General features: G+C 38.1%; 3 protein-coding genes across 8 annotated transcripts in view; 1 reads left to right on the top strand and 2 right to left on the bottom strand.

Moving 5' to 3' along the window:
* CLTRN (collectrin, amino acid transport regulator) overlaps positions 1-12,374 on the bottom strand; it is a 19,311-nt gene extending 6,937 nt beyond the window's left edge. Inside the window, exons 1-3 of the mRNA XM_062574395.1 lie at positions 12,308-12,374; positions 11,862-11,920; positions 6,076-6,161 (exon numbers count right to left, since the gene is read on the bottom strand). Of these exons, the coding sequence (XP_062430379.1) occupies positions 6,076-6,161; positions 11,862-11,920; positions 12,308-12,374 (212 nt within the window). The remainder of the gene's footprint in view (positions 1-6,075; positions 6,162-11,861; positions 11,921-12,307) is intronic.
* Positions 12,375-19,654: 7,280 nt separating this feature from the next.
* ZRSR2 (zinc finger CCCH-type, RNA binding motif and serine/arginine rich 2) lies at positions 19,655-34,957 on the top strand. The gene is made up of 11 exons (XM_062600935.1): positions 19,655-19,718; positions 21,354-21,433; positions 21,608-21,707; positions 22,022-22,130; positions 22,466-22,552; positions 24,759-24,797; positions 26,626-26,741; positions 29,670-29,883; positions 32,236-32,291; positions 32,480-32,589; positions 33,283-34,957. The coding sequence occupies exons 1-11, from the start codon at positions 19,672-19,674 to the stop codon at positions 33,759-33,761; spliced, it is 1,437 nt and encodes a 478-aa protein (XP_062456919.1). The 5' UTR covers positions 19,655-19,671; the 3' UTR covers positions 33,762-34,957.
* A 3,860-nt stretch (positions 34,958-38,817) lies between these two features.
* AP1S2 (adaptor related protein complex 1 subunit sigma 2) lies at positions 38,818-71,335 on the bottom strand. 6 transcript variants are annotated; one of them, XR_009961347.1, is made up of 7 exons: positions 71,186-71,327; positions 69,612-69,790; positions 61,510-61,618; positions 60,397-60,534; positions 52,028-52,122; positions 51,491-51,530; positions 43,173-44,580 (listed from the first exon to the last, which is right to left on the bottom strand). XR_009961347.1 is itself a non-coding variant. In XM_062600899.1 (5 exons), the coding sequence occupies exons 2-5, from the start codon at positions 69,788-69,790 to the stop codon at positions 40,831-40,833; spliced, it is 474 nt and encodes a 157-aa protein (XP_062456883.1). In that variant the 5' UTR covers positions 71,186-71,334; the 3' UTR covers positions 38,818-40,830. The 6 variants fall into 6 exon arrangements, 3 of the variants coding, with proteins under 3 accessions (XP_062456883.1, XP_062456902.1, XP_062456909.1); XR_009961345.1 differs by lacking the exons at positions 43,173-44,580; positions 51,491-51,530 and adding an exon at positions 38,818-40,878 and having other exon boundaries at positions 71,186-71,320; XR_009961346.1 differs by lacking the exon at positions 51,491-51,530.
* Between the last annotated feature and the right edge of the window lie 754 nt (positions 71,336-72,089).

Here is a 72,089-nt window from a genome sequence, read left to right as displayed (position 1 = left end):
ATTGAAACTGAACTTGAGTCTTCAAATGAATTTTTGAATCTGTCACAAGCTTGCTTGATCTCGGACATATACCTAGTGTAATTGAATGCAAAATTATATATTTGCCTCTTAATCATCAGGGCCATGACAAAAGCTGGCTAACAGTTTAACAGCTAATACCACAATGACTCAGGCATGGTGGATTCCTCATATAATTTCAAAGTGAGCTCAGTCTTTCTGCAAGGTACATTCGCTGGAAGAGGAGACAGAGTCAGCAGGAGGCGGGGGAAAGCAAAGAACTGATGTTATTCTCTTTGACATCTTGCTGCACAGAGTCAGGCACAGCATAGAGACAAAAGGCTAAATTTAGACATCATATTGGCACTGGTCTACGCCTTTAAGGTTATGCTGTGACATATATGTTTTAAATGATTGCTCAGCTTTATGTGAAGTTAGTAGTGGAAGATCCAGGGGTATGCAGCTATTCATGGCATATTATGTTAAAGTGTATGGAATGCCTTTACAATGCCTCTTTTCAGATTCTTATAAATTTGTAATCTACCATTAACAAATGATGGAACCATCATTAGAAATTCCTCATGGAATGATATTATCATGGGCATTTAAACCAGAACAGTGAAGGCTAATACATTTATATCGTAAATACAACAGTGGCTGAGAAAAGATGGTGCCTCTATGTTTTTTTTTAATCTGTTCCTATTGTATTCATGCAACTAAGGAACAAAACACCCAAACACATGTAATACAGGAGTTGTCTAAAGTGGCAATTATTACAGCTTTGCAAGGAATATGCAACATAAAAGGACAGCCAAAGCCATATGAATGAAATGAGAGATAGTGAGAGAGAGAGAAAAATGAGAAAATTTCATTCTACTTTATTGACAAAAATCCCAAAGAATTTGGCTCAGGATTCAGATTTACTGGTTATGCCTACACAGTGAGCAGATATTCTGGAAGCCCAAGATCAAGAGTCAAGATGAATCTTATTTTCAGGGAACAGCCTGAAACTGGCTCACCTCTGCACAAGGTCTGCCTGGCCACAAGCAAGGCAGAGCTGCCTTGTCCTGACAGACCCCACTTGGGATGATTCACCCCAAGAATACAGGTATTACTGGCTGTCCTGGGGAGGGAAACCTTGCTGTGACCCCAGGACGAACCCAGCACCTCTTTTAATTAACTACTGTGATGTTTACGAACATCCTTACTAACTAGTATCGTTCCTTTGAAGGTTTGGCCTGTCCGTCTCAGAAAAGCAAGTTTTAAGATTTCTTCTCCACCCTCTATTTTTTCCCCAGGGTGACATAGTCCCTGCTGCAAGCAATTACCTGCCACAGAGCTCCGTGCTGTAGTGCCATCTGCTGGCTCATTAGAAATGTCGTTAAGTGACTGCTCGCAACACCTCAGCAGAGAGTAAAGGCAGGAAATTATGTAAGGGAGCAAATATTGCCAATAAATGCATATTCTCCATCCAGAAAAGAGGAGATAATTTTTAAGGCAGGATGAGCAATGGCTTGTTCAGAGCAGTTCATGCTGGGTATTTTGAGAAAATGTTTTATTTATTGTTGAATGCTATTTTTGGGGTAGTGTTTAGGATGGCAGAGTGTTTGGGTAGAGCAACCTTTCTTTTTACAAAGAAGATATGTATTCCATGGAGATGATATGCAATAAAATGGAAAACAATGATTTTGCAAAGCTGACCTACTCCAATTTGTTTGGAACGTGTCAATTTTGCAAATAGAAAGAATTTTCATAGAAAGGGAAAAGCTATCCTCTGGGATTAAAAAAAAAATCACATCAATTTGCTGGCAACAGTCAGAAAATTAAAGCAGATTTATTCCTCCTAAAATAAAGGCAAGGCACAAAATTTACAGGAAAGGAAAAAAAAAAACTACTTTTGGCTGGTGGCTGACAGATTCTTGCTGATTTCACAGAATATCTAAAGTTGTATCTGCAGAGGAAGTTTTTATCTGGAGAATTTACTGCACTGGGACCTGAATCTTCATACCACTGCAGTTCTCTAGAGCTGGAATTTCAGGGGCACGCTCAAAAATGGGTCCATCACACCGTGATGCTCTCTACAGCTTCACAGAGTCAAAGACACTCCTTGAGGAGGGGTCTTCCCTACAGTGTCAAGGCAGTTGGTATGGGATATGGTAGTTGGTCTATAGCACTAACAGGTACTGGCATTGAATCAGTTGGGCAGCAAAGCTCTCACACTAAGTTATGTAAATTTTGCCTCCGTTCTGCTTCCCGTTGTGTCTAAAATCCTTGCTTGATTATAAGCGTCAAAAACCTGGCTTCACTGCCACTTTTTCATCAGCAGATTCTGAATGCTGCAAATCCTTTCAGGCTCCAGAAAGAATAATACTGCTTTTCACAGGAAGTTCAGAGGGGATTGAGTAAACCCCAGTGCAACAAGCACCAACGTGACAATCGCTTTGTAGCAGATAGGAAATTTTTCTCCCTGTTGTATTTTCACATAGGCTTGATTCACAGCATGCAGAACCACTGCAAGGCTTCGCACCCTCCAGTTCTTGCCATGGGGAATGATAGGGGACATCATCAGAATGACAAGATCCCAGACTAAGTCAGCATAAGACAGTTAAAGTCCTAAATTGCATTTTCTTTAATATAGACAGGTAAACATCACTGGGTAGAAGGCAGGAAACCCTGACGGTCTCTTCGCCTAGAACACTGTCATTGTTGCTTATGCAGATTTAGAGGGTTGTTTAGGGATAAGAGTTGCCAGGAACTCAGATGGAGCTAGATGCATGCAGCAGCTGTCACGAGCAGGAGAACCACAAGCCTCACGGCCAGAGTGCCCATCTTGACCTCTCCAGAATGCATCAGATCTCTTCCAGCTGTCTGCTGTGCAGCTGCTCCTACAAAAGGAAAGTTTATTTTCTTCCTTTTTGAATAGGAGCCACAGGCTCACCTTGACACCTGGCTTTAACTCCAGGAATGTATATTTGTTATTCCAAATGGTCATCATATTTTTAGTATTTGAAAGAGCTTTTTTAGGGAGACAGAAAATATTTATGAATTTTATCTGGTGAGGAAAACTGCAGCCTTCTTACACATAGGACAGTGAGGAGAAAGATTCTGTTACTTGAATGAAAGTAAATGAGCTCACATTCTTTCTTCTCTAAAGATTAACTAGTCTCAGGCCCAAAAGAGATGCATTTTATTTCAAATTAGTCACAGATTAGAGAAACGAGGCTTACCAACACAGCCTATAGAGGTTCATTTTTTAACACTGAGAGATCAAAGGTTGGTTTATGTGGTTCATGAATGTATATAATGAGAATAAATGAAAAGGCCATACATGGAGCAGGAAATAAGGGATTTATATTTCTTTACTGATGAAGAAATCTTAATTTTATCTGTTTTGATAATCATTGAGTAATTTGAGGTTTCACACAATCTTGGCAATTTGACATATCTTTCAAACATTAAACGCAGCTCCATAATTTATTAAATTTTAGTTCAGAAATTAACTCTAGAGAAACTGGGATGTTACATGCAATCCTGCCCATTCTGAGTTGGACTGTTCAGTGGTGATAAAAAGGCAACAACAGCATCAATTCCTGTTTCCAGCAGCACATTCAAAAGCTTGTCACCACATGCTGGCTTTTATCCAGCTTCGGGAGCTTAACAGAAGGTGACATCTGAATCTCATCAACGACGGGACAGGCTGCAGCAATAGCTATGTTGATCCACTAGACAAATCGCTGCCTGAATCCTGATCCAGCTCACTAAAGTTAACGGTATTTAGTCTCAAGTAAGAGAATCAGTTATGGCTGTTCCTGCAGGGCTGAGCGTGTGCTAGAAATTAATTAGATGCTGAAGGAGGGGGTTGTCACATCCAGGTTATCACCCTGGGCAGAGCTTACCACCAGGGTTACGCGACCGCGCAGCTCCTGTGTGCAGGAGCTAGTAGCTGTGTGCTACTGCATCCTCTTGAATGTGGAGTGCTCCCAAACCTCCATACCCACTGCAGAGACGATGGGAGATGGACTGTACTCCTTCCTCTGTACCTGGCTCCTTCTCTCACGCTGTGCTAGCAGCCTGCCACAAAGGTAGGGAAAATTGGAGAGTAATCCCTGGACAGGTTATTTGGGGTATATTGAGAAGTTTGTATAGTTCTCCCTCATAGCAGAGAGGGGATTCTAGCATCCCTTGAGATTTGGGAGCAATCTACAAATAGGAAACTCCAGAGCCTGTTACCCTGTAGGACGTATCAGACCTCAGAGTTGTACAGCTACACTTCGGCTGACATGCTATCTAAATCTGACCCCCAAAGGTATCTAAAAATCCTAGAAAAGTTATCAGTTATACCTTCAATTATACCCCCCAGAAGTTATACCCCACCAGAAAGCCCAACACTGTCTTCAAAGCAGGAAAAAGATATCCACATCTAATCTAGCCAGAAATACTATACTGATTCCTCCCTTAACAAAATTAGTAGCATACAGTTACTGATTTGTGGAACCTCACCTCCAAACTGGAGCAAAACTGACATTATCATATCTATCCATAGGGAAAAGTGTCTTTGTAGGAAACTGAACTAAGTGAGCACACATTCAGGGATTTCACAAGATGGATACACCTAATTTCCATTATTTTAACTTCTGTCATACTAGCTTGATTTCTTTTTTCATTTCTACACCAAGCTTTCTAATATTATTTGAATCTGCAGAGAGCCATGGTGCTTGAAAAAGGATAAAGTTCACTGGCTTCTAACACAGGTTCTTCAAAGTGCCAAAGCACCATGACTTTGAAAGGGAGGAAGAGAACAATAAAAAGCAGTGCCTGAGACTAAAATAAATGCACAAAAGTGAATCTTTCTGGATTGAAGATTGGATTAAAACTTTCCTGAGTTGAAAACTTGAGAAAAAAAAATAGATAATCACCTTTAATTAGCTTGTATCTTAAAGTCATTTTCACTGTCTCTTGATGAAAAATCATGCTTTTAGAATGTCAAAACATACTTGTCTGTTTTTGTAAAGCTTGATAAAATGGCGCTCTTGCTCAAAGAAATTTGATTCTGAGGAATCAAAATGAAACACTAAGGAACCAAGCACTTCTGTTACATGAATGGGGAGAGCACCTTCTACCTAAGAAAAAGTGCTGCAGCCACAGGTAGCATCATATGACTCAAGTTAACTAATATCTTTGCAAATGTGGAATATGTTTCTTCTGATGCAATGCCAGCCTGAAGCAGTTTTTCTTGCAATTCCGTTGAAAACCTTATCCTCATTAGCCTACCAGAATTGTAAAACCTTTCTTTTAAGATTGAAAAACAATATGAAAATAATAGGCCTATACAAATACACTGATAACGTTTCTTGTTTAAGAAAGAGAGGAACATACTGAAGTTACAGTTTGCTGAATGGTCTGTCTGTCTAGTATCCAATTTCATAAGCAGCAAAGATCAGAAGCCTGAGAAGAATATTCAATACCTTAGGGCAGATTTAATCCCACACTCAATTAGTGGCTAATTTATATCCTGAACTGCAACATCTGAAACTTCCTGATGTGAGGCAGTTTAGCAGCTGTAATATTAGGGACAGATATTCCCTAGCATAACACAGCACTAGCGCAGCTATCCATTTTCCAGTTCTCTGAGCCAGCCCACCTTCAGCACACTGTTGAAGCCACATGTTAAGTAAATGTTCATCAAAGCTGCCCATTCAAGGATCTGTATTGCACTGCTGACCTTACTAGTCTGCCCCTTCACCTCCGCCCGGTCTGGTCTCCAGAAGATAGTTGGGATACCAACTTCAGAAGGTATCATGTCTTACTGCTAGACTCTGCTAGACTAAATTCACACAGTCCCACTGAGGTCCACAGCTGTGTCAGTCAGTATCAACAGGGAGATGGGTCCAGAGAATGAACACTGCCTTGGACAGAGAGTGTGATGTTTAACATATATCTGGGTTTCAAAGAAATATACTGGAACAGTTTGTTTTTAGAAGCTGTTTATACAATTTTTTACAGTTCAGTAGAGCAGAGAATGGTCCACTGCGTGCAGCGCTGTTAGTATGTATAGAGGAAATCAGAGTAGATGCTTACTGAGTTGTACTCTGGCTGGAATATCTTCTCATTGCAAAAGCCACCATTGCTTTGAAGAGGTATTCCTCATTTGCATCCCAGGCATACTATAAAGAAAGATGGAAAATAATCAGTTTCAGCACTAGTGCTAACAGTACAGAGGGGAAAAGAATCAACGAACTTCAAATGTAAAATTGACTTAGAATATGAATAAATTTACTGCCTGTGCCCTGAAAATAACTCCCTGACTGTTGTTTAGTGTGCACAAAGGACTTTTCCTAACAGCTGCTGTAAAGTGCAATAGGAAGGGTACAGAAAGTTGTAACTTTTCCAGAAATTGAATGAATTGAATATTTCTGAAAGATGACCAAACTGGAGATGTGAATTTTCTCTTATCAAAGACTAGACATATGAACAGAATTATCCCCACACTGCTGCATCCATGGCTTTGCTTCTTTTGATGGATGAACTGTGTTAAGAACAAGATTTAAATCCACTCTCCAAGCCCACTTGTTTCTGCCCCCCTAAAAAAGGCAGCTGAAGGCAGTTCCTGGGAGCTAGATGTCAGAACATCAGGAAATAAAATGTTATTTCCTGGCCTTATTGCTGCATACTGTTCTTGGAACAAGAAGACAGACTCAACCATTGTGCAGATTACTACATCACGTTTGAAACAAAAGAAAGAAAATAGCGTCCTTACTGCTTCAATAAGAAGTAAAATACAGGCTCCAAAAATTTTTCTGTGTTGTTCTGATGAAAAGTCATGCTTTCATAAGTTCAGGTTTCTGAGAAAGCTTTATGAGGTTCCCCTGAGCTTTTACTCCCATAGGCAATTCTAGAGACCTGTAAGAACTGCACCTATTACATTTTTATAATAAGAGCCATGACTGAGGCAGACTGAATGAATTTCCACTTTAAACAGACTACAAAGATTAATAGTTTCTTGGAACGATATTAATGGAGGTTAGAGGCAACTTTCTCCAGTCAGTCAGAACACACATCTAATCTTTAACTTTCAATATTAAAAAAATCCAAGCTATAATTGTCTAAAGAAGAAACCCAGCAGTGTGGATACTTAATCCTGTTGACAACTTAGATCTACTTTTTCATGGGTCTTTCTAACACACTCAAAAAAACAGCAATATATATCAAAAAGCAGTAGACTAGACAGCACTGAAAATGTTAAATCTTAATTCTATTTTCTAAATTCTGATTTTGGATGCATGGAGCTGCAGCCTCTCCCTAGAAAGATGGAATCCAGCTTCCAGACACCATCCCTCCTTTTGTTCTGACATCATATAGACTGGGGACCTAAATCAGAAAGAAAGCAGACATTTAAAGTGCAAAAAGTCATACTGATCATATTCATCATCTCGAAACAAATGAGTTATGAAATGGGTTGAGCTACAGTAGGACAGGGACAACAAAACTGAGCAAAAGAAGAGCTTGAGTAGCACTAAAATCCTGATTCAGTGCTGAGAATGGGAGTTAGTTACTCACTGTTCTTGCCTTGTGAGTGAAGGAAGGTGTAAACATACTGTGACAATGCATGCCAGTCTGAGAACTTAAACTGAAAAAAATGAGAGACTGTTTGAAAAAAAAAAGCCTACATTTTGTTCTCACTGCAGCAGTGAAAATGTGACAGTAATGACAGCAACTAGTATTAAAAGAAAAAGAGACTGTGTAGTAGAAGAATTAATATAAATGAGAGCCATAAAACTATTCATCATAATTTTAAAGACATCAGTATTCAAGCCACAGAGCACAATTTGCAGCACTAAAAGGAATGATTTTATATATATATATATATATATACATACATGTGATACTATCAACTGAATCCCTACAAGCCATCTGCAGTATTTGAGGAAAGGTCCAAAAGGACAGAAAAAAAAAATCCATTTGTTATCTCATGGATTAAACCAGCTGTAGAGGTAATTGTATCAGTTGCCTTGAAAATGGATAATGATGAAGCACACTCCATTTCGTGCTTACACAGATACAGATGCAATGCAGTGCTACCAACTATATGTACTTGGTATGCTAATGTTCAGTGCAGTACATGTGCATATGCCCATCATGATCAAGTATAAACTTTGCACAATCAGAAACAATGCCGCAGTTGCCTAGAGCTTCTTTAAATCAGAATAACGAAAAGGGTATCTCAGCTACTGGGAAAATAATTTGTAGTGAGGAACTCCAGCCTTACCTTGAAGAACAACTGCTTTAAAAAAAAAGACAGAATAAACAGAAAGCTGTAAGAAATCAGGATAGGAGTGGAGGGGGAGACTGGCAAAGAAAATTGAGCAGCAGTCAGGAGTCTGCCTGAGTGAGGAGAGGGAACTTCAGACTGCCTTCTGGGCAGGAGTGTGAGAAGCCCACCAAAAAAAGATGATCAGATAGGAGAAAGAGGAGAGGTAAGTGGCTGCAAGTGGCTGCAGGCTCTGTATGAACAATAAACTCTGCACATTACTGCATGCAGGAGCATGCACAGGGAAAGCAACATAATGAAGAGGAAGAGTACAGCAAGAGTGCCTTTAAACTAGCAAACAATATTGACTCAATGGGCATGAATTGGCTCAAAATAAATGCTGCCTGAAAATCAGAAGCTAATTTCTAACCAGGATCAGCTGATGATCTAATCATCAGCTTTCTCTAGTCAGAGCAATTGGTACAGAGAAACCTAGCTAGTTTTATAATGGGGCTTTGTCAGCTTCATCTTTATTTTGCAATTGCAAAGCCTGGACTGCAGCTGATGACTTGGGATGTTGCTTCTAGTCTCATGTTCCTGTGAAGTACAGTTATTCATGCACATTTTGTGCTGCCAGAAAGAGAACATTTTAAATATAATTTGCAATCACACTACAAACAGACAATAACTCTGTTATCAACAGAAGCTGATGTCAGGACTATTAATGTATACCGTCTACTTTGCTCTGTGAAGGAACAAACACAAGGACTTCGGCTCTATCGCACTTGCAATTCTCTATATGTTAAGAAAGAGCAGAATTAGACCTAGCCAAGTGTGAAAACCATTCTTAAGTGCCTGTTAGTAAAAGAAGAGGTTGATGAGATAATGGAAGAAAGGTGATAAGCATAGATTGTCAGTGTGGTGAAATGCTGCAGTGATACTCTAATGAAGGCAAAATTTACATTGGTAGAACAAGGTTATGATATTGTAAGATTACCCTGAACAACATGGTCTGAATTCAGTGCTAACCTTGCTTTTAGCAGATGAGGGCTAGGGACCTTCCAAGGTCCCTTCCTTCTATATTTTAAGTAGACTGTCATTCAGACTTCATACAAGTGAACAGGCTTCTACATATAAATGGAACATGCTTCCATGTCCCGTTTGGTAGCAAGACACCAGATGCATACCAGCTTCTCTCCCCTTTGTCCTACACCTTGGAGGTAGCCTGAATATGTGGTCCAGAAGGCAAGCGCAGCTACTTCTTCACCTGGCCTGCAGTTTATGATGGGCTAGCTGCTTGGCTCTTTTGGCTAAACTGAGTGGTGACACTGACAAGCACATGGACTTCCTGGTGGATGATGCTCCTGCTCACTCAAAGCTGCCTTTGGCCCTTTTAGGTTAACTACTTTGCTAGCTGTATGTCTTGGAAGCAGGTAGTAACTATCAGTCATTTCAGAAACCACTCATAAAGCTAACATCATTCTCAGAAAGACTCAGTTGAGGCTTATAGATGCCATGTGTCTTCCCACTGGTCAGCAAATGATGTCTTTGTCAAGTAAACCCATTACCTGCAAGTAAAACAATAACAGCTACATGCTAACTCTGTTTCAGCTGCCCTTTGCAGCTCCACTGTGACAGGAACTGTACAAATACATTAGGTGGCACTCCCTGCCTTGACGTACAGCCTGCGGTGTGAATAAGTGAAAAAATGGTGCCCATCTCTATTCGTTTCACACAAAGTAGATGGCATGCAGAGAACTACACTAAGCCATTTGCTATGCCCCTAATGTACACTGGAGTAATCCTGTCAGTCACAAAGTAAAATGCTCCTGGTGTCAGGGTCTTCTGTTACCAACTGGACTGAGGTGATTTGGAAATGAATGAAATACAATTAAATACCAAAGCATCATACCAAGATATTTTCAGCTGACTTTCCTATTGTGATACAATGACAGTGCTTCCCTTTCCTTTGCTAAAATGGGAAGGAAAGCAAAGTACCCAGAATTCTGAAAACAAAATGAATTTCAGATTGAGAGTAGTTTCAGCACTTGAACTTTTGTAATTTGCAGAGAGCATTGCAATGGCTATAAAGGGAACTATAGCTGTTTGCAGTTAATAGATTGTTCATTATCCATGGAGAATTTTGTATGACATCATACCACTTTCAGTAGGTTGTTGTTCTAAAATGCTGTATTTTCCCACTCTTTGTTGTGTGAAAGAAACTACTATCTATCTACAAAAAAAAAAAAACTAATAAACTCAACAGTTATTGCTTTTTTATAATAAAAGGCACCTTTAAGATTTATGATATGATAATCAACCATTCGCTTTTTATGAAGAAAAACAGAAAAAAAAAACAAATGGTTGATCAAACAACCCCCTTTTAAACAAAGTATTTTAAACAAAGATTAAATCAAAATATTTTGCTGTTATCATCAAGATGAATTTCAGTAATGATTTTGACATATTTTCAGCTGTAGGATTACATACACTATTTTTAATAAATTTTGAAACAATCCAGCCTCATTCAACTGTTTAATTAAAATTTCTCACCCAAGAGAATTGACTTCAATACTAATTTCCACAGACAAATATTTTAACATGTATCCTGAGTATTGCTTCCCAGTTTGTCTGGTTGTAAACTTTCTAGTAGAATTAGGTCCTTGATAAATGTTAATTTAAATTACCTGATATTTCAGAATAATTTTAGGATGGTTTCTAAGGTCAGGGAGAAATCCTCATATCTCCAGTATCTTATAACATATAACCTATGGCTTTTTGTTTCCCAGGTCTTTTAGCATAATCAGGCACTAGACTTCCAGTAGAGGTGACTGTCCAAGACATTTCATATCTGATTTTATGCTGAGCCCTGTAACACATTGCAGATCTGCTCTAAGTATTCAAAACTGCAACGGGTGTACTGAGTTCTGCTATATTTCATAGCACTTTAGATCATGAAGGGCCATTTGGTCATCTAATTACCCAGGCTCTTGTATATCACAGGCCGTTATTAATCATACCAGTACTTCTATAGCAAGCCCAAGGCCTCGAATTAAGCTAAAGCATTTTGGTTCTCATGAGACTAACATGTACATCACAGACAGAGAAGAAAGGGCACTATCCAAGCCCCCACATTAATAGGGAATTGATGAGATATGCCTGAATGATCTCTGCAGATCATGCTTGTCTAAGACCCTGACATAAAATCCCATTTCATAAATATCTAACAATCTTTTCCTGCTTATCTTCCCAGACATGCTTGACTACAATTAGCACTATCAAGCAGAAGTCCTTTTCCCAAAATACAAACTTAGATTTATGCAGCACGTCTCATGCATAAAATGTAAGATCTCTATAGTTTTTCCGGAAATGAAAAAAATAAAAAGAAAATTATACAGAAAAGGCAAGCTTTACATTTCTCTTAAAGGATGTCACTTTAAGCTGAGGACTAGTCCAATGTCAAGAAATAGATGCCTGGATCATGACCTGAGCAAGCTAATACAATTATCATTTCAGAACAAATTGCTTATGCTGCCTTCAGAAATTTTACTGAACAAATTAGTTCTACTTTGGCAGATATTCAGTTAGGAAGAATATGTGAAGATACTTTACTTACTGCATTATCTCCCAAAGCTGTTTTGATACTAAGCCGTACTTTGAAAGCATTCTGTGCATCTGACACAAAGAGAAAGAAAGCAAGCATATATTAAAAACCATCCTAAAAATGGGATTTTACATCATTTACTTCTCTAATTGTTTTACAAACTACAACTTCTAAATTTGTCTTGATAACCTGATTAGGAGAACTGGAAGTAACTAATGTGAACAATTCAACAGCCCTATGGATTCTCAGTGAGGTTTAAGCAGGACCTCTTTAAAATAGGTAAAATCAGCTTCTGTGCTTCATTTGAAAACTCATAAAAGAAGTAAATGTTCAGAATATCAAACTTGAAATGGAGACAAACCAGCTGAAATACCAACCTAAGAAGCTGACAGCTTCATAAGCATAAATTCATAGCTAAATTTACCTAAGGAAGGATGGGAATCAGCTCCAAAACCTACCTGGCTTGCAGAGCTCAGCATGAGCAATGGCAACCACAGAGAAGGCAAGCAGCAAAACCTGTAACATCCTTTCAGTGTGGAAAACCTGAGGCAAAAAGAAATAACTCTCTACTGTAAAGCACTCTTAAACTTTCTGTGACCCAGGATTAAAGCATCAGCAGCACAAGTGAGCAACCAAGTAAAAGGTTTAATAATTAACCCCCATTATTTTAGCTAAAACAAGCACTAGAAACAACCGTCTTCTGTCAGTTATTTATTACTTTTGTCTGTAGGGAAAAAAAGCTACAATAAGTATTTATTCTTTTTTTTCCTTTTTAGAACACTGCAAAACTTTACACAGTGCCACAAGTCAACCATCTTTCTCCTTCAGATACCATTTTAGGCACACACACACCCCGACACAGGTGCCAGAGATAGATAACACAAGGCCAGCCTGCAGCTCCATCAGTACCATAACATTGCCACCCAGGGCATGTGAATTTGAAACGCAGTCGCCTTGGGGCTGTGTCAACAAAATCAGAAGGGGACTACCGCCCAGCCTCCTTAGGAAACAGGCTAGCTCAACAGAAGGCCTTCGAGAAGAAACAAAGGTAAATTAAGATCGGACTTCTCTTTCATCCTCCCAAAAGAAATATTTGACTAGGAGGTCCCAAATCAACTACGCAGTAGAGGGCACCATCACCAGCAATGGTGTGGAGCACTGCCCGTTCTCTGCACCAGGCATGTGCAGGCTGCGTCCGTGCCCAGGAGGAGAGCTGGCCCTCGCGCATAACCCCTGCCCCACAAACAAGACTCCGGATGTGCTCCCTCATCTGTCGCCCAACCCACCCTTCGCCCCGAGCCCATCCAACTCTCCGCACCTGAAGGTGGACCTCGGTGCCCCAACCCTCTGCTGCCCCCACTTGCCCTCAACGCCGGGGGCCGGTGGGTGCTGAGTGTGCTGCACAGCAAACACCAGGGCTGGGAGGTGACTGCTGACCAGCGGCACCCACCCGCATGGAGCAGCATCGCTCACAGGTGCTGGGGACCGTACACCACCACCCCTGCCTGCTGCGTGCCCTTCACACGCACAAGCAAGGCCTCAGCCCAGCCAAGGTTTAGCACTAGCACAAGGCAAGGACATCCTGGGAGGTCCAGCTGAATGAATGGGGCTGCTGTCTAGTCCAGGCACCTGGCCAGAGTTTTCTAGCTAAGATCTCCAGAGCTATATAGCTCGTTCCACAAAAAAAATTGCTGTGACACTGCTTTGAACTCAGAAAAAGTGGTTCCAAAGGCTGACAACTACTTTCTTGTTTTTGGACAATTCTTACGGTAGCAAGTGGTATAAGAAAAAGTGCAGTTAAAGGATTTCACAGGGAAATATGTATGCCTATTGAATAAGGACACATTCATGTTTTGTATATATGACAGACATTGTATACACATGTGCACACACATGTATGGAGATGTCTCAATGACATACTCTATGCTCTTCCCAAAACATTTTCAAAGGCAAAGAAATAAATGCAGAGGAGAAAGAATTCAGAAATTGAAATGTATCGCTTCAAATTCATGACCAGTCTTTGCAATGTAGAGAGCAAAACAGGATTGTTTTATTCCACTGTGCTACTGTACATGCCTTGTAGCCATTTTGATTAATGGTTGGTCCTTAAGTTAAAGATTGCTTCAAAAAGACTTTCAATTGTTTCTTTAGCACCAAGAAGTGTGTTTTGAGACTATAAACCAAAAGAGTTTCATAGGAATGACTACTAGAAAGAATATTTTACCTAACAATGGGACTGAATTTATGGGGAAAAAAAATCAGTATTTACTACTTAAAACACTTGGGTTTTCAGGTAATTGAGGATTTACCAGTACACTAATTTAATCTTATTTTTGAAAATCACTTTTAAAAATACTGATATCCGATCTTTTAAAGTCATTAAATCTTACTGATTCCTGGGCATCTGTTTACTTTCTCCAGGCAACCAGTTCTGAGTACAAATCTATTCGATACATTATCTGCTTTGATGTAGAATTTGTAATTAAAAAATAAATAAAAAGAATGTAAATGTTATCAGTTTCTTACTCAATGCACATACATTGCTTTTAGTAACTGGCATTTGAACTCAGCTGTATCACTGAGGGAAGTATTAAGAGTATGTAAGAGGAGAGTGGAAAAGCAGAGCATTTTTTTCCTGCTGCCAGAAATGGAACTGATTGGCAATATGATTCATCACCACTTCTCCCTGTTGTAAACCACTGTAAATTAGTTCTTTCCTTTAGAATCACATGGAGCCAGAGTCAAAGCACACTGAGGTCACGCAACACCCAGCAGAAGCGACCCCAGAGAGTAAGATTGGATTCCCTGCGCAGGGCTGCTGACCTCCAGCCAGGATGGCTGATTTCATTGATTTCTCTTGCTGGCAGGCAGTAAGACAAATGATATTTCTGGCAGAGAGGAGAGGCAGCCAGGAGGAGGAGGGGAGTGATAAACACCCAGGCCTGGGCTCACAGGGAGAGCATCTTGCCACAGCAACTTGGATGCCTTCCAAATGCACCCACTGACTGCCCATGTGCTTATTTAGTTGTATATGCACAGAGCACTGCACGTAATTCATTGCTGTACATCAATAAATCTTTTTCCCAAGCTGTCATGGCTTTTAAACAAGCCAGATAGTCAAGCCTAGACCAGGTATTAGTAGAAAACTAACTTTTATTCAAATCAATGACATTTTTACAGGACTGTCATAAAGAGCACTGCAATTTTTCATGTTACAAATGGACTATACCAGCATAACCTAAAAATACATTTTGCCCCTTATATACTTCTGCAATAAATCTATGTGCATGGATAACTTTCTGCGCAATCTTTTTTTTTTCCCCTCCAATTTTGACCAGATAATGTAATGCTGCTTAAGTATATATTCATTCGCTTGCCTGACTAATCACCAGTTTCTCTGAACATATCACAATCTACATGTGTATGTGCAAGGCATATTTTTTATTTTAGCTTTTATTTAATCTCTAATTAAATTATTTAATTTTTAAATGGTTCGACTTTTATGGTAACTTTGTTTTTTCTAACCTTTGAGTTTCAAGCCATAGCAGTGCTCAGTCTGATGCACAGCCTGCATCTTGGAAATATCATTGAACTAATGCAATGAACTGTTACTGTTCATGTACTCTGTGAATTTGTCTGCCTGGCTGAAAATAATAGGGTATTTTTCAGGGTTTGTGACTTCCAGAAGTTCATACATTATCTGATATACTTAACAGTATACCATAATTTGGACTTTTAAACAAGTCAAGAGAGGACTAAAACTTCAAGAAGGCATATGACTTGTTGAAACAAACAAAACCCTCCCATCATCTTGATGTGATTAGCAATGTACTGTTCTGCTTCTTTCAATGTCTTTGAAATGGAAAATCCCAGGAAAGTAAAATATTGATAGCTATCATATAAGTTAATTAACAGCTATGACCAAACTTAACCTCAGTTTTCAAATTTGACAAATTAACAGTTTTAAACTCCAAGGAAGTTAATCTTTAGTCTTAAATAGTTGTGTTCAACTCTCATGAGGAAAGAGTCAATGTGCTACTGTCAGCATTAGTCAGTCATGGAAATGTACCTAAAGAACCACAGAACTAATTGTACAAGGTGCTTTGCAGTTCCCCAGGCACAGCAGGAACAATGAATGCTATCTTTTGCAGACTTCAGAAGCTGGTGAGATCAGGATCTAAGCAAACGTCAGTATCATCTAATAAACCAGTGCTGGCTGAAATAGGTCTTGTCCAAGCCTCATTATATGGGAGTTCTTCTATTTAACTTTTTGTGGAACAGGGTATTGAATCAGACACACAATCATTGTCATCACTGTAATAACAGAAAAGTAATTTACATTGTCACTGAGTTTTTATTAGTGTTCACAGGAGTACCCGCCATGTGAGAAATCATTTATACCTTGAGACAGTAGCATAGCCATTGGACAGCATGTGAGGAGGACAGGATTCATTCTCCAGAGTTCATATATATTGTCTTGAAATGTGCATTTTGTGGTGAAAAGCATTGAGGATTGCCCACCATGGGGCTAGCACTAAGACTGAATGAGCAGTGACTGCCAGAATAGTGGAGAAGGATGGTACTGTTGCTACCACTTCAATAATTGTTTGTAATACAATCTACAGTCCTGAAGCATCAATGAAAATCCAACACTTCTGTCTCAAACCCATATTTCCTGAATGTCTTCTAATGAACACATATTTTTTACTCATCCAAATCCATGCTACTGATGTACTGCTATGTCCCATGTTTTCCTATTTTCATTTTCTTCAATAAATGGAAAACATAACTCAAGCCATTCCATGAGGATAGTTCTACTCAAGTCTATGGCAATTCAGATGAGACCACTTTTAATATTATCTTTATGCCCGTATCCTTCTTTTTTCCCTCATGGGTTTGGGTATATAACACAAACAGTGAAAAATCTTATTAGCAAATGTCAGTCCACATTGGTAGGAATTTGAAGGAAATGGACACTTGATGAATCATGTGCAAATTAAGCACAAGTTTATGCTTAACAGTGGGAGTGGCTGTACTACAGTGTTCTGAGCTGGTCTACTGTACCATGTACAATTCTGTGCATGTATCTTACTACTATCCATGAAGCAATATGGTGTGTAACTTCAAGCTGAATGAGAAATGTTCCTGTGTTCTGTGCCATTCTGTAAAGTATTATCAGTGCACCTGATACCTATATCATACAGTACTACATATGCCCCATTAGAAGGTGTTAGATACATTTTTGGGGGAAGAAATACAGAAGAGTGATTTCTGCAAACCTCTGGAAGACTCCTGCGAAAATGAACAATGTTTGAAAAGGCTGATGTTCTTTAATGCCAGTGTGAGGGTTAACAAGTACTAACTAGCATGCTAGATTATTTTGGATATGTGAATGGAACTTTCCAGCCCAGAATGGACATACTTGTCTTCTTCTAAAAAAAGTATTTCATAGCCATGCAAAAATTTAGTTGCATGGAATTCTATATCTGTATTTGACCATCAAGCTGCCGTTACGCGCATAAATTGATATGAATAAACAAAGGGAAGAAAAATGCAATTGTATTCCCATTCCAAAGACCCATCACAGCTTCTTCACAATCATTATCACTTACAAAAGTAAATTAAAGATAACACTAAGATCTACTAGTAATTAACATATCTTTGTGTTTTCTTACAAAAAGATCCTCCTTTTCACTATTCAAATACATTACCTTAAGATAGGTAAGCATATTAAAGCAGCTGCTACTACAGAGATGGCCACAGTGAACTGTAGCAGGTTGATCAAAGAAATGATTGAATTTCTCAATATAGACTTATATACAGTGTAAAAGAAGGTGGTCATTATACCACTTATTTTCTTAAGAGGAGGATGAAAAGTTAAAGCCGTAACTCCTTAATAAAAACAGATTTATGGAGCACATTTGGTTATGTTTTTTCAAACTCCTGATGGGTGTATATGGTTTATCAGTTCTGAAGTGCACAATACTGCCATCTCCTGTATCTAAGAAGCAGCATATCTATGTGTTATTTTATATATACATTCTGCATGAGCAAACAGTAAAAGTAACAGTGATATTATCAACTCCTCCATTTTAAAAAATAACCTGGAACCTGAAAGAGACTTTAGTAGTAGTAGAGGTCATGAACCTAAAAATACATTGATCAAATGCCAAGCGCAGCTGCTGTCTACAGCAACCATGATTGCTTTGAATAACTTCACTGAACTTCAGAATAATTTTGTAAGTCACTCATTACACTGTTAATGAATGGTGTAGGAAATTAGTATGATTTTATAAAGCCTGCTCTGGTATACTTCACTGCCAGCAGCTCAGACTACTTATGCAAAACATTATCTCTAGGATATGAGAAGCAAGTATGTATATTACGGTTTATGACAATAATTTAATCAACAATGTAGATTATTAATGACTTTACAAAACGTACCTGAATAAAATCTACAAAATCACTGCCTCCAAAAGTTCAAATTCTGTTTAAAATGCAATCTATAATGCATATCACAAGGAACTGATTACTGACAACTTGCATATTTTGACTCATCGTATCTGTGGCAAGTCTGTACATGACCCATTTCCTGCCATGAAGTATCTTCATAATTCAGATAGGTAGGATGCCTCAGATATGATGATGATAATTTATCAGCAGCATAATTTAAATGCATCACTGCACCTGTTGGGTGTGCCCCAACTACATGAGAAATCCAACTTTTGTAAGCTCTTTGTAAAGCTGTAGGCCAAGGCAGCCATGTATCACAGCAGCCAAGAGCCTCACTAAAAGCTCATCTAATGATGGACATTGTGCACCTCATATTTTCACGAGGATTTCATGAAGCAGCTGCTGCAATACTTACAGAGCATAAGCTGCTAGCAAGATAATAACACCTGAAGAGTATTTATGCAGCACAACACAGTAACGTGCAAAACCACCCCAGCTACTTATGATACTGGATACCATGTGCTGCTTTTCTCTGTAGTGCTGTGAAAATGATCATAATACAAGATCCAGCACAGTCATAATCATCCAAAACTGTTTTTTTCTTCCTCCCACTGCCTTTCATTAATCTACCCACTAAAACCAAAGCTTCAGGTGGATGCTACAACCAATGGAAAATAGCTTAGAAAGAAACACATCATGCCATCAGTCTGGGTGACCCTGAACACACTCCTCTCAGCCAGTCTAGAGCAGCCTGCTTAGAGCAGGGCTCCCTGCCCACTTAGAGTAATCATCTGGCAACAACGGCTGGCCTTCTGGTGTTTGTACAAAGCTGCACACTTGCTCCTGAGCTTCCCCACTTCCCTCCTTTCCCTGACCTGCCTTTTGACAGCTCCATGCCCTTACCACGCGGGTTCCCACACTGCTCCATTCCCTCCCACAGCGCCCCGTGCCTCCCCTTCCCCGCCCCCGCTTTGCTGCAGGCCCCGAGGCGAAGGTAGGCCGCGCTCCGGGCCCAGCCCAGGGTTTTGCGTCTCCTTCAGGCCGAGCCGGTCAGCGGCGACGGGCCCCACGGAGCCGAGCCCCGGGCGAGAGAGCGGCGGCAGAGCCACACCGCGCCCCAGGGAGCAGCCTCGGCTCCTGCCCGCCGGCTGCGCCCAGCCTAGCCTTCTCTTTGGTGTGGGGCCTCTCGGAGCCCGGCTCTGGGGCGGCCCCTCACCAGAGCACGGAGCGGTGAGGCGAGGCGCCCCAACGGCCACGGCCCCACAGCGCATGCGCCCCGACTCCTGCCCACCCGCTCCCGCTCGGGCGCCGGAAGGGATTTTGCGCCCTTCCGCCGTGGCGTCACGTGACATCCCCTTGGTAACGCAAGATGGCGGCGCCCATGTTGCTGCCCGAGTCCCCTCTGGGGAAGCTGAGGTGAGGCCGCGACCGCAGCCGGTGCCGGCCCTCCCGGCGGCCCCTAAGAGAGAGAGGAAACCGCCAGGGAGCGGTTGAGGGGGGTGGCGGCCCGGCCGGGCGCAGGGCCGCCCGCCCGCCCACCGGCGCGGCGGCCTGAGGCCGAGGCCGCCTCGCGGCCGGGCCTGGGAGTGGCGCAGCTACGTGCAGCAGCCGCCATGGCCGCCCGCCTGCCCGGGCCGCCGCGGGGGGGGGGGGGGGGCAGCGGCGGCCCGAGCGGCCGTTGGGAGCGCGGGGGGCGCCAGCGGGCGGGGCCGGAAGCGGGCGAGGGCCCCGGGCCGGGGGCGGGCGGCGCTGCCGGGCCGGGAGCCCGGTGGAGGCCGCGGGGCCGGCCGTGCCCGCCGGCTCCCGGGCGTTGGACTCTGCGCTCCCCGCGGCGCCGCGTTTGCTGGCGCGGCCTCGCTCGCCGGTGCTGTGCAGCCCCAGCGGGAGATGGCGGTGGACCGCGGCGCGGAGGCCTTTGCCCCCTGCCCTCCGGCAGTCTGCCCCGCACGCTCCTGCTACCCAGCTCCGGGGAGACCCTTCTCTCCCCCCCCCCCCCCCCGCCCCCTTCTTCCCTGCGTGTCAGTAGCAGATGAGAAAGCCTGGGAGGAAGGTCTGTCCTCTGATGAGACATAGGACTTGGTGGAGGGGACGCATGGGCTGGATGAATTGTTAGGCTAGCTGAATCTCAGCTGGAGGATTAGGTGTGAGCAGCACACGCAAAGAGGAGTTGCTCTTTGAGTGCAAGCTCTCAGGGTCCTGGATGGAGGACCACCACAGTGTCACTAATGCCCCAGCTGTGCAGGTGGTGACCTTCTGGGTAACCGTGAGCGGAAGGGGCAAAGCTGTGGGTGAGAGTTCATGGCTGCCTGAGCAGCAACTGTGGGACCTTCTAATGTTAGGTAATCTGAAACAGCAACATTTTGATCTTGCTTGATGAGTTGAAGATAGTCATCTCCTCCTATTCTTCTGTTACGAACTGGGGAGAAAGAAGGAGCTGGAATGAAAAATGACAGAAAGTGGGTTGATATGAAGAGGCTTTCAGATACCTTGAGAAGTTTTAGCTATAATGAAAGCATAGTGCTGTTTGTAGGTAAGCCTTGAAAAGTTGTCAGACAGGCAAGGATCAGTCTGACCAAGCTGTGGAAAAATCTGAGATTTAAGAATTATCTGTGGAGAGTGGTATGCGAGCTTTTGGTATCTGTATACTTTCAGACTGTTGTCTGTAGAGAGTATGAAGGGTATTGAGATACCAAGAATTTCTCCCTCAGGTAGGGACTTCCAGAATTTCATACCCTGTAGAAGAGAGAAAGACCATGTGCTGAAAGGGATGCCAAAGCTTCAGAATAAGGGGATCTTTAATTTTTTTGTTGCTAGTCTCATCTAGTGACAAAGTTTCAGAAGCAGAGGCCAGCTGCTGCTGGCCACATGCAACTCTTAACAGCATAGCACAGATTTTATTGAAATCTTAGATATCTCTGTAGAGTTATTGTTTCGTATAGATATTTGTTAATTTTGCGGTGTGTAGGCTTTATATTGCTGATATAATTGAGTGCATTTATGACAATAAAGTTCTTTGGCTGTTGTAACATAAAAATACTCTGTCGCCTTCAGCCATCAAAAATACAGAGCTATTCTGAAGAAAGAAAAGCGGAAAAAAAAGCGTCAGGCACTTGCCAAACTGAGAGATTCAGGTAAGTGTGAAGTGTTTTGTATTTTGTATTGTCAGTTGAACTGATGGTGAATTTTTTCCTTGCTTTCATTTTTATTACTTGTTTTAAACAAGACATCATTTTGTGTATTGCTGCTTATAACATCTGATCATTTAGATGCATTGTTTCAGTCTTTTTTTCCCTTTTTTTTCTCAGAAGCTACAGAAAAAGATGAGTCAATATCTGAGGAAGAAGAGGAGGAACTGGAAGAAGAGGAAGAAGAAGAAGAAGAAGAAAAAAAACTTGAGGCAGAAAGGTCAAAAATCTCAAAATTAAAATCAAAATTCTAGAAATTAAAATATATACAGTAAATAAATTTCTGGTCATTTCCACTGTAAAACAGAATTTATTTTCTATATTTTAGGGTATACAGTTTTTTCAAAGTATTAATATTTCCCATAGAAATTCCTGTTTTAAGGAATATCAGATAAGCTGCAGTTAAAGCTGAACTACAGAATTTGAATTGTGTGTTTTGGTTGTTTGGTTTGTCACATGAAAGTATGTGCAACAATTGCATAGATTGTGGATAACCATTACATTTCCCGAAGTGGTATCTGGTTCTGTTGGCAGACAAAAACTACATGAGCAGTGGTTGCTAAGAGAAGAAAAGGCCCAAGAAGAGTTCAAGCTTAAGAAAGAAAAAGAAGAGGCGGCAAGAAAACGTCAAGAAGAAGAAGAGGTGATGTATAGAATGAGAATTATGGTTGTTTGGCAGTAAGGGAAGTTTAGTGTAACATCTTCTACTTTTCCTTAGCAGACCTAGTTTTCCTGACGTTGATATGGTTGAAAGTATAAGTTTTTCTTTCATTTTTTTTCACTTTAGAAGAGCAAAATTAAGAATTTTCTAGCTATTTTTTTAAAAAAAGGTTCTTCAAAAAGATTTTCTCCAGAGGTTTGTTTACTTATGACTGAATGAAAACTTGATGATCAAAGAGTAACATAACATGATAGTTTTGAACTTGGCTACAATGATTATAAAGCATTTATTTGTTTTCTATAATTTTTGTCCTAAAGAGAAAAATCAAAGAAGAATGGGAAGAACAGCAAAGAAAAGCAAGAGAAGTGGCACAGCAGAAGCAACAGCAGAAGAGAGAAAGAGAGGTGATTCCCACAGTGGGAGGATAAACATGTTACATATCCTCTCACATTATCAGATGCAACAGTTTATGCATGTTGAAGAAGCATTTTATTCTTAGTAAAAGCATAAATGTGTTAGTTACTTCCTCTTTCTGTTACTTCCTCTTTCTGTTCTATCTAAATTGCTGAAAATATTCTTCATCAATACAGATGACTAATGAATTCATATACCTAAAAGGAAAACTATTTTTAATGCATCTGCTTACTCATAACATGTTTCCTCTGTAGTTTTTGACATTGGCTAAACACAAAGGTGCATTGTCAGTGCAAGTTCTGATATGTGCCCTTTTTGCATTTTGTGTTGAAGACAATCCTTATTTAGTGTCTTACATGAACACAATCAGTGCTGAAGAAAATTTCTTAAAATTGTATGGAATATGGTACATTGCTGCTGTTCCTTAACATAGTTCTTAATTAAAAGATATATTGCAGCTCTCCTTAACCTGACTCATCCAGCAGGATGTATCTTTTTTTTTTTTCCCCCAGAGCTCCTTAAGTGGGACAGAAAAATATACTGAAGATACTAGTCATTGATGGAATTTCTGTTAACTGTACCTTCTTCTTAAGTTTTAGATTTTGAATGACAGGAATGTGAGATGCACTGTACAAAAATCCAAAGTGAGGTCTGGTCTGTCATCAATAAGGGGGCTTGCAGCTTTATAGGATCTCTTTCTCATTAGCTTCTGTACATCTTCAAAAGAAACAGAATTCTAGCCATTTCTTTTGGTGATGTCTTGCTAAAAATGCTGTGGATTCACTAGTTTCCTGACTCTAGGCACAGTAGGAGAAAAGAAGTGAGCAAAGAGTATTCTCTTCTGCATTTAATGATTGATAGCGTCATTGGTTATGTAACGCTTCCATGATGATGAGAAAGGACAGCAGTTTTTGTATTTCTTGTCTGTCTTCTTCTTGCATTAAGTGGCCCTTTCTCTCTTTGCAGAGTAGGGAGAGAAAATGTTTACATCCGTGACTTAAGGTTGAGATGTGGTTAGATAGAATTAAATCCCACTGTTAGTGTGATTCTGTTCCTTCTTTCTCTTTTCATATGGGTTTGTCTGATATCCGAGTTGCCTAATTGGTTCCCTGAATTAGTGGAAGCTGCTTTCTATGTTTTTTTTTGTTGTTGTTGTTTTGTTTTTTTTCTCTCCCTTGATGACTATTTTACTGGTTTAGTGAGCCAAATTGGCTCATGGAGGGCTTTGACAAGCACCTAGAGGCAGGCTGTGGGAGTGCCCAGCTGGGCACCCCCATTTCAGCAGCTAGGAGTTGTGAAATTGATTTATTTTGTCTCATGAAAGAGCATCTTATTCAAATTCTGATTTTATTAATTTATAAAAGTCTTTTTCCCCCTCCATAATATAGGAAAACAGATTTTTTTTTTTTTTAACAGCATGGATAATATCTGACGTACATTATGATTAATACCAGATGCTCTCTGGGTCCTCATCTTGGATTGCATCTTTTTTTCTTTTTCTACTTGGTCGTCGTCTTTGTTAATTAATTCTCTTGCAAATTAGCATAATGCTAATATACATTCCTGTGTTGCTTTTGTATAAATGTCTTTATTTTTGGAACTTTCTGGAATAATTTTATTAGAGCTGGTTTCAAGTTAGCCCTGAAAAATGGCTTTATTGCTTTGTTCATCTCACTTAGAGGAGGAAAGGGAAGGCGTGTCCTCTCATCTTCTTCATGTTTGCAATACTAGACAAAGTAAAACTCACCAGATTTCTGATAGCATTTCCTGACAGCTACTCGTTTTGCTTTAACAGAGGCTCAGTAAGCAACATGTTTTCTTTGTGTTACAAAATGTTCTAAGTTAAGAAGTTTGGCACAGCTAAATGATTATGTATTTAACAGTAACTAAACAGAGTGCTAGTGCAAAAGGTATATTTAAGTATTGATTAGTTTAATGGTAGTCTAAAAAGAGAAAATTCAACTTTAAGTTCTCTAGCATTTAGATTAAAATATCATCTACATGAAAGTTGTCAGATGTATCCTTTAACAGCTTTGCAGAGTGTGAGGTACTACAGAGCAAAAGTCAAACTTCTGTAAAACTCATCAAACTTCATTACGTGTAATCAGTATTGCAAATTAGGTTCTTAACTAAAGAAACCAGATGTTTTGCGTGTCCTCAGGGTTTTCACTAGTCCTGTGTTTGCACCATTTATAGGCAGCTGTGCAGAAGATGCTGGATCAAGCTGAAAGCCAGGTATGTTCAGAGGCTTATGAAAAAAAAGAAAAAAAGAAAAAAAAAAAAAAAAAAGAAGAATAATTTAATTGCTACCTGATGTTGGCCTTCTACTGTGTTCTCCATCTGCTCTGAAGAACTTAACGGCCTGAGTAAACTTAGTATGCAGTGATTTACATTAGCTATAAGTAATGTATTTATTTGGTATAACATAATTAAGCATATTTCTGGCAGTTTGGTGGCCATGCAGTTGTGCATACTCATTCCGGCTCAAGAGATTTGAGTCTAAAATGAATCTGGAAATTGTTTTGTGTGCTCTTTAAAAACTGTACATGATGGTATGTTTGTGAGTTAGAATTCTAAATAAATCTGCCAGTCCTTCTGAGTGACAAGACAGCTTGCTTTTTAAGCAGATGGCAGGCTCTGAATCAAAGTATTCACAGAGAGGGCACAACTCCTCTTTAAAGAAAAAGAGAGAGAGAGAGTGTGTGTGCACTTACTGCTTGGGTGCTTGGAAGAGCACAGATCCCAAGCTCACAGCATGCAGTAAGGAAAACTGCAGTCATCCTATTTTGAATCTTAGAGAGGTTGAATTAGTCTTTCCTTTTTCCTTAAAGAATAACATGACTTTTTATCTCTGTCATGTAGTTAAATTTGTGTAGATTTTTGTTCTACTTAATTTTCAGATTTATGCAACAGTTTAAGCTTTACCCTAGTTACCAGTTGTTCATTGATTGCATTAACTACATTGGAATTGCATTGAGATCCAAATTATAATTAAACTGATGTTTTACTCTGTGCTATGAGTAGAAAACTACTCTGAACTATTAATTTCCTAGAGCTCAGAACATATATTCCTGCAAGGGAAGGTGAGGAAATGTAGTCTATTAGAGCCTTCATACAAAACGAAGGGTTCAGGTTCTCACTTTTCGCACTGTTCAAATGACAGTGGTGGTTTATTGAGAGGAAATTGTGGCTGAGAATAATGAGCCTGGTGGCAGGCTCAAATGCTGAATTAAACACATTTTTCAGTTGGAGAACTTAGGCTGCTCAGCTTCACAAGTCTTTTGGCTAATAAAAATGAAAATTCCCTTTTAGAAGTCTATATTCTGAGGTTTTTTTGTGGTCAGTCAATACTTGCAACTTGATAATCATAATCTGATTTTCAGAAATCTTAATGTAATGGCCTTAGATAAGCAATATGGAAGCTTTTAATCACGGTACTAACTATGAATTTATTTTGTTGCTGTTGTTTTAATTCTGGCCTTTAGCAGGTTACTTCTTCATTTGCCTTTCCTTTCCTATTTATGTGAAAAGTGTTAGTGATAACCTTGCTGAGCTTTGAGTTTTTGAAAAGACAAACAAGAAATAGTCTCAGCCTTCCATCTGCTTCATGGATGCACTGCTATTCATAGGTGACTACTGGAGTGAAGTAACTAACTAGGTTAGATGAATGGTAAAAATCTGTCCCACTATTTGTAGTTTTCATAGATGACAAATGAAATTGTTGATTGAGAAGCAAATAATATCATAACTGTGATGGTTATAAAATCTTTAAAAAGTTTGCCCTCAGCAAAAGAAAATATTCAAATTGAAATTATGAATATAAATTTCTTAAAACTGAGCAATCATTAAGAAAAAAGGTTTCCATTGACAGAGACCTGAGGCGGGACGCTTTGTAAAACTATGCTTAAATAGTTTCAAGTTTGCCTTTCTAGTAAAGGAGTACTCATAATTGCATGTGAATTCAATTGATGTTTTTACTTTGACATTACATTTCTTTATTATTTTCTAATTTCTATGTGTTTTAATTGGTTTTTTTTTTTTTTTTTTTTTTTTTTTTTTGCAGCTGGAGAATGGTATTACCTGGCATAACCCAGAGCCCCCAGAGAATATAGGAACAGAAAAGGACAGAGCAAATTGCCCATTTTATATTAAAACAGGTTCCTGCCGATTTGGAGACAGGTAATCAACTTAATATTTACCATCATAAAAATGTTCTGGAGGAATGAATGGGAGGCAACCCATTAGGTCATACGCAAACTGAAGAAATCTTGCTTTATAAATTACTGCCATGTATTTGGGTAGGATATCCATTCTGGTACTAGATATTGAGAGCAAACTCATTGCCTGGCTGGAATTGAAGCATCTATTGTTGTGGCATACTGAGAATATACTCTGATTCCAGCGGTCAAACTGACTTTACTTCAGTTCAGGCAGATGCAGAGATACATTCAGTCAGAACATATGTGATTTCTGCTGTTGGTGCAGGTCTGAAGGAACTGATCAGATGACCTGGTCAGATGGTGGGTGTCTTTTTTTTTTTTTTTTTTTTTTTTTTTTTTTTTTTTTTTTTTTTTGGACTAATTTGCATTTGCAGCTTTTTTTTTTTTAGGACACACACACACACACACACACACACACACACGCACACACTGACCATAGCAAATTAGCATACAGCTGCATAATTGGGAAAGGTGTGCAACTTCCAGAATTCCCATATTTGTACACTGTGTGAGTCTGTGATGTGTTCATTCTTGAATCTCATATAGTGTTGTGGCTACCCTATCTCAAAATGAAATAGAGTAGAAGGTAAGAAAAGAGAAAGAATAAAAGGTGATAGAGATGAGCTTCTGTAGGAGGAGTGACTAACTACTCTAGGCTCTTCGTTTTAGAAGAGGTGATGGAAGCTGGGTGTGGTAGAAGAACATTGAACTCAGAATGGGAAGGATTATTTACTTTTATTATGAAACAGTTTAATTAGCTGTCCCTGAGCTTTTTCAAGCTTTAAAGAAAGTACTTTTTTTATATGCAACATAATTACTGAGCTTGTTGCTACAAGATGTCATGGAGGCCACAAATACAAATAGGTTTATGGAGTTCAACAGGGATCATTAAAGATGATGACCAAAATGCAGCATCTGGCTAGGAAATCCCTGAATTTGTGTGTTAAGGAGGAACAACACCTCAGCAGGGAAAGACTGCAATACTTACTAGATAAACATAAATTCAGCATAAATTAATAAGGCCATTATTATTAACTTGTATCGCTGAAATATATGTGGTCCATCTATTTAAGTATTCTTTATCCCAAAAGTAATTTGTTTTAGAGTGATCTATATTATGGATAATTATAATTTAACTCTGTGGAAGCTTCAAGTCTGTATCTAGTTTCTGTTTTGAAACTTAAGCCAGCTATTTCATTGCAGACAGTGTTTTTGCTGTCCAACTTTTAATATTTAGTTCTTTGCCACCCTTGTAGTATTTCTATTTTGGCACTATTTAATGGAGATAACCTCCTTGAGTTAATTATCGATTGGATAAAAAACAGTTTTACTTCAAAATGTTGTTTTAATAAACTTAGTAAATACATACTGAGAAACATCATGTTCTACCCTGTTTCTCTTGCCTGTAGTTGCTGGCTGGTTTCAACTCCCTCTCATTCACCATCTTTCCTCTTTACATACCTACTTCTTTCCTGTTGTGGTCATTTCAGCCTCTGGCATTGACTATAAGTTGGTGGACTGAGGTACAGCTAGGGTAAGGACTGGAGAATGGCGTGGAAGCTGAAATGGACAAAAAAACTGGTAATTCAGTGCCAGTATTATCAGTAAAATAATAGTTGAATATTGTCAAAGATAACTCTATTTTGAGGAAGATAAAGCTGTCTGAGTTCATCTTTATTAATTTCCCCAGTAACTCAGGCCCTAATGTATATAGTATTTGTTTTTGCATCATTTTCCTTGGGCTTGCTATCGTTCTGCCATGCACTAATCATTATGCACTACTGTTTGTCATTCTGTGTACAGACAATAATAGTTGGCTATAATATTTTGAGTTCTATAATCCATATAGAATACTGAAGTAAGACAATTTTTAAAATTCAAATCAAATTCATTGTCTTCTTTCTTTTTGAACGCTTAAGTTCTAAACTGGAAAGTATGAGTCAATTTCTGACTTATTGGATGTGGGAAGAAATTTTCTATCTGAAGTCTGGGCAGTAATAGCCCATTTCATGACTTGGACTTCCCCCCAGTTGCCTGTGCTTTTCCACTGCTAGATAAGAGAGTAGAGTAGTCCAGCTGTTTTTCTGATCATGTCATGAAAAGCAAAATGTGTTAAAGAGTACATGACTTAGTTACTTGGGGAAGTGTTTGAAACTGAGATTATAAAACACAGTGAAATAAACAGGGGGGTTAACATCTGTGTGCTTACCAAATCTAAAGGTTTGTGAACGACAATTGTTTCTTAGTGTGGGGGGGAGGTAGCCTGAAGACAATATGCAGTAAAGGAGATCTAACACTTCTATGGCAGCCAGGAAGATGCAGATTAAGAGAAGACTTCTTCATAATATGTATTTGTTAAAAGGAGGAAAAATATCCGTCTGGTACTCATCCAGCTCCAGGTCTAGATTTCCCTCCCTCCTAGACCCCCTTTCCCACCCCGAAATTTGGTAAGAACAATTTCAGTAAAAGTTGTTTAATTTACTAATAAAAGAGCAGAGACTTTCTTTAAAATATCTTAAAAGTTGTATTTTTGTAAAGGCTTCCAGAAATGGGGAAAACATTCAAGCTTAGCAGCCTAAAAGGAAATGACTTTGGTTCTTCATATATCATTCCAGTCTATAATAGTTCTTGCAGACCAATGCTTTTTTTTTTTTTTTTTTTTTTTTGGTAAGCAAAAAGATCTTTATCTATGGCAGAAAGCATTAAGATTACATGGAAACTCACTTCTGAAAATCCTATTTTAGTAATTGAAATATGGTCTACTAATGAACCTTCCTTTGTAATGCAAAACTGTTACTCAAAATGGCAAGTGTCTGCAATTTTAACAGGTGCAGCTTTTGCTGAAAGTGAAAATCTTTTGTTTTCTTTCTTTACTGCAAATATCCAGGTGTTCTCGCAAGCATAATTATCCAACATCTAGTAAGACGCTACTCGTCCGAGGAATGTTCCTTACTTTTGGCATGGAGCAGTGTCGGAGAGACGACTATGACACAGACGCGAGTCTTGAATACAGTGATGAGGAGACCTACCAGCAGTTCTTGGAGTTCTATGAGGATGTTCTCCCTGAGTTTCAAAATGTGGGGAAGGTTGTTCAATTCAAGGTATGCGTATAAGTGCAGCAGTCTGTTAAATTCTTAGCATGCATCATGTAAGGTGCGTTTTACTTGTCTTAACTGGAGTTTCATGCAGCATGCGATATCGTATAGTTCTCTAATGTAAACGGAATTTAGCTGTCTTTACTGCAAACTATGCATCTCTTATGGCACCTATGCCTGTGTCACTGCCATTATGGAGCATTATCTTATTCTGGATAAATCCTCTTTCCCCTCACCTCTAAACTTTTATAAAAGCTAATGCTAAGGCAAATTTGGAAGATGTGCACGCAGCTCAGTAGTCCACTTACCTCACTGTCCCCTCCTTACTTAGCCTGTGATTGACCTCAGAGAGCCTAGGGACTTTTAGAGAAAATATAAAGGTAGGTCAGCTATTGCATGTGTACTCCTTAAAGCAATGCCTGAGCAATGAAATAGTAGGGCTGTAAAATGTATTTGGGGTATACATCTAAAGAATGTGATTTTAGGACTGCTGGAGTAAAACTCAATGATGAACAGAAAAGGTACTAGGTATTTCAGTAGCAGGAATTGATTTGAACTGGCTGTATTAGGAAAAGGTATGTTATATAAATATGTTGAGATATTTCACCCATCTTGAGTTTTTGTACCTAGTTCACTGAATTGTTCCTCAGTTCTTCCCATTTACGTTAAAATTTCCTATGGCGGAAAGAAGATGTATCTGTAAATGGAGACCTCGGAGATGAATGATATGTATTAACAGACCCAGGCTGCCCCAAAAGGTGCCATTTGGATGGTGAAATACCCTTATAGCAGAACCTACTGCAGCATCCCATTCTGCTTGCCACTCCTGAATGTCTTCTTGAAGTCACTAGGAGGCATGCAGTGTCTTTTTTCCTTTTGTTTCTTGCTATTGAAAACTGCCTCAGAATTGAAATTTTTTTAGTATTTCGAGCAAGAAGAAAGTGAAGTAGAAAAAGTGAATTTTCAACAGTTGTATTGATGAGCTTTGTAAGTAAGAAACGTCCGCTTGTGTGAAGGAGTATCTCCTTATTTTGACTTGCGGAATATTAGCAAATGGTACTCTGTCCTTTAAGGTGGGATATAGATTCCGACTGGAGTTAATGGGTTGAAATGCTGCCTTACTCAGTTGAAAATCTGAGTTTGGTTATCTTTGGTGTGTAATACGTAAATATCTTGGGTCTTTACAGCTGATAATCAAGTAAGAGCTTTTAGCATGGCATTTCTCAGTTTCTGAAGTAATTGTGCAACTGTAATTTGATTCTTCTGGTATTTTCATTTTATTATAGATGTTTAGAAATTGTTTGTTGGCTGCAGAGATCTCAACTGTGACGGAGTGGTCTCTGCTGCCATTTGGAATCAAACTATACACACACTTCTTTCAATGGACTTCCATTTCCTAAGTAGCCTGGGGTTTTATTCTTGTTTATTCTTTCTGGAGTGCTATTCTAGAATCTCACTGGAGGATCCAGAAAAAACACAGTTCTTACAATTTTCCACCTAAATGTGTCCATGGCAGTTATTCTTGTGTGTTTTTGTGTTGACGTGGTTATTTATCTCAAATAGTTCATCTACTTGTTCTGTAATACTTAATTAAAAAATTGCATGCTGTTGTTCCGGAAGTCCTTGCCTAATTCAGTGCTTTCAGGGTGAATCAGAGTTCAGTGATGAAACAAGCTGCTTGCCTCATTTGGTATGGAAATAGAAGGACTGGAGACAAAAGAGGCTGGTTTCACACTTCTGCCATGAACAACTGGATTCTAGCCTGCTTGGGCCTGCCCATCTCGGAATCCCTGGCAATTAGTAACAAGCTTTTAGAAATAAAATTGTATTTTCAGAGATTTAGATATGCCTGGAATTCTAAATTGTTATGAAAAATCTTGTTTCAGAAAACTGGACGTTCAAAACTTTTGACTTCAGCTTTTCCAGCTCATCTTGCAGGGGTGCTAGGTAGCTATTAACTATTCTAACGATGCTTTTGCCATAATGAATCCCACATAAAAGCTAATAAGGATACTAATAATTGTTTTCAGAGAAGGATTTGGCTGTTGCTCAGTAGGGTTGGCACGGACTAAAGTGCAAGGCAGCTTGAGTACAGGCTATCTTGTAGACTAAATGAAGCAGAGGTCCCAGCATTAATTAAAGCAAAATGCTGGAAACATGTAAGCGTAAACCAGAAGGGCTTTTCTTCTGATCTGAACACTTAATTTTAGTAAAATAAAAGCACTGAAGAACTGAAAATTATGTATATGTTCATATTGCTATGTTGTCATAAATCAGAACAGTGGTAATGCCACATGCTTGAGCTGTGGTATAGCATTGGTCTTCAATTGCCCTAACTTACTGTTTCATTCCCTTTAGGTCAGTTGCAACTATGAGCCTCACCTGCGAGGAAATGTGTACGTCCAGTACCAGACGTAAGTATTTTCAGTGTTACCAAGTTTTATGACTAAAGTCCAGAGCACAGTAATAAACGTTGTTTTTATAGTATGTGGGATTCATTCTCATATTGCAATGGGAGCACCAAATTGGTAAGTGACTACTTAAATGATTGCAGCATGATAATGTTACAGGCTGGGTTTTTTTGTTCCTTTCTTTTGTAAAGGGAGAAGGATTGTCAGGCAGCTCTTGCTCTATTTAGCGGACGATGGTATGCAGGACGACAGCTTCATTGTGAATTTTGTCCTGTGACAAGATGGAAGACTGCTATATGTGGTGAGTCGCAAACACTTAGAAAAGAGAATGTGTGCTGCTGAAAGACTTTACTGAAAAGAACTGGCCTGTGGCTTTCAGATCTAATTAATGTTGCAGTTACATTTCATTTGTGTTTGGAAGACAAATAATGCTTGTGTATATTTAGAAAGAAAAGGGAGTATTCATACCATGTCACATAAGTGCTCAAGTTATCTTAGTCGATGCATCTTGGACGGGAGAAGAAAATTTGGATCATAGCTTTGGATATAATAGCATATAGGAAGTACTAATTTATCTCTTTCAAACACAGCAACAGTTTTTGAGCTATCAACAGTTCTTAACAGTAACTATCAGATTTGATTTTTTTGCATTTTTATTCTTAGGAAGATTATAGTAGTAAAATTATTTATGAAGATTGTTTTAATTAAAGCCTTAGTAGCTAGTTTAAATACATGTTAGAAAGGTAATATTTAGAAAAGTTACTATTGTAAAAAGAATCTTGCATTAATTAAACTGATAGATCCTCAGATGCATGTTTTTTCTGTTGAAAGAAGGAAAATGCAGTGCATTAAGTGTCTTTCCAGCAGGCATATAATGAAGAAACAAATCTAATAGTTAGGCCTGGTTCCTAATTGCAATTGTGTTGTGTTTGTGATAGATTAAAAAAAAAAAAAAAAAGGAGAAAAGAAAAGCAAACTAATAAATCTGTTGCAGGCTTATTTGAAAGGCAGAAGTGTCCAAGAGGGAAACACTGCAACTTTCTTCATGTATTCAAAAATCCAAACAATGAGTTCTGGGAGGCCAATAGAGACATACGTATTTCTCCTGAGCGGACTAATCAGTTGTCTAAAAACTCTGAAAGGAGAAACAGAACAAGCCATCGTGATGACTATTACAGCCGGTCGAGGAGAAGGGGCAGCCCTAGCCCAGAACATTCTTACCGAAGAAATGGAGAATCGGAGAGAAAAAAGAATAGCCGCAAAAACAAGAGAAGACGCCGGTCTGGCAGGTCGAGAAGCCGAGAAAGGAGGAGATCCCGCAGCAGAGGGAGAAAGAGGAGAGGCCATAGTCGCAGCAGAAGTCATAGTCGAACACGCAGTAGGAGCAGAAGTCGGAGTTCTCGATCCAGGAGCAGGGGTAAAAAGAGATCAAGCAGCAGAGGAAAAAATAGTGAAACTCCTAAAACAAAGTGAGAATTACTTTTAGAAATTGCTAATTGATCAAACTTAGAGCTGACAAAAAAAATCTTTCCAATAGGGCACCAGATATATTTGAGTTACAAATAAAGTGTTCTTGCACATTAAAATCAGTTTCTTCCTAATAAAGGAACCTAGTTTATTGTGTGCTAAGCTTCAGAAAATTAAGATTTTAAGTCCTATTAAGGTGTGAATGTCAAGTACTCTAGCTACTCTGTCCCTCTGAACTACTGCAACATCTGGATGCATACTGAGTGCAAAATAGAAAGAGAAGTAAAGCTTATTTGGTAAACGCTTATTTCTGTGTTACGTGTGTGTTAAGTGTTCACTGTTCCCATAAGGAGTTAGTTCAGAACAGCCAGTGTGCTGTAAATTCTCACCACAGCATACTGCAAATCTAAGTCTGTAAAAGACAACCATATATATTTACCGTATGTTTATGGGAAATCTCGTTCTAGACAAAGTAAATATAATCATGTTATTATGAGCTGGAGAAAAGAGATCTAAAGCTCCAGCACAGAAGAAACTTTTTTTTGTACAGTACTTGACCAGTAGGAGCTTTGTGGTCGCAATTGTTGGATTACTCTCTCTCCTGTGACTGAGCTGCTGAGCTAACTGCCTGTAAGGATTGCAGTAGACCAAAATTAAGTAGGAAGTACACAGAAGAACAATCCATTTATTCAGTACCCTAATCCCCAAGTAAGAGTGGAGACCACGCACTTGTAATTCTAGAGTGAAAATAGAAAATACTCTTTGTTGCATAGCATTTGTTGTTAAAAAACAACCTGCCTAATTTATGATGCAGTAGTTAAAAAAGAAAGAAAGAAAGAGAAAAAAAAAAAAAAAAAAGATGTGTAAATCTGGTAACTGAAGTTGCAAATGTAGTAGTAAAGGCTAAAGATGATTGCAGAGATCTTGCAGAGTGGCTAAAGAAACTGAAGGATTTATACCTGAAATAATACTTCAGTTTTTGTGGGAGGAAGACTTGGTTAAACTGTTTTTTTTTTTTTTTTAGGCTTATTTTACATACAGGTTCAGGCACCCTACTGCCTAGCTTCCCTACAGTCAAAGTGGAGAGTAGTGTACCTAAAAATGAAGTTATCAGGACAAAACGTTTTTGAAGTGACAGTTATATAACAAAGTAACTGTAATTAGCAAAGTCCTTAAAAAATAAATATTTCTTCAATTTTGAATGAGAGATTTGTGCTGTTAAATGAACGGTACTTCACACTGTTTAACTTCAGGTATTTAACTTAGGCACCTAGGCATCTTTATATATTCAGAGAGAGAAATGTTCAGAAAGAGTTCATGGCACTTTTAAGGTGCAGGTGCTCTGAATCGTCCGAATAGGAACCTCCCTCTCCTCAGCTTCTCCAAAGAACTTCAGGATACAGCTGAGGCCACCTAAGTTAGAAGCCTAAAGTAGACAGGAAATACTCCCAAACAGGTATTTGTTATGAATTCAACAATATAGCAGAAATTCCAGTAGAAAATCTGGATATCCAAATTTTACCATAGCATTCCTCACAGCAAGAACTCTTTTCCCCCAGAATAGATAGAGTGAACATTTGCTTCTGGATATATAAATATATATATATATATACACATATATACACACACATATATATATATATATATATATATATTTGCTTTTTTAAATGCATACTGCACCTAGCATGCTGATTTTACATTTTCCTTCTTTCATGTGTAACTGTTGTCCAATATGGAGTAATACAACGGAAGTGCTATATATTGATGTTCAGTTCAAACCCGACTTTCACTATATATTGTCATAACTGTAGGCAGAATTGTAGCTTAGTTAATTTGATTAAATGTTTTAGTTATTAACAGATGTAGGAATTGTAATTTAATAGCATAACTTTTGAAATAATGTAACTTCATTTGAAAGGCATATTTTGAAGGATAGACAGCACTAAGTTTTAAATTATATTTAAAAAATTTGTGACAACCAGTTTTTCATACTGTATCTTTTCTGACTAGACCTTAAGGACAGATTTTCCCCAGGGTTTCTGTTTTTGCCTAGACGCTCACATGTCTAGTTGAGGTACTTAACGCAAAATGTGGCAAACTCAGGTTCAGTTCCCTGAAGTAGAATTGAACTGGTATTTCCTACCTGCTGAGACACATCACCAACAGGCGAATAAGGTATTCATTTCACTGGTGCTGCCTTGCTTCCCATAACTAATATTCTGGCAAACTAGCCTGCTGGTTGTGGCTCTCAGGTAGAAGATGTAATATATGCTGTTTCAAAGTGAATGACCTCTACCGCACTAGGTTAGATATTCTCTTGTGTCACGCAGCAGGTTATTTTCAAGCATTATCTGAGGAAGGTTAATCAGCAAGATCAAACAGAAGTGAAATGGGTGATGGCATGCTTATTTATGAAATTCTGTTACAAGTCAGGTGACATACGCAAAATAAGCCTCTGTGGGATTAGAAACCAAGTGCCAACTAAGACCCATGTGAGAATTCCGTAGATAATTAGGCTCATTCCTACAGTTTTGTAATGGGATCTGGGAAGCTGAGCTGCTGTATTTCTTTTGTTTTTAAAACTTACAATAAAAAAGCTTGCTCAGAGATGCATGTAAAAAATTAAAATATACTTTGTTACTATAATGGCTGAGGCTTCAACTTTTTACTTGAGATCTGGATCCAAAATTACTGGCTATACCTATGCAGTGCAGGGCTGGGAGCTGTAATTATAATTCACTTTCATATGCAATCATCCGCTTAATACACAGAAATTGAGTGCTGTAGATTGACACTGTTTGCATTTGTTAGAATGAAACCTACAATTCAACCAGTTTTCTAACTTCAAAGTTCATCTATTTCAGTATTGTTTCCCAACTTCATAATAAGCTTAAGTAGCAAGTCATATGCATGGTATTGTGTTTCCTTATTAGCTGAGCTATTTATTCTGAAGACAGACTACAAGTTCTTAAATGTTAAGCTTAATTCTTTTTTTTTTCCGAAGGGGAAAAGGCCCAGAAGAACACAGAAAGGGTTTAAATTTGCAAGAAATAGCTTCTTTGCACTATGGGTTATTCTGCATAACTAGACCTTACAAAATGAATTGATTATTTTTCTCAGTGATGGCGTAAAACAGTTGCTTTCAAAATTTTTTTTTTTTTTTTTTTTTTTTTTTTTTTTTTTTTGATCAGAAGCTCGGCAGAGTCAGTTTGAGGATCACTTAGGTGCTTGTGAAGGCAGGTATAGATACAAAGCTGCAAGAAGTTGGACGGGGCACTAATGGGGCACTCGGCAGCAAGGCCTGCAGGACAGATGATTATGACTAGACACCCCCGAAAGGCAGCGTCAGAAGGGAGAGCAGAAGCCGTTTGTACCTTTCTCCCGTGGAAGGCTTAGTTTTCAGCAGCAGTTTTCCAGAAGCAGAAGGGGAATAAAGACAGCATGGTGGGCCTTGCTGCAACCGCACTATACTTTGTAAGCACAGAAAGCGTTCCTGCCTGGCAGTGTTCAGATAGCAGGGCCAGGCTGCCCCTCACCGCCCCACACCCCCCAGCAGCATTGCCCTGAGTTCAGACTGGAGATTGCTTCCATGTGGTTTCCTTTTCCCCAGTGCCAGCTGTGCTTGCCTAGAGCAGCTGTGGCAGAGGGGTTAGCCCATGTTCCCATGCTGAACGCAAGACTTGCTTTTACTGAGAGGAAGCAAGCACACAAGAAAAGGGCTTTCCTCTGCTTATAGAGGGAGACAGCCTGAAAAATGCATCCTAAATAACTTCACAGCTTTAGCTCCTTGAATAGGAAGTTTTTCTCAGATTTAGTTTTGCATTACTACATTCAGTGTACACAAAATTGCCTGGTAGTTTAACAGTTAAAAAAGAAGCCTGTACCAATAGCATCATTCTTTGGGGCACTATTTTTCAGAATAAATAAATACAAGAGCCTGTTGGAGATGATACTGGGTCCTGTCTTGGATCAGCAGTTCTTTCTTACAAAATGTGGAAGTCTATGCTAGTTAGTAACTTAAGAATTTAATTTACTTTCTTACATCATTTAGAGTGCAGCTGATTTTGCTTTCACTGTAAGTTCGTGAGTTCTTTGTAATTAAAAGGGAAGAAGTCGTCTATTATTCCACATACCCTTCTGTTCAGCACTGATATATCAGCTGGATGCAATATCCATCTCTGATACATAAAAAAAATTTGGAAATGACATTGAGAAATTACAGTTCAGTGAACTATGAGACTGATTAGAAAGCAGCTGTTACAAGCATAACCCACTGAACACAGTAATCTAACTGCAGCAGCCATTGGGTGACTATCATCACAGTGTTAAGAACTCAAAGGGAACAGCAGGTATTTAGGAAGGGCCTCTTCAACTTAACAAGGACTGTGAGATTCAACACTGAAGCTGAAGACACTCAAAACAAGCACTTGACTAAACAGTCTAGAAATTGTAATGGATTCTTTGGTTTCGGGTGGGGGGGGGGGAGAGTCAGGTGAGATAAGAAAATCAAGCAATAAAATTTTAATTTCTCATTAGATTCAAGAAATGCCCAAAGATGATAGTAAATTTTCCCTATGCTTTTGCTGATAACATGTCTACCAGTTCAGTTCTTTTGGAAAGTGTGAGAACAGATTCATCAGATAAATTTGTGGTTGAAGCTAGGATTGTGAATGTTGCATCGACTTGTTCGTAATTCCATGTAAGGAACTGAGTATCAAATTTGTATTATCCAGAGAACATTCGATCAACATCTGGTTTAATTTTCAAGTGAACTGGCACTACCGCATCAATTAAACATCTACTTTGATAAATTTCATGTTTAATGTGATAAGCCCTCCAAAAACTTGCTAATTTATTGCTTTCTGTAGAATTTAAATGGATGTAAATAACTAATCTTGGACACAGTATATTCACACATTTTTTTAAATAAAGTGCTCAAGAGCAGGTTCAGCACTAATAAAATTTCCCTGTTTTTTTAAGCTAGCACTGAGTAGCCTTTTCTTTCCTCCAGGGGCAGTGGGGGGAAGGGAATCAAAATTGATTGCGTATAGACACAAAGCAATGATGTAAAAATGGACATTTATTATGACTAAACTAATGTGGTAAGACGACAGAGGTCAAACAGCTTATTTGTCACAATCACAACAAAGCTTAATCCAGCCAAGCACATACACATGACATGTAAACTTTAAAAACATGTTTAATACATATAAAATTGCTTCAGGTTTTACTTAAATTAAGGTAATTTAACCACTTCAGTATCATACACAGGGTCATTCCACATGAACCTCACCTGTCCCTGTACACTGATGAAATGCAAAACAGTGCTTTTGCGTACCTCAGGTGAAACATGATCTCTAGCAATTATGTTTAAATCCCTGGAATGGCATGGCCAGACAGGAAAACGGTGAGGCTGCAGGTTCACAAGCCTTTCCCCAGCACTGCCTCTGACAGGTACTGCCCCAGCCAGGCACAGGCCCTCCTGGCCTGGCCTCTAGCTTGTCCCTTCCACTGCCACAAGCATTTATACTGCGGTCTGGATCAGGGGACCACTAAGTGTTAACATTAACCCAGTTCTGCTGGGTTAATTTTAACCTAGGTCAAATTTACAGTCTAGCTCTCTGGATGGCTGTATAAATTAGGCTTGTGAGAGCAGGGCATGACTGCTTCCAGCAACACCACCAAAGCTAAGTTTTGTGAACTTACAACCTATATTTGTGACACTATACACTGCAGTAAATAAGCAAAAACATTGACTTCCACAGTGATATTATTAGGAGCAGGGAGAGGAAGAGAGAGGGGAAGCAAATCCTCATGTTGTAGGGGACCACAACTTTGCTACCCCCAAGTGTGGCACTGCCTTCTCAAACTTCAAAAGCATACATTACTGAAATTTCCTTATGTGAAAATACTTTCAGTGAATAATTACTGAAAGCTGGGCAGAAGTATCAAAGTACTACTAAACATAACTTTGCCTGATTTATAGTTTAAGAGTCTAGTATACAAACCTAATTTTTAAAAGTTCTCACTTTAATTAGTTGCACTGTACACCAATTGGTAGTTTCATAAGGGATATATCACCTGTGCATAAGGTGTAAGTCACAAAAAGTAGTCAAAATGAAGCTGATTAAAGCACACTAAGTCATATATAGGCGGTCATATATCCATTAAAGAATAACTATAAAACAGCAATAAACACAAATTAATTTCTAGAGTCTGAAATAAGAACATGAGAAATCCCTTTTGTAAAGCTCCCTCTTTTTTATCATCAAAATTATCCCATTTTAATTATGCATCCCTCTGTTCTGTTAGAAAGGCTAACTCCCTTTTTCGGTTTATGTTCAGAGTAAGCTAATATAAGATTTCAAAAGTTTCCTTATTTGGAAGGATACTATTTTTTACTAGATGGCTCCCCTTTATCATATAATAACTTGCACAGTTTTACTCAAGATGATTACACTTTAATTTCTCCTGAATGATCAGTTTGCAGTTTTCTTGTTAAAACCGATGTCACCTTAACAGTTTTTACCAGTTTGACAAGCAGATCCTAACAGGATTCTTTGGTATAATGACAAATTCAGTAGTAAACAGTTATTTCCAATCTTTATGTATCAACCGAAACAAAGTAGAATTATCGCAAGTGTTGACTTAAAATGTAGATGAACAGAAGTCTTTGGTTGTATAAACACAAGTTCTACACTGTAACATTTTAAATTTTAAAGTTATCCATGTAGTCTCTTTTCATTTAGATATGCTAAGTCACAATGAATTTAGTTCCTGAAGTCATTTGCTTATAAAAAACAGTACACTATTTAAATCAAATGCAATTATCCTGTAAATGCAATGAAAAAAGATATTAAATTAATTTAACTCTATTTCCCTTTCATTTATGATTTTTAGACTTTAATTTCTGTTCCCTTTTTGAAGTGTATTTTTCTTGGAGGCCTGAATGAAGCAGCTTAGCAAAACAGTAATACTGACAAACAGCATTTTACACCATTAGCTAAACATTACAATGAAGGCAGTGAACATTTATAGTATGAAACACTGAGATGTCATCAGCTGATGAGAAGATTTATGTCAATCCAATTTCTTCCAGTACACTACGTGGGGTCTCTGCTTCCTGTGGAGGGAAAATTTGAAACAGTGGTAAATGGATCCTGTGCTCCTACAGAACAGTATCATATATGAGAGTTAGTATGGAAATGCTTAATTAAAAATGAGAAGCCAAAAATATGAAAACATAAAAGCACTGCAGTTTGCAAACATGGTATTAGCTGCACTTTTCAAATTAGATTAATTAGATTGTCATGGTTCACAGAAATAGTTGGTAGATTTTATTGCCTTTAAGCATAATAAAAAAAGAAAGCAATTCAGATGTACCAGCAGGGAACAAATCACAACCAGTAACAGAGGCATGAACTGGGGAGAGAAGGGGAAGCATCTTGCAATGGAGTCAGCTAGTGCTTTTTGTGATAATTTGTTTCACGTCTCAAAAATCTGCTAGGAATGAGTAAGTGGGTAAACGGAATGACTGATGCAACTTAGACACAGTATCCCTTAAACTCCTTATAAAAAAAACGCTAGATTTTGTACCATGGTGCTTGTTCAATTCATAAAACCAGATCAAGGTACCTTTGTACAGCCAATGCCAATAAACTGACAACTACAAAAGTGAAAGAATAGTGAGAACTAAGAATATATTATTCTTCGCCAGCATAAAGTCTGAGGTTAATTCTAGCCTTAAAATATTTGTTTAGATTCAGAGCAAGTAGTTTTATACAAAACTCCAAAGGGTTATTAATAGTTTTGTATTTATTATTTCCAGAGCATCTGAAAAACATAGTCTGATTAGAAAGATTAAGCTACCTATTTCCATAATTAGCAATATCATAACAAATAAAAGGGATACTGTGTCCTTATGAAACATAAGCTGTTTTAGCATCCAGAGTATAAACAAACTTACTTTAGCATCCTAAAACAAGACATGTCACGAAGCAAGAAAAAGCCAGAAAACAATTAAAGCAGCAAGCAATATTTTTCAACTGCTTTCTAAATAGTTTTTTAAAAAAACTAGTATGTCGGTAAACCACATACTTAAGAGTCTTAAATCTTGCACGTAAGATCAGAACATCAGATTGTCTCTATCAACTTTCACTTACATAGCATAGAGTGATCGTGTTTACAATCTGCATTCAATTCAATTCATATGTATAAGATGATTCAATGTTAAAAGAGAGAAGTATTTTAAAGGCAACTTCATTTTAAAGTATGTCAGTGCTTGGAAAAGGCCAGTGCTGAGTAGCTTGAGATAAACATTAGCTTCCAAAATCCACCAGCAAATAAGAAATTCCAAGAAAAGGCAAGTAGCAACTAGAAGCAAGATACTGGATGTATTAAGAATGTGGTGTTTTCTCACTGAGGTAATATTTAGAACTGCAGTGACCTTGATAACATAAAACAGTATGGCAGGCATTAATGTGTATTTTAACATATCACCCAATAGGTAACACTGCTTGAAGAGGGAAGAGAGTTTTTAATATAACCTATAGTATTCTCAGAACTTGGTTACATTCATTTTAGACGATATGCTTATCCTGCATCCACTAACTGTAAGCCTTTACTATAGAAAAATCATACACTCTTTAGCCAACTACAGCAGGAGAACTCAGTTATAAAATAAATGGAACATGACTCAAAAATTTTAGGGTCTTGAAAATATTTGTAATAAAACACAACTTTTCAAAGTTTTAAATTGATTAGATAGCAATGGACATTTACAGTTACTGAGTGGTGAACCTGGTTATTTACTAAGTTACCTGAACAAAAAGTTGATCAGTGACTATATATTTGTATGAATATATGAAGAAATACCAAGGTTATCTTCAGAGCAGGTTAGTTTTACTGACTCCACTGCCTATTCAAAGTTGCAACGAGAAATACGCTCAAATCAAGATGAAGTTTCATCAAATAAGTCAAAGACTTTGGTAGACAGTGAGTTTAAAGCAATGTATTTCAAGGACACTGACTACGTGTCTATAGCTAAACCTCACCAGTAAAATAGTAAAGTGCAATTATAACATTATAATTTTCTAGTACTACAGGAGTAATCTTGAGCAGACATGCCTTCCCGCGTGCACATCGACAACGTATTCTCAAAAGGAACATCTAAAAATGAAAGTGTTTCACTAGAATAATTTAATCAATTATGACTTCTATGAAACAAACAGAATGAATTATGTTTTGTTCACGTTATTTGTTTTAGGAAGGGCCAAACACATTTTATCCACTTGTTACAGAATGCATTTTGCAGTATTATACACTACCTGCAGCTCAGAATTACCCAAGGCAAACAATGCAAATTTGAAATATATCAGAACACAGATGAGGAAAAAAGCCATTCACATGAGACAAAAGTGCATGCAATACTTTATTTCAAACATGCCAGGAAAGCTAATTCATTACCTAGTCATTTAGAAGCAAGCAGCTGTATACAGATAACAAGAAAAACAGCATCTCATTACAGCTCAATGCACAGCATTTGAAGCCAACAGGCATGAAATAATGCAGGCTAAAGCAGCATTACCCAGACATTCACAAACACTGTTAATGTCTTACAAACAACGAAGCAATCTTGGAAATGGAAAGCCACTTCTATGATCTTGTTTCCTACAAGATTTCAGAATGCTGCAAGGTCTAATCCAAACACCCCACCCCCTAGGTCTCCCATTTCTATGTCAGTTTAACATTTGAAAAGTAGTGCATTACCACATATAGAATGCGGAACTAACTGTTTGCAGTTAGTTTCAATAACCAGCTCCTTGATAATTACACAATTTTCAAAAACTGAGTCAGTTTTAGCTATGCACTTCTCCTAGGCAAAGAGAGGATGCAATACATTCCCTCTCACTCTGCCTACATCCATGATAAGTGCCTTTCAATTAAAATATTTATCTGTGTGGCAGTTCTCTTCGTTACACACACTATTCTGTACTTAAAAATGGAAATGCCAATTAAAGGAGGCTAGTATTTCAAATATGCTATCCATGGACTGAATAAAAAAAACATTTCCAATTTTAACCATTTGCAAAGCAATTAACTTTCCTCTTTTTCGGTAGTAGTAATTGCTCAACTACTCACACCAGTGTTTTCAATATTTAAATACAAATGTTGTAACTTGCAGATCTACATCAGTCATTTTCTTTGCCCTAACCAATTCAGTCTTCTTCCTCTTTGTAGAGTCAGTCATGCTATTGTGTCAGTGTCAGAAAAGGATACTGGTATGTGCATCTTTGCACTTAAAATGCACGGTCTGTGTAGAATTGTGTAACTTCATTTAACACTTGTGCACACATTCCACATAGCGGTATTCCTTCAGATCACTAGTTTCTCTGTAAATGTTAATTTAGCCTACAGGTTTTAATTGTATGTTTAAATACAAAACAACTTAAATACAGGTCAAGTAATGTTACAGTATAAGTGTTGCAATATCTAGATGCTTAGCTTAGAAAATTCTACAGAACTTTTAAACACAAGACTTCAAACTTACACACAATAAAAAAGTTAAACCATACGCCAACAAGAACAAGTTTTGTTGAGATGAAGACATGCGAAGAGACAACACTGTAAAACAGAGGAGGAACTGGAAGAGTACAACAGCACAAAATGGTTGTGATATTCTATTGGATTCAAGATGATTGAATTCACCAAGCTGAGGATAATGTTCTGCCATGAGTAAGTCACAGGTCTATCTCCTCTGAAATTCTGCATGCATGATGAATGAAGTCATTTAGTACACTGGGACATTAAAGTATTCATGACGTGGCTACAAAAGAAATGTATACATTTTTACACATAGTACAAAGGTGGACAGATATGCAAGAAAAAACAGAAAGAATACCTCACTGTTTTACCTCTAACATGGAAAGGACATTTGATACAGAAATATAATATTCTACTTTTGACTACTCTAAACTTTTGAGGGAAAAACCTATGATGTTACTCCCCCCATAAACTTGCATGCTGGGAACACCAACATAAAGGAGAACTTCACATTGTTACTATTGTATTATGTAAGCTCAGAGCTTCTTAGCCAAGAACTGCTTGAGAGCCTGAGAAACTGTTCCAGAAATGTATCACTACATATTTGGTCAGTTTTAGGCTCTTTAGTAGACATCCACTACTGGTTACCGTTTGACATCACCTACCATATTCATTGCGATAAATGTATATTGATACGAGGCTGCAAGAATGTCATTAGGAGCAGCACTGTATCAGGCAGTGCACCAATGGAATTATTTAAGACAGTATCCTTCTAAAAAGGAGTGCCTGTTGAATGACAGGCGGTATCTGAGACACCTTTCACAGTATGGAATGTTTTCTGTGCTTTTGAATTATGCCACTAAAGTTAGTCCTCTCTCATATTACTAGCATGAAACAATTTGTAGAAAGATGAGTCAGAAAGCAAACAATATTCAAAGTTTTTCTATACATATCAGTGCCCTAAAAACAGATAAGAAAGTTTTTTAATAGAGTAAAAGCAATTTAGGAGTATCAACCCCTGATAAACCAATTAAGCATTTTCTGGGAGGGAGAGGAAGAAGAAACTCTCTGAATGTCAGTTACCATTTTACATTAATTACCAAATAAAATCTTAAATCTATTTCAGTCCCCCACCCCCCCAAAAAATTGTAGAAGAAAGTCTTAGAACTGAGGAAGTACCTAACAGCCATCTCTGTCCTATGCACTTTTTTAAAGGAATATTGCCCCCTCGGTTTGTCGACAAAAATCCTCAAACTTGAATTTTTAATTTTTAATCTCCAATTACAAAACTCCCTAGAAGTTCTACAGGATTAATGCTGCTTTTCAGTAGCAGTAATCTGAACATTACTTCACACTATTTTAAATTATTATGAACAAGCCAACTACAAATCTAATGGTTCTCAAGCATCAGCACCTATAGCTCAGTGAGAGCTGCAAATTGTATGAAATCTGTTGTGATTTTTGGTAGAACTTAGAAGATTTGTGTATGACAGTGAAACACAAATACGAACGGTAACTCTTAAAAGCTCTCTCGCTACTTTAATCAAGTTTAATCTACACTAAACATCAAAATGGAGGAGATTTGAGGCATATTCTCAACTGTTGAAGGAAATCGTGGGCTGACAGTATACATTAATAGCCCCATGTAGTAGGTGTTTTGACAAAACAGGAAAGAGCAACTCTACAACTACTGAGGCCTCCACAGGCAAAGCATTCTTAGAAAGATAATTACAGAAAACTTCTGCTTTACTCATGCTACCTGCAAAATACAGATTAATGAACACAACTGAAAAAAGGCACATCGACTCAAATCAATCATGTACCAAAATTTTCACAAAGATGCTTATTTCCTGAAATTATAAACCCCTGAAAATATCAACTAAACAGGAAAAATTGTCATTTTAGATTGTAAAAATCATGTAACTTCTGTTACGGGATTAGGACCTCACCTTAACATAAACTTATTATCTATTGATGATGCAAGATAGACGGTCAAATAGCTATACGAAGAAAGTGGTTGTTTCATTCCTGGCAGCTTTTGAACCTATGGAACACAGGTGTGTGAACACCACACACAACTAGACCAGCAATAAACTAACATTCTGGTGGTGAAACTAAGATTAAACAGAAGAGAAGAGCAAATTTGAGTATGAAGTGGTAACAAAGCAATATTGAAAGACAGAAAACTTTGCAGTTTCAGTCAGACTTCTACAGCCCACTGAGGATATCCCAGAACATCACACACAGAGGGATAAGCACTATGGGCAGTCTGACTAACAATAGAAAGGGAGAGAAAGTTTTGGAAAGTGTTATTTCCTTTCAGTGAACTACATTTTCTCATATGCTCCAACTATAAATTGCCATGAGTAGAATCAACTTCTAGAAGTTGATCTTCTAGAATCAGTATCTATGTTACTTTCTTTTGCTGTGACTCTGCAGACACCACGCAACATCTAAGCCTGTAAGCACTTCTTAAGACAGTGGCTAAGCCATCTGGATCTAATGAAGTTAGGAATGAGTGGAGCTAGCAACTAAAAGGGGTAATGGTGCCCCTGCAATGCAAATACAATGGCAGACTGTGTCATGAAATACTACTTCTGAAAAACCATCACTGATTTTAAAAATTTGGATTTGGATATAGATCATTTGTCTGAGTTTAATACATAGGGTTTAGAACCTGGTTTTACCAAAAACAGTAATAGCCCTACAATATCAGTAAGGACAGAAGTTGCACATCCCAGTTCCACAATATTTGAAAGATACTAGAGCTCATCTTTTTCAGACTGACATCTGTGTTTGCAACTCACTTCAAAAAGCTAATAATACTCTGAAACTTTCAGCCTAAGTCATTAAAAAAATAGTGAAGAGCAGATTTCAATCAATAGAAGTAATTAGCTAGCCCAACCTAACTGACATTCTCCTTGAGTATACAGTTCTCCCAGCTTTGTCATGATTCAACCTAATCAAAAATTATAGTCAAACTAAAGTTAGAAAGGACTTAGTTTTATGCAGTCCCACACACAAGATCAAATATACCTATAGCATTCCTGAGAGACAGTGAATCTGTTAAAGGCATCCAGTCATGGACACTTTAATGCATCCAAGAAATTCACTTAAATGCTTCATTATCCTTACTGTTGGAAAATTTTCTTAGTATCTGCTTTGAATTTTCTTGATGTAATTTAAGCTATTTCATGTCTGCAGCAGACAAGAAAATAGTTCATTTCCTGCATTCAAAAAACAGACAAGAAATAATGTATGGCTACACCAAACAGACTGAAGTTCAGTGTTTCATACTGCTTATGTTCTACTGTCTGAACACTTCACACAGAAGCAAAATAGACTCTTAAATGTTTGGATAGTCTCTTTTTTTCCAGGGAAAATTTGCTCAGGTATTTGTTCCAGCTTCTTTTCCATCAAAATCAGCACAAACCCTACAAACACAAACCATGTTAAACTGCCAGCAAAAATATAATGGCTATTTTTTGATAAACCTTTGGCTTTTTTTCTCCCATCATCTAAACAAATTTCAAACTAGAACAGAAAAAGAGCATGACTACAGAGTGCACAATAGCATAGGAACAGTCTTACAGAAACAGCTAATGGGGAAAGGAAAAGGGAAGGATAAGAGTTTCTGTTTTAAAACATGAAGTTTTCACAGTAGGAAAAGATTAACACTTAACAAGTACTACTTTAGCAATGCTTCAGAAGCAATTACATTTATACTCTACTTCTGAATCTTTGTTAGAGAATACTTTTAATGAGAGGCTGCTTTAGGAAATTGCTATAGTTCACTTGTGGTTTCAAGAATTTCAGAATAGAGTATCTGCTCCCCAGTTTTTGGTTAAGCATTCAGAAAATCCAATTACATGGTTATTGGGAAAATTCTACTTTACTTATCAATGGAGAGCAACATGTTTCTCAGAGAACCTAGAAATATCCAAGAGCTCTTGAATGTGTTCAAATGCAACTATTAACTATGATTCTGTTCAAAACCTGAGAACATAATACTACACTGATCCTAACTCCAGGAGAGATTGTCTGCAACTTCCTATCCACAGATAACAAAACATCTTCAAGATTGGTGCAAATTAGCCAACACAATACTCAACTAGAATCTGAAACAGCAACAGTCATCACTCAGTTGATATTCTGCAAGGTATTCTAGTATATGCACACACAGAGGCTTTAACACATCACCTCAACAGACTAAAGGAAATGAATGACATACTCTCCCTCTTGAGAGGGAAAGAGGTAGAGGGCCAGCACTGATTGTAAAAATATCAGTGGAAACTTTACATACTCTTGACTAGGTAAGCAAGTGTTCCCAGCTTCTTCCTTGCTATTCTCATCTGCTGGCTATCAGAGGTGATAATCACTCAGTTAGTTGCTATGCAAAGAGCTCTGAAAAAGAATTAACACAATCTAATCCTTAAGGGTAAGGACAGCTATAAGCATCCACTGGAGGGTCCACTTTCCCACCACAGGAACACAAGATACTTTAAATCAATACTAGTGAATACTTTGTATTGTGAAGATATAGCCAAAATTATTACAAATCACCGAGTTCTTTTCTATCAGGTAATTCCACAGTGTATGTTTGGCAGGTTACCAAACTATGCACATAAGGATTCATTAAAGTTTTTTTTTCCAATTTTTCCAGTACTGCAGTGCAGCTAGAGGTTTGCATTACTTATTCCCTTTTGCTTAAGGAACTATTTCTTTAACTGCAGGGTTGTATTTTTGAAGGAAAGACCAAAATATACTGCTGTAACAGCCATGTCATGTCCAGTATCACTCAGCTTGCATGCTGGTAACAATTAAGCACTCCTATTCCTTCCCTGTCCTGCAGCACAGTGTCTTCCTAGAGTTTTTGGACAAATGTTTGCAGCGTTAAATTGTGAATGAGGAAAATAAAAGCTGCTGACTATATGCTTTTAGAAAGAGGCAATTTAAATTGGATCATTTTAATTGGATCTGCAACCTAGTTCTAGCATGGCCAAGCAAGTAGTTTCTCTATCACAAATGGGAGGAGGGGGGAATGCACAGGTAGAAACTCCCTAAGCCAGTGGTGCTGCTGAGGCTCTGTGCCACACAACTATGACTCAGGCCAACAGCAGAGGTGCAGCACACAGGAATTTACCTAAGCTACTGACTTGGAGATGCACAGCAGATATGAGTCCAGACAAACTACTTTGAGGGATAGGGGCTTTAAAAAAAAAAAAAAAAAAAAAAAAAAAAAAAAAAAAAAAAGCTATACTGGCAACAGTTAAAAATAAATGTAACTACTCAAGTTACACTATCAGCTTTAGCTAATCAAAGTGCAGGCTACTGCCAAAATGAGCAGCCTTATTCTTTTCAACCCTCTCCACCTCACCCTTTTTGCTGGCACTTCCCCACACTCCCCTGCATGTCCTTGGTTTTCAGTCAATAAACCAGGAGCCACATGCCCCCAGGACACATGGATCAACACTGAACCAGCCTTCTTAACAGCAGTCACACTCAGCCTTGATTCAGGTGATGAGGGAACTGCACCCTGACTCAAAACCATGATTTTAACACTTGCAAATTCTGCTCCAATAGGAAAGCAGAAGTAGGAGTTGGGTGCACAATAAACAGATTCCACTCTGCCTAGTTATGCCTAGTAATACTCCGAAACTTTCAGCCTAAGTCATTAGAGACTTCTAAATTAAAAAAATAAACACTGTTTAATTTTTTCAACATTACACAAGCTTTCCCTTTAAAATTAACCAAATTCCTTATGCAATAGACTATTTCTGAATATCTGACTTATTACACTTGCAGCAACAGAACTATCTAAGTAAGAAGGTACTGGGAGAACTCAACACAAGTTTAAGTAAATTTCTGTGAAACATCCCTCAAAAATCAAAGTTCTATTCATCTAGTGCTTGTTTATACTTGCTAAAGTAACACAGATTAAGTAATTTGAAGCAGTACATAGCCTATTGGTTAAATATCAGGATAATCCAAGCTCAGCAGCTTTAGGAGTTAAACTCCTCCCCTTGTCCACAGACTTGCTCTCTTCACCTCAGCTGATCTTTCTTCAGGGCAGATCTCCATTCCTCCATCTAAGCAGCAGCTCTCTCCAGCAAGCAAACCATCACTATTTCTTTTTATGTGCAACCATCTGTTTGCCCCTCTCCACTCTCTCTAGTGGATGTCATTCCCATTTCTCCCAAATTCTGCAGAGTCATGAGAAACATGAAATTAAGTTCCCTACACAGTGTCTATTCCTTCACTTCTTCTAGGGAAAAGTAGGAAGCATTCCCTGGGCCATGTGACAATGCCACTGTGGTGTAAATTAACGGGAACTAGGCACATTTTTTCAGCTAAAACTGTGCCCATACGTAGACATAACCACGAACATAGTACAAACAAATTTGAATCACCCGGAATTCTCTAGGGTCGAGCTTGCATGTTCCAGAATTGGTCTGTGTAGAAGTCTTACAGAATAAGAATGTTAAACTGAGCAAATGCTTTGTTTAGCAAAGGTCCCAAACAAAATGAATCCTTTATAAAGTTCTAATCATGAGCATCAAACTTTCATAGTCACAGTATTAATACTAGTCTCACTATGAGAATTCACATTCTTCATAGATGAACTTCCTATCATGAAGAAGGGAAAAAGCAAGGAATGAGAGGAAAAGTTGTGGAGAGAGGGGAAAAAAAAAATAAATCAAGCCTGGGCATTTAGGTTTTCTTTTAGTTGTTTTAGAATATGTCCAGATTCATATACGAAATTCTATTTTGAATGACTGAATTTTCTTGATTGTTCCAATCTGACAGTTCTGATGTAAAAGCAAGTTATTAGTTCTCTTCACTTACAACAAATCAGTGGTTGTATCTTACACAAACTAGCTTTTAATTTTTTTTTTTTTTAAAAAAAGAAAGAAGGAGAGAGAAGCAAACAGTGAATTTGATTTTGAATATGTTACAAATATTTTTGTTTCTCATAAAGATTTTCTTTGGTTTGAAAACTAAATCCTGATATTTATAAAGCTAAAGCTGCATATGAAATTAGATCCTCTACTGCAGTTCTATATTATAATAAGTCAATTTTAGGGAACTACTTGTACATCACTGTATCAAATAAGCAGCGTACTGATTATGTTTTCCTGAGTAAATCATTTTCATATGTGTTTTAAGCTTGCCTTATTTTAAAAGAATCTTACCTTTTTTAGTAGGACTGCCACAACGTAATCCACTTATGATCTGGACAAAAATATGTTGCAATGCACTATATACGCAATAAAGCTTGGTTCTGTCATGCAGCATCCGGCATTAGAAATACAGTCAATTTCAGCAGCACCCACTCTTTGTAGTGCCCATTTTCTTTGCATAGCAGATGTTACAGCTCATTTTCCAGTAAATATACATTTACATGGGTTGATGGTAAGTAAACAAAGCCAAACATCTGTTTAGTAATTAGTTTTGGTATCCATTTCTCTAACTTGCATTATCCCACTTAATTATCAACACCAAAAGAAAGCTAGTAGAAGTCACATAGTTCAAGTTGATGCGGTTAGTACAAAAAGGTAAAATAAAAGGGAAACTCAAAGCACTCTTCAAAGACCATCATGCAAGTGTTGCAGAAGGTTAAGCCCATCACCCATTTTTGTTTACTCTTGCAAGGACTTAATTACGCGTGCAACAGTTTTCACATAGCACCATTTAATCCATGCCACCAAAATGGTAAACTTGGTAGTTACCAATCATTTAGATGGGGGTCAAAAGGGCTAATGCCTTAGATTGCTCTTAATCATAAGATATCCTCAGACAAACCTCCCCAGTCTTCATTCTGGCTCTACAAACACAAAATCAAGCAGCAGTGAAAATGTAATACCAACTAAAAACTCTTTATAACTTACTTCCATTTAAAATAAAAGTTAGAAAACATTTTAAACTATATACAAAAGTAAAGTCAGTCATTCTACTCAAATGTACTTCAAGTATTGTTACTCTAAGTTAAAATAATTTTATTGGTTCCACTAGAAGTCTATTGTTAAGAAAGCAAACAAATGCAACAGTAAAGAACAACTGTTCAAGCTAGATGCAATAAAAATCTTCATTATTTTCTAATGAGAAAAAGCATATTAATACATTAAAAGCATAAGTTAGAGCTATTTGGAAACCTTTATCTGTTCTTGAAGGAAGATTAATTCAAAGTTTTGTTTTGTTTTTTTAAGAATGTAGTATCAGTTGTTCATTATTGTCACTATAAGAGACTGATAGCATAACAGAACAAGATGCCACAAAATTTACATATACTTAATCCAGTGATAAGCTTCACACAGTATTATTAACATTAATCTTAGGGTAAGATTTATTTCATAATGGGAAATAACAGTTGCATTCAACTGATTTATCTATCATATCTAATGTAGCTTAAACAATTTAACTCAAGAGCTATATGATCATATTTACTCCTCTAATAATTATCATACTTTTTTGCTGAGCTATATTCAGGCAGTAACAGTGCAAAAAGTTTTAACATTTTCATTTTAATTCGCTTATTAGTCAATTGTATTTAGATTTCTAAAAATAATTTTGGACAACAGCCCTTCTCAAACCTTTTTTTCGCCTTTTTAAATAAAATTTTCAGCACAAAACTTAAAATACATATACTTTTAATGCATCTTAATATCCAGCACCCAAACTATTACTTTTCCTAGCTAGCTTAGCAACAAAAAACATAGTTGTCCTTTTAAAATAAAATAAAACACAAGCCCCAAAACACACACCAGCAACGTGCCTGACATTTGTACAACACACAGATAAGACAACAAAGAAATCAATCTAAAAATAGAATACAACATAATGGGAGGCCTCTAGGGGTGTTAATATTCTTTTCACCTACTATTCCATGGAGCTCAAAAGCTATCGGCACAGGTAGTTTGAGTTTTGAGAAAGATCAGTAGCCGTGCAAGATGACAGATCATCTCATACAGTTCTGAGTGATACCAGAGTAAAACAGAATTTTGTCCTCACCATCTCAGGGTTCAAACATCTAACACCGCTCTTTTCAGCATTCTGTCAAATTCAAGGGATATATTCTATTAAGATGGAGATTAACATGCTCAAAAAGAGCACCTAATTTGGAAGATAAGATACATCTTCACTGTATTCGTTGTGATAAGACACATCTTCAATTGTTCAATGAATTTGCCATGTTTGCTGACCAAAAGCTGAGGACTCAGCTCCTGAAAATGAGAATGGTATGTGCAGCAGTACTAAAATTTTCATCACATCACCCTGATGCAGTGCTTCTACTGACAGCTCTAGAAAAATAACTCAAAAAAATCTATCAGAAGTTCAGTGCACAGATAATAGACCCTTAATAGATCTACAAGGATTGTTTATACCACTGAATAATCGATTTCATAGGTAGTTATGTGAAGTGCATATTGTTCATTAGTATTCGAATTCACATCAGAGGGTACATGAGCAGCAAGCTTGTACTATTCTGTCTTTCTTACAATTGAAACTTCCAAATGTTTCAGCTTTCAGAACTGAATGAATGCATGTTTAATACTTGCGAGGAGGATTCCTTCCTCACATCTTTTTGGCTCTTACAAAAGTCTAATCAAGTTCTTATTTTCTTAATTTATAAGTTTACTTGCATCCTACATACATTTAGATTAAACAAAACAGTCAAGAGGAGAAATGAATATTATGGAGATAGATTTACTAAAATGAGATTTCAAGGGTCTGCACAAAAGCATTTCAGGTGAAGAGCAGACTGCTCTCTCATTTTCAATTCCTAAAGTGAAGGACAGATTATGATCTGACAATATATTTCCAGAAAGACAACTGGATTTCTAAAGCAGTTAGAAATCAGTCTCTAAAGCTATAACACTGAAGTCTTAAGTGTCACGACACATCCAGAAAAAGCAATGAGCTTCAAAAGGTCATTAAGACACTGAACTGCACTTGTAGAAAAAGTCAGTGACTCCAATATGCATCACTAAATACTTCAGTGATCAAAAACAAAGCAGTTTGAGAATGGGGAGGAGTGAAGTACTTCATGACAACTTCCTGGATACTCAGTGCCACTTTTTTGAAGATGACATTTAAAACTGGAAAGGTTAACCTTCCTCCGTCTCTCTTCTTTTTAGGAGAAAAAGAAAGATGCAGCTTCAGCTACTCATTTGCTTGCCCAACTCCTATTCTTCTAAATAAATAAGAACATGACTTGGTAAGTATTTGCAGGAAAGCCTACTCCACAGTACAAAGAGGACAGTTGAAAAATATCTATTAAAAAAATGAAGACACCTTTGATATTAACAATTACAGGTCTGACACTTCAAATTACAACTAGTTGTCTTTAGAGGTTTGTCCCAAAGAGAAGTGATATTCCTAAAGCATTCCTCATTATGCATATTTTTAATTGCTCATTCTATCTATAGTTCAGCTGAATTTTTATTAGTTATTTAGAGAATTATTTCCCTAAAAATCAAGGTACTCAGATCTTCATCTTGCAAAGGTGACAGCTTCAAGAACTCATTGACAGTTTTTATCAGTGAGTTTATAAACTTAATAGTTTTTAGGACAGCTAATGACAAGCAAGATAGTAATAAACATTTAATCTATATATGAAGTTAAAAATACTTCATATATATAAGTTATAGATTCTAAAGATTTTAAGTTACTCTTTTCTTGAATAGAACACTAAGAAGTGAAATAATTAACATAAGACATGCACAAAGAATAGATTATAATATGGCAAGATTTGGAACTCATACGAGTTGGGAAATATCACATTTACGCAGTTCTACAGAATCAAAAACTTCTTAATTTTAGTATCTTCTTGCTCTGTATCCTGTGAACATTGTATTTAAATAAGTCCAGTTTTCAGGACAAGAACAATCCATAGTATAACTGAACAACAAGTAACCTAATTTACCTAAGGCAAGGTACAAATAAATTCTTCCAAAGTGAAGGCTATTATACATGCAATCTTATCTGGCACCACTGTAGTCAAGCATGGCATGGAACACTTTTTTCTATCATAATGCATACAAGGTTTTCATCATTCAAAAAATTAACAACTGCCTGTCCAACTGATGTGTTAAAATGAAGCAACTAACCTGTTTGTTTGGTATCAATATGCTTTATCTTGGTTTTGGGCGTTACATCTTGTGACAAACTATGCTAGTCTTTAAGTAAGGCAACATATTATTCCACAGACTAGAAGACAAATCTACCTCTCAGTTCCAAAGTATCTCACGAACAGTCATTTCCACACACAGATGCATCTCCTCATCTACTATATTAAAAGCATGTTAAACAGCATAAGTAAGAAAACATGTAATACCTCAAAGGGAAAGTATTATATTGAATGCACATTCCCAATTGGACTTAATTATTTTGTTTATTTACCGGCTTGTCTATGACACTTGTCATAATATTAGAATGTCTCACGAACACGTACATTTTGTAGCAGCTATTACATAAAACCAAAAACAGTCTTTCTTCAGGTGATAGGTTCTTAATCAGTGTCTCAACTCAATACCAAAAGCCCACTTTCTCTTTTTTGACTAAAGTACCAAAGTCAAAACTGTTAATATAACTAAGCAAGGTTTACTTTCATATTTAAACCAAAAAAAGCAGGTAACATTACTATCTCTTCTCTGTCACTTACCCAACATCTTTCTGGGACTGCAGTCTGAACTGTTTACAAAGGATTCCAGCTACCAAAATACTACCACAGTTTACTGCATTTCCCAATAGTCATGACAGATTCCTAGCCAACATAGATCTTAACTATTTCCTAATCCTTAAATAATTAACTAACTGCATATTCCCTCCACCTCCATGCATATAGCTCTCTACAGATAAAACGTAATTAGAGATCATTACCTGTTCATAAAATCAAGAATATACATACATTAAGAACTGAAGTCTAAAGCTACTCTACTACTTGAAATACTGACTGCATTAGAAGTTATATCTGAAAAACACATCCCAGTCAAGGCACTCAGATCTTCATTTTTGTAAAGGTTTCATTATTCATTCTTCTTTCACATTGAAAGGAATACAGGTATAGCCAAGGTACAGAATGTCATTGCCAACTTAGGAAGGCAGTCTATTTCAGGAGTCTATATTTAAGAGTTAACATTAAGCAAAAGACTGAATTGCATTAATTATGGTAAGTTTCTCAGGAGACTAATAAGAAACAGCTGCTTACAAAGGCTGTTTCCTAAACCAGACAAAAAAAAAACAAAAAAAACCAAAAAAAAACTATATGCTCCTACCAATTGTAGGTTTAAATACCAGAATTTTCTTTCATAATTGCCAATGCTAAAATTTATTTTGTCCTAACCCAATGACAGTCTAATGCCATTTTCCCATGATTAAGAATACCTACAATTTTCAGTTAGCACATTCCATCTTCTAAAGCAAAATTTCCATGACGTATATAGGTAATTCTCTAAATCTACATTTCTTGTCCAAGAAAATGCTAATTCTAACATTGAAAACTTAAATCTACATAGCATTCCTGGACAATTAACCTACATCAGCTGGCACTAAGGATTTCAGCACCTTTCTGGACATAAGCAGGGGTGGAGGCTTTGGGGCCTGAAATAGCTAAGGAAATAAAATTGATGGATGGTGTATCTATTTTTGCTCATGCAGAAGGTATTAACTGAAGCCAAACTGCAAGAGCATAAGAAAACACACTGATAAAGCTTTTACAATTCTGATCATTACTAAAATATTGATGTTCTGCAATCAACTACTAGAAGAATACATACATGTTGTCTAAAAGAATAATGGTGGACAAAAGGGGGGGTCATTTCTGAAATACTTTTATAAAATGTAAGTAACAGAAGTATAATTTAAGAATAAGTTTTTTATGTAAGTAATAAGTTTTCACTAGAAGTCAATGTTTAGGAACCTGTTCCTATTTTAAATCAAGAGATAGCAATTCTGTTTAGTTTAGCTTTCAGAAATTATACATAATTGCCAGTTATACATATGAGAATTGTTAACAGCTATACTTAGTTTTATTGTTTTAGCATTGGGAAGGACCTTGAGCTCCCACAAGCAGCATACTAGATTATGTATAGTCACTCTTGGACCATCAAAGAAGAACACAGCAAATATTAAACTTCTAAGCAAACAAAAAAATTCCTCTCTTTTCCATGAAATATATTGCATTGCTAGAGTTTCATGCATTAAAAAAAAATCATGAAGTTGGGCACATGATTATGTTTCAGCTACTGCATGTATGTATGTTATGCAACAACATACTGCATTTCTACAGTAAAACAGGTCAGTAAAATAGGTATAAAATTATGAAACAAGACACTGAACAGCACACTTGATTTAAACAGAATTATTTCCAGTAACAGACTTACAATGAAGCATGGAAGCAGCACTGGAATAACTAGTTTTACTACCATTCATACAATATTGCCAGTATTGATTACTGGATAACAGTAAATTATCAAATGGTATTAAATGAGGAGCAGGGAATGAACATGTGATCTGAGCTATTGAAGAGCTAGGAAGAAGCCAAAGGGTGAAAAAGACTCAAAACACCACTATGTTTCAGTCACATAGACCCTAGCTGTTAGTATTAGTAAGTTCCTGGTGCTGTGTAGTCCACTTAATGATACACTGAAGTAGGTGCTCAGAAACAGAAGCACATCCTGGAAAACTGCTACATAGGATACAAGTAGGTAAGGACCAGTTCACTATTCAGTAACTTATGCTTCTGCGTATTTTCTTTTAAAACGCACCCAGATAGCCACTTAATGTAATTGCAATGATTTTTGTGTAGACTGTACAGCTTTTAACCTTTAAAAGGGGCTTTGTACGTTAATGTATCTATCATTGACCAGTTAATAATGTAGTGTATTCAAGACTAAAAAATTTTAAACGAGGCAAGGCAAGGGCCAAAAAGTCCTTTCCTTGAGCATAACTAGAACATGACATGGCCAAAACAAAACACAATAGAAATGTTTTGCATTTGGAATCAAAACACATTTTATTCCAGTAGATTTCTCTAAGGCATTCTGGAAAGCAGAAATTAACCAAAAGCATTAAAAAAGTCTCTGGCTGTGACAAACTTGTTTAACAACCTTCTTCACCAGACTCAAAACGCACATAAAAAAAAAATCTGCAGAAGGAGTACAACTTGATTAAAAAAACTCATTTTATATTCAAATTAAGCTTCTAAATAAATTAACAAGCAGACGTGTGGAGTAGTTTTATGTTTGACCAGCAGTCATTATCATTCTATTAAGAATGAAAAAATCAATTAGTTTATTAAAAAAAAATCAAACTTAAGATTATAGCAGAGCCACAACACTGTTACATATCAATTTAATCAGAAAAAAGAGTTAATAAACCCTGATAAAACATACATAAAAATCTCATAGAGATGGGAAAAGTAAGGCTATATAATCTCAGAAGTGAAATACATCAGAGTAAGGCTGTCAGGGCCATGGGAAAAGTCTGCTATTGAAAGACTCCTACTTCCTTTTATACACACATTTTTAACTTCAAAATGTAACTAAGAGTAAAAAGATGATCATCATTATTTGGGCTGAAATATCAGTATTATCTCCTAGTGACAGGAGTGCATTTTGCTTTAGAATAACCTTAAGAAAATGGTGAAACTAAAATTCAAAAATAACACAAAATAATGTAATTCTATATAAACAAACACATAAAATCAACTGTGCATTTGCAGAAGACAGACTAGAATAGGTAACTAATTTGTTGCAGCTGTTTTCACATAAAGAACAGTAAAATATTTTAAGAGAAAGTAAACAGACTCTTTTTTTGTTTGTTTGGAAACTATAACAGGACTCCCAGTTAAGATAATCTTTTCTAAGAATAAAGAAGGGACAAAGAGAAATTGCTTCAGAACACAAGTGGTAAATAAGTGTGTATATTTGCCTCCTAGAACAACAGGATATCAAATCTGTGTGATGACTGATCCTATTCATGACACTAGCTAGCTGATGACAAACAAGTGTTAACACATTGTGGATTTTCCTGTACACCAAAAAGGATTACAAAACACAGCCAGAAGGGTTAAAGACATTAGGTGTTTCCCCATCCTATCAATAACACCATATTCAACAAAAAGTAGTACCACCTGGAACACAGAATGCTCATATGAGAATTAAGCAAATAGCTCACAGGACAAAACAACAAACTGAATGTTCATGAGGGAAAAAAAATGATCAGCTTATATTTATACAGAATCTTATCAGTGAACCTCAATATATTTTAAAACTATCAAGGTTCAACATCCCTGTTATACGGTATGTTTCACAGATTCCTACACAGAACTGATTATTCCCTCAGTATCATAACAAGAGTTTTATGACTTTCATTTATTCATTCAAGAGACTTAATGTTAACTTTAAGACTACAGACAGTAAGTACAGATAAAAACACTATGGAGGAACAAGAGGGAAACATTAAATTTTCTTGTAACACTGAACCCCTCCCCATCAAGTGTTTTCCAAAGGGGGGGGGGGGGGGGAATGATACAATCTGTATTTCTTTCTCCAGAGCTAGTAATGAACAACAAAAGCATTCAAAGACTGAATGTTTTTATACCTCATTATTACTGCCTTGCCAGCATAAAGATAGAAACATGCCCAAGTAAGCTACCTATAGCAGAAGGTCTTTAGAATAAGAACTATACCTGAATGAGTCTCAAAGAAGAGAGCCTAGCTTCTGGATTTCAGGAATGAAACAGTAAAGAAGTTAACATGCATCAAGGATGAGAAAAAACTAATAGTGATAAATAAAAAAAAGAGAAAATAGACATGAACAATATTAATTTAAATCAGAATGAGCTATAACTACTTAGGTATAAGGCATTAAACAGCCATTTGCAAAACAAAGATCATAGTTCACACACACACACACAAACACGATACACCAGATGAAAAGAACAGATAATGTAGCAGAATTGCACAACTAGAACTAACTACAAACCACATGCTAAGCATGCTAAAAATCACCTTCTACAGGCTTAGGCAACCAGGAGCTTTCTCTAATCACAGCATAGCATGCTGATGCATTGACCAGAGAAGTTTAAATTGCTTACCTCCTGTAAAAGATCTGCCTGCTCAATAGCTTTAAGAACATTTTTCTTGGAAGTCTCTTGAACTTCCCCTCCCAAAAGGAATTCATCCAGAATGAAATAGGCTTTTTCAAAATTGAAGATGATATCAAGTTCACATACCTAAAAAGAACATCCAGCGTTACTGCAAACAAGGTTGATACCAGCTACTGACCAGTCCTCTTACAAAACTTAACTTGCTCTCAGCTTCACTGAATGAAGGTGTTTGTTAGCCTTACACAACACCTTTTTAAGACATGAAGCAACACAAATCATTCAAGACTGAACTAAATGAAAAGTATTTTTCTGCTCCGATTAAAAACAATTATAGTAACCTCTTTCTTTGAAAAGTGTTTTCATACCTAAAAAAAAGGTTTAATTCATAACTTTCAGTCTTATGTGGCTGTTTATAAGGCATGAGAACACCCCTGTTAAAGTTCTCTTCTTGCTTGCTTGCTTTATCCAAAGTGATTTTCTCTAACTCCATACAGCCTTACAAAAATTTTACATCATATTCTCAATTTTTTGTTCACTCTGTGCATGTCTTAGTCAAAGACTGCAGAAGGATAAGCAGGAGTTCTTCTAAAAGCACTAATACATACTACTACAATTCCATTTGAATTCAATATCTGGGATAGCAGATGCCCATCTTCTTTTTCTATATCCCTGCTATTAGTTCACAAGCAACTGCCTGAGTTGGAAGCAGATGTAAGAAGTGCTGTTGGGGGTAGCACATACACAAAAGAGCAGTGCCAAGGTGAGAGAAAGCAGAGAGACTGGACAGAAGGCTAAGAAATCATAAGATTTTATCCAAACTCAAGTGAGAACACTGAGTACTAAGAAACGAAACAAATATGGGCAATTAACATCACATTAACAACAATCATCTTCCCATAAATTCATCATTTAGTTTTCTAATTTAAGTTACGTAGTCAATTATCAGTTTTGTTTGACCAAACAACATGAAATTTATTAGATACATCTTTTCAAAAGCTAGTTGATCATTACTTGTTTTATGGCACAGCACTTAAAAGTGACACAACACAGTATACACAATCAATCTGTAAAAAATTAACTAAAAAAGCAGCACTAACTCACACTGCCAAAATACTTGTCAAGAAGTTCCACGTAGCGGTGAATTATTTCCAGAGTTATTAGTTCATTGTCCTGATCTTCAATAGCACAGCAGAAATAAAGGCTTGCGTATCTGTAATAACAAAATAATCTTTACATTAGCATAAGAACATCGGCAAAATGAATGTATTTGAGAAGCATTCAGTTCTCAGTAGTCCTTCATACTGAAGTCTACCATCACACTGTTTGTTATTTTGTATAAAGAGCTTCAGAAGTACCACACCAGGAGAACAGCTAAGATACCAGGAGACATACACAAGCACAGAAGGCACATTTACTTCCTTGAGTTAATCAAGACTTCAGTATTTATCATCTTTTAACTGATGGGATTAAATTAGCCTCCAAAGTCGTTGGAAAAGAAAATATATTTTTAATTTTTTAGCCTCCTAAGTTTTGAGGCAAGATGCTTTTTTCTGTTATCTCTAACATCCAAGCACTGGTCTTCTAACCAACAGGTTACACTCTTAAGTTTGTAACACATAAGATACACATACGGATATTTAAACAGCCACTGAAAATGTGCTAACTAGGATAGGTAAAATGAACTACCAATTTAAGATATACCAAGTTTTGTAATCTCTAGAGTTCAGAAGTTGGTCTTTAGAGAGTAAAAAAAAAAAAAAAAAAAAAAAAAAAAAAAAAAAAAAAAAGCAAAACACTAATGTTATATACCTCAACTGCTATTAAGTCAACATCTCAATCTCAGCCTGATACCAGATCAGTTGGTAAAGGAAAGGCCATCTGCAAATCACGAGCAATCCACTTCCATCCAGAAGACACTAAATTCTTCACTACAGATATGATCTTGAATTCTACTTTTAACAAAAGACTCCTGCATCCCTTCTACTGTACCCCTCCATACACTTGTGCTTTGTTTTGTTTTTAATAATGCAAAAAGGAAACAGGAAAACTGAAAAATCCATTCAGTCTTCTATAAAAAAGTGCCAAAATGATATACCATACAGATACACAGGGTAGAAATGAGACTTCAAACAACACTTGCTGGAACTGCTAACTTACGTGAACCAAGAACAGCTTCTATTTTGCTTGTTTAGAGAGTAACAGGCAACAATAAGCATTCCTTGAGTAGCTAACCCTATTGAAACAGAAGTCATTCAGATGTGAATGCCAAGTTTATAAGATGCATGTTCCTTTCCCACACACAGAAATGCACATCTTTTAAAGGCTGCAAAGGAATTTTATCAGCTGGGAAATAGTAAGTACTAGAAGAAATTCTTAGAGTTTTTGGTTAGAAGTCATACAAGAAATTTTTGCTTTGTAATATGGAAAAAATACAAAATTATATGAATATCAATACTACTATACAGGTGACTTACACCTATGCTTCTTGCTTTAAGTAAGCATTTTAATAAGGGAAGGGATTTTGGCCAATTAAACCTCACTTTAAAGAGGCTACTTTCACCCTCTCTCCTTCAGGATATCTTTGAGTTTCCCTGCTTGCTCCAGGATGTCAACAGCATCACCTCAAAATAAGCCTGTTCTTTTTAAAAATAAATAAATAAACAAACATGAAGAGCATGTTAAGCATTTTCTTGCTAGCACTTGAAATGAACTACCGCTTGCCTTGTCTACCTTTAGAAAAAGGCACATCTTGCTTTCTTGTGTTATTCCCTATTAAAAAAAAATCTTATCCCTCTAGCATAGGCATGGCCAAAGACATCTTCAGCTAAGTATCTCAGGGCTATAAAAGAACAAATTACTCCTGCCCTCCTTCAAATAACAGTACCTATTCTGCCCATTTCAAACCAAACTTCACTCAAGCTCTTCACCTCAAAAATATAATTGGACTATTGCTCCTATGTCTGATGTGCTGTAAATACCTCTGTCTTGGTACTCATAGAGGAAAGCTTCTATCTAATTTCTGTTAAAATCTGTCTCCCACTTCCTAAGCTAGTATTAGTTATGATCTGCAAGTCCCACTTCTAGTCTACTGCAGCTGAATCAAACTGATATGGCTTCATCATGCACAAATGTTCAGAATCATTTTTATCCAAAAGTTTGAACTTCCTATTTTAAAAAAAGTTAGTGCCTACAATTTGTTTCCATCCTGCCAAAATAAACCTGACTTCAGATGTTGTGTGAGACATCTCCCTCCAATAAGGCTCTGAACATTTAGATTTGCATGCTCTTTTATTCTTTCACCATTGTGACTTGTTAATTCATCAGAAGTCCCATCTGAGTAGAGTCTTCTGATTTAACACAGTTGCTTTTGTCCCTAACTTTAATATTTCAAGGATATTTAGTCATTGTAGTAGCTTGCAATACGCAGTATTTGTATAAGGTGCTTTTTAGACAAAGTTGTTTAAAAGAAGTATTGGAAAGTGATCCTCTACAGAAAAATAAGGTTTTCAAGCCTAATAAGAAATTTCTAAATCAAGCTAAACATTAGCCTTAGGACATTAGTTGATGCTTACTCTAATTAACAGCACTCAGACTAAATCCATTTAAACAAAACTTATTCCAATGAGCAGCACTGATTACAATGAAGTATAGTCAAACTGTAAGCACTTTCAGTGCTCAGACACAAGTTGAACCTCATTAACAGTAGACTCATCAAATCAACTTTGATTCAAATATTTTAAATTTTTTCCACACAGGACAGTCCTGATATGTTTCTCTATTACTTAAGTTTCTTTGATGCACAAAACTATTTAGGAAAAAAAAGAAAGATAGAAACTTTACTTAACCTAGAACACTTTGCAGGAAACTAGTCTGCTCTCAGTGTCCTCATTTAGAAGAAATGTAACGTACTTTTGAAAGACTGTATTTAGTAGCTATTGAGTACAGTACACTTTCAAGTTCTGCCAACCACAGTTTCATAGAATAGACTACTGAGAAACAAAGCTATCTGGTGGGCATCTAAACAGAAAATGGAGGCCTGGGTATCTATTACTATATGCAGAAAACATTTTTCAAGTTTTTTCGAGTGGGAGCCATGACTAATATAGGACTGCCCAACAAAAGAAAACAAACACAGATCCAATATGCTTATTCTTCAAAAAAAAAAAAAGGAAGAGTATCCACAAATTAATCATAATTGCAATGGGCATGTGCACACTGCAGACAAAGATACATATGTAAGACACTTTCTCAAAGACAGTCATCTGTTGAGTTCCCTCCCACCCTCAAAGGCCAGGGCTCAGAAAAAAATGTGTCAATATATATTCATGAGTAGAAAAACTAGAGATTTTTCTCAAGTCCAGAAGCCTGCATGAAGAGTGTCTACACACAAATGAGTATATTTCTGTACCTGGGCCGAAAAAGTTTCCACTCTGCAGAAGTGTTATTTCTTCCAAACTAGCCCTCAGACACATCCAATGAAACGGCAAATCCTGGTAAGAACGTAAGTCATCCCACACTGAAAAGGAACTGTGGCACAGTCTATAAGGAACATTCTGCCCTTTTCCTTCCTATTACAATTTCTTGCCACAGTAGATATTATTAGCAGAATCCTCAATCCTAAGTCAGCTGCTTGCGTCATTTACAGGAGTATTTTACAATAACCATACTATCCTTGTTAGAAAAGGGACAGCAAAAAACAGTAGGGGACTCACCCAAACTAAGACTGTAATAGGGACACAAGGGCAGAAAAGCAGCACAGGAAACATACTTACACAGATTCTTACCTTCAGATAGCTCCTTTTAGCATCTTCTTGTTAGAAGGAAACAAATACAACCTTCCTACAACAGTCACACTAACTCAGTAGTCAGAAGTCTCTTATTCGGTAGGCAATGTTTTAACCCAACAAAATTCTCCTCTATTACTCAGCTCACAGCCAGATTTCATCATTCTGCTACAGGATATGATACAGATCAGGTCAGCATGAGCAGAGCATAACTTTTCAAGTCCCACTGATCCAGTTGCATTCTCCTACCAAATGAGAGACCACCACTTGAAGTCATCTCTGGAAGCATCATGACATAAAGCTGCAAGCCAAATGTCAGCATCTAAGTAGCTTTGCATGTAAATTTTAACTGCAGAAATTTAAAGCCTACAGAGTTTAGTAGGAGCAGAGTTGAACTGAAAATGACAACAAAGCTATCTTTAAACAGAAGGCAGGTGCTTCAGAGAGCTCAAGAATCTGGGGTTTGGTGATAGTTTGCCATCATTGACTCAGTGACAGCTATAACCACAGGAGTTGTGCTCAGCAAACTTTTTTCCTCCGTCAGAGAACTTACACGTTTCTTTACTAAAGAATGACATTGACTCCAGGACAGACAGACTAGTTACTTACTATTTGTTTAAGGATACAAAAATCAATAATAATTATGACACCCAAGACACGCATTTCTTTCAGTTTCTAATTTCAAACCTAAAAAAAAATCCAATTGTTTTAGAAATTAACAAAGGCTGTGTAACCTTCTAAGAGGAAGCTTCCTATCCTTGATCCTGAGTGATCATTCAAGTGATACAGAGCCAGGATATTCTACAAAGACAGTCCAATCAAATTAAAAAAAACATATCGAAGCACCCAGTTCAGTATAATCATTGCATTCAGTCAGTTTTACAGAGCTTCCTATTTGTTACACCATTTTTAACAGATGTAGTTGGAAGTTAAGATGTATATAAGAAGGATACTGATCATGTCAATTACTGGGCACATATCATTAGACAGTTAAAATTAAAATATTTTGAGTTAGACATGTGCACTTGAGTTAGACAAGAGCAACACAAGTTGACAATTTTAAAATACTGCATTACGTAACTCCATACGCAGTATATAAAGAATCCTTGATTGAGTTACCAGTCAACAATAACTAAGTCCCATGATCTCATTATCTTCACTATCAAATGCTAATGAAGTAAATTTATGTAAAAAGTAGCTATTCTACAATTTCTAATTTTGATAGCAATATATCACACAATGAAAATAACTAACATCAGAAGCTAAAGCTCTGAACAGCTGAGTACCTTGGAAAAAAAAAGGAAAAAAGCTCCCCATACACACATTCCTGGTTTTTCCTCCTCCCTCCTTTGCCCCTAACATTTCAGACTGCATGCTTCTTATCTTATTCTTCAGTAAAATATTGGAAATTTTAATATTTAACACCAATTCCATTGCCACAAGGGGAAAGCTGCACAAACTCTGACCCTATATGCCCCAATATTACTACTGGGCTAGTTTAGAAGGTAATAATATGTGAACAGTAATCATCTGACTGCCATCTGCAGATGACTCCTTCTCTATTGTAATGAAGTGCAATAGTTGCTGGCTTACTGAATTTTTTTCTGCAAATCACTTCAAATCTTTATTTGTGTCCTGAAGTAACAAGTTCACAACCTTTTTCAGTCTTCAGGTGTCCACTGACCTGAACAACTCTCTTCCATCCTAATTTATGAGCCATGTCAAATGCAGGGCCACCTTTCCATATTTTTTTTTTTGTAGCTATAAATAAATAACTATAAAGACAACAACGACCAGTCCAATTCTGCAACCATAATTGCAATTGTATAAATGCTGCATGTATTAAACTTACGAAAATAAAAAGTATTCATATACATTTACATGGATTTTAAAAACATTTTGCTCTATCTTCTTGAAGTTTCATTCAGAAAGTGTCCTATACAAATGATAAGGATGAAGTGCTACAGAACTACAGATGCTAATCAAATATTCCAGCTTTCTTGACAACGTGAAATATCAGAAGGCAGCTGAAGCTACTGACTTGTCAATTTTATATTTCAGTTGGTTTTGTTGCAAAAAGGCAAAAATTAATAAGAGCTCAGGGTATACCTTTAATATGGCCACCCAATCTTTGAGTTTGATAATTCTAACACATGAAACTTTGATAGTTGAGACTCTAAAACCAAGACAGTTAAGTACTACACATCAGTTTCAGCAATTTAAGATCTGTTAATAGCAATATGCACAAACTTTAATAATTTATGTAAAAAAACTTTTACATCAAAGGTTCAGCTCTTTGTCATAAATAGATCAGATGAGAACGCATCATAATAGATACGGTCCAGGAGCTTCTCGTCTGTTAGCAACTGGGAGCAACTTCTGCAACTTCATAAACAAGAGGCAAATGACATATCACCCAAAATGTTTGCAGATGTCATCTAGCTTTTCTTTCTTTGGCCACCCATGCTTTAGAAACTGTTGGACTCTAATTATTAAGGTTGTCTTCTTGGGGTTATCTTCTTGAGCTAACAGACCTCCATTTTCAAAGAGATTATGCTAGTTGGCACTCATCAACTTTAATTAAGGTAAGATGACTGGAAAAATCTTTCCTGTAAAGCAGTAACTATTTTTATCAGATCACAGGAATTGAAATGCACTATCACCTATACCCAATCCTTCTGGTGAAATTTTAGCCTAATGAAACTTGCCTACAAAAGCAAAATAGAATTTTTGAGCTAGTAATTACCTTGATAAAAGCTCATCTTAAGCAAAGATTTTATACGCTAACCGTACCAGACTGGTTCACAAACAGTGAAATAAGCTACTGCAGTCATCTCTGCCCACCAGCAGTCTAACAGATGGACTGTGGTCTACATCCAGCCCAAAATGGTCTACATACATCTACTAGTCAACTTTATTCTGCTCGACCATAGGCCCCACAGCATGCTACCACAATATATGAACACCACAACTTTGAGCATCTTTAACACCCAAACCTGAGTTTCCACCAGTTTTCTAGGCAAAGAAGGGCATGACAAGAAATAGTTAATAGTAGTAAATAAACAAGGAGGGAGGACAGCTGTGTAGACTCAACTCCCCACCAGAACAGCTACAGCTCTGCAATGCTGGGCAAGGAGGGGAATCCACCAGCCTACTCATGCCTTTTTTTTTTTCCCTCTCATCTAGTCCCATAAAATCCATGTGAAAGAGTACTTACATACATCATCACTTAAAGGAACACATAAAGAATTTAAGCCAGCTTGTCTGCATGTATGCACAATAAGTTTTTGCAAGCAAATCAACAGATAAAAAAATAAAACGGTGTATGCTTTCTTTAAGCATGACCTTATGCATTGTTCCTCCTCCTTCCCCATGGACGCATCCTTAGTCTTACAAGTGTAAGAGCACCACACCCAGATACATTGGTAACATTCACGTGCATGACATTACAAGTACCGATATATATATCAGATCAGGATATATAAAGGTCTGATCCTTAGAGAAAAGTTACTAACTCTTAATTTCAAGTCCAATTCTCTTTTTCTTCCCTTCAGAGAGAATATTGTACAGCACAGAAATTACTTACTATATCAAAGAGAAATAAAATGCACAAACCTTTTAAAGTTTACATATAACTAGGGAAGGGAGTTAACTCAAGGTTTCATAGCATCAGCTTTAGATGGAAGAGATGCATTCTAGCAAATCAGGACAAGAATTAGTCATCTGTGCAGAAAAGTATTTTCACACTTCTACTTTGCACTACATTCTAAAGGGCAGCATAAAGCAAAAAGGTTCTGGTCACATACCTTTAGAAATGTTAGCGAACAAGTGAGAAATGAAACCAAAGCCAAAGAAAATTACATAGCACTTCCACCAAAAAGAAAGTTAGGTATGATTTCTCAAATTAGGAGATGTTCTTTCTTGTATTCCTAGCAAAGAAAATTTTTTACTCTAAAATAACAGAGTAATATTCTTATTTCTATGAACCTTTAAAAGCAAATTCCATTTGCAGCTGATTTATGAAGTCGTTGCCTGAGGTAAATGTTTACAAAATTTATTTTTATTACCTATTAAATCATGCACGCATGCTTCATATTTGTATACATTTATTTACTGTGGGCATCTAAATAGAGAATGAGTAAGAACCACTTCTTATTAAAGTAGAAGGAAATCTCATCTCTTTTCTTCAGCATATTTCTAAATGCATGAGTGATTTTCCACACATGAATGATTCTTACTTGATTATCAAATTAGATTTGAGGAAACACCCTCAAACTCTAACCTCCTCCATAACCAGCGGAGGGTGGGGAAGGAGAGAAAGGGGGAAAAAGGCAGTGAAATCAACCTTCACTATTTTCTTGCTACTTATTACATTGTTTGTGATATGTGGCAATTACAAGGTTAGTGAGACAGAACAACCTTTTGTAGACAATCTTCAGGTCTCTCCATTCCAGGAAGCTGCACATTTTCGGTTTGCGGGCTAATACTGTTTGAACAAGTTCCCTTGTGATTTTCTTCTTTTCTTTGTCAGATAATGGGACATACCACTTCTGAAGTCTCAGTTTCCCCTGACGACTAAAAAGCAACATAAACTGCATCTGTTGAATTGGAAGGGAAAAAAAAAAAAGGATTAATCTCAATCTCTTAGTTTCATAAAGATTTTTATGAGGGGAACCAAATAGGAAGCAATATAGCCATCCAAAGCTCTAACTACGTTAAGCATTTCTAAAGCAATGGCAAATATTATACAAGATTTAGAAGTATAAATAATAAAAGTTTCAACTAAACAAGGTTAGTCATAGACAAGATAGAAGAAAGCATACACAAGTTTCAGAAACAGATGTCAGAGCCACCCAACTGCAAACAAACCTAAATTTCAGACAAATCATGTCCAGTAGTGGTATAGTTGCATTTGCATTTACTACAGACAAGGATGAAAAGCAGCACAGCCATCTCCCCAAACTCCCAAACTCATTTTCAATTGACTGGATTATGGCCTTACAGCAGGAGCAATTTGCTCTTAAGATCTTTCTGAAAAGCCTCAGAATACTTTAAGAGGCATTAAACCTCCCAATGGAGAGTCCTATGGCACAGAAAGCCTTGCCTGCTCTCGTATTACACAAAAGCAATACACATTAAGCGCTTTTCCTGCAGTCCTACGTTCCAGGTCTTGCTTCCTCTAAAGGAGTGATGTTGCAGTTGTATTTTAAGAGGAACTTCCCGGCTATGTTTTTCAGTGGTTGCAACATTAAAGCAAATAGTATTTTTTTTTCCTTTTTCCCCCTCACCCTTTTCGCTGAGTTATACCGGTCTGAGGAAGTTTCCCAAGCAATCACACAAGCGTGAAATACCACGAGAAAGCCGAGCCCAGTCCTGGGTGACAAGTCCTAGCGGTGGCAGCTGTGAAGCGCGGCGGTGCCGGGGCGCTCCCGGTGCCCGCAGCCGCCCTCCCCTCCGGGGGCACCGGAGCCACATCACTCCCTCAGCTCCCGCCCCGGCATGAGGGGACCCTCGCGGCTCCCGCTGTCCCCGAGCAGCCGCCGCGGCTCCTCCGCAGCCGGCAGCGGTGGCGGGCGGCACCGGTTCCGTCGCCTCGCCGGGGGGATAAGGGGCTGCTACAGGGCTGCGGGCCGACCCGCGAGGAGAGCAGCGCCCGCTCCCTCCCCTCGGCCGGGAAGCATCGGGCAGCGCCCGCCGCAGGCAGCTCCGCCCGTCCCGGCCCGGGTGCGGGGTTGGGGGGGGGGGGGGGGGGGGACAGCGCTGCTGCCGAGCTACGCCGCTGTATGTGCGGGGAGGGGGGGAGCTGGGAGCGCCGGCCGCCCCGTCCCTCAGCCGTTAACGGCCTCCCCCCGGGGCACCGCAGAGAAGGGGGGTCCGACAATTAGGGGCGTGTGGGGGGGCACCTCCCGCTGTCCTGCCGCACCCCGAAGGCAAGGCTCCGCGCTCCGGCGCGGCGGGGGAAGGCGAGCCCGTCCCCACGCGGCGGTGCTCACCGTGCCCCGGGGCGCGGGGAAAGGACGAGGAGGAGGACGCGGCACCGCTACCGAGGCTGGTGCTGCCGCCACGGCTGCCGAGCGGGACTGAGGGGAGGGGAGGGGAGGGGAGGGGAGGGGAAGGGAGACGCCGCCGCCTCGAACCCGGCGCGGGCGGGCGGGAGCGCGCGCGCCGCCCAACGGCCACCCCCGCCCCGACCTGCCCGAGCGGGGAGGAGGGGAGAAGGGGAGGGGAGGGGAGGAGCCCGGCTCGCGGACGCCGCTCCCGGGCGGCGGGGGCGGGGCCAGAGGGCGCCGCCGTTTCACTCTCCCTCCCCCACCCACGAACAAAACTTTATTAGCTCGCCGGCTCGCGGGAGAGGCGGGGGGATCGCATAGCGCAGGCGCAGTGCTGGGTGGGGGGGGGGGGGGGAAACGGCGCTGAGCCCGCCGTCACCCAATCGGGGAGCTCAGCGCGGCGGTGGGCGGGAAGAAAGCACGGTGATGGCCAATGAAAGGGAGGGAAAGGGAAGGGAGGGAGGAACTGGCCGTGGCGGTGGGAGGGGCTGGGGCAGGAAGCGGGTGTTAAAGAACTTAATCCGCGTGGCCCGAATTAGGATAGGGCAACGGCCAGTGCGGCAACAGCCAACCAGGAAGCGCAATGCAGATAGCGGTTCGCAAGCAGCCAATGAGCCGGCAAAGCAAGGAGCTGGGGAAATGACATCAGTCAATCAGGCGCCTGGGGATAGAGGCTCCTCCTTCGCTCTCCCCACCCCCGAGGCGCGGGGGGGGGGGGAAGGAGGAGTGGGGGGGGGAGGGGGGGGTGTCCGCCCGCCCGCGCGTGCGCAGCGCAGTGTTTCCTTCTAGCACGTGCGCGCCCCGCGTGGGGGGGGGGTGGAGGTGCGCGCGGGGCGGGCCGACGCGG

The sequence above is a fragment of the Rhea pennata genome, chromosome 1, assembly GCF_028389875.1.
Source record: "Rhea pennata isolate bPtePen1 chromosome 1, bPtePen1.pri, whole genome shotgun sequence".
NCBI classification, from domain to species: domain Eukaryota; kingdom Metazoa; phylum Chordata; class Aves; order Rheiformes; family Rheidae; genus Rhea; species Rhea pennata.
The sequence above is the reverse complement of the archived record's forward strand: the minus strand, read 5'-3'. Positions and strand labels throughout refer to the sequence as shown.

Excerpts from the sequence above, each read along its gene's own strand:
- ZRSR2 (XM_062600935.1), top strand. The coding sequence starts at position 19,672 with ATGGCGGCGCCCATGTTGCTGCCCGAGTCCCCTCTGGGGAAGCTGAG. Across the intron at positions 21,708-22,021 it reads AAAAAACTTGAGGCAGAAAG|ACAAAAACTACATGAGCAGT; the intron begins GTCAAAAATCTC and ends TTCTGTTGGCAG. Across the intron at positions 22,131-22,465 it reads AACGTCAAGAAGAAGAAGAG|AGAAAAATCAAAGAAGAATG; the intron begins GTGATGTATAGA and ends TTTGTCCTAAAG.
- AP1S2 (XM_062600899.1), bottom strand. The coding sequence starts at position 69,790 with ATGCAGTTTATGTTGCTTTTTAGTCGTCAGGGGAAACTGAGACTTCAG. Across the intron at positions 60,535-61,509 it reads TTGACAAGTATTTTGGCAGT|GTATGTGAACTTGATATCAT; the intron begins GTGAGTTAGTGC and ends TGTTCTTTTTAG. Across the intron at positions 40,879-60,396 it reads AGGCAGATCTTTTACAGGAG|GAAGCAGAGACCCCACGTAG; the intron begins GTAAGCAATTTA and ends TTCCCTCCACAG.